The sequence below is a fragment of the Eutrema salsugineum genome, unplaced genomic scaffold, assembly GCF_000478725.1.
Source record: "Eutrema salsugineum unplaced genomic scaffold, Eutsalg1_0 scaffold_4, whole genome shotgun sequence".
NCBI lineage: Eukaryota > Viridiplantae > Streptophyta > Magnoliopsida > Brassicales > Brassicaceae > Eutrema > Eutrema salsugineum.
The window spans coordinates 4,516,445-4,587,594 of NW_006256686.1; the positions used below are offsets into that span (position 1 = coordinate 4,516,445).

At 37.6% G+C, this 71,150-nt stretch overlaps 6 protein-coding genes and 4 pseudogenes across 7 annotated transcripts in view; 6 read left to right on the forward strand and 4 right to left on the reverse strand.

The window, feature by feature from the left end:
- Window positions 1-8,989: 8,989 nt before the first annotated feature.
- Window positions 8,990-15,657, forward strand: LOC18014169 (annotated as a pseudogene).
- A 3,320-nt stretch (window positions 15,658-18,977) lies between these two features.
- On the reverse strand, window positions 18,978-20,379 carry LOC18014173. The gene has a single exon (XM_006418540.2). The coding sequence runs from the start codon at window positions 20,060-20,062 to the stop codon at window positions 19,151-19,153; it is 912 nt and encodes a 303-aa protein (XP_006418603.1). The 5' UTR covers window positions 20,063-20,379; the 3' UTR covers window positions 18,978-19,150.
- An 8,287-nt stretch (window positions 20,380-28,666) lies between these two features.
- On the forward strand, window positions 28,667-34,685 carry LOC18014174 (subtilisin-like protease SBT5.3). The gene is made up of 10 exons (XM_006418541.2): window positions 28,667-28,793; window positions 28,884-28,999; window positions 29,130-29,227; window positions 29,391-29,555; window positions 30,686-30,794; window positions 32,287-32,821; window positions 32,942-33,039; window positions 33,125-33,370; window positions 33,451-33,779; window positions 33,984-34,685. The coding sequence occupies exons 1-10, from the start codon at window positions 28,707-28,709 to the stop codon at window positions 34,520-34,522; spliced, it is 2,322 nt and encodes a 773-aa protein (XP_006418604.1). The 5' UTR covers window positions 28,667-28,706; the 3' UTR covers window positions 34,523-34,685.
- A 431-nt stretch (window positions 34,686-35,116) lies between these two features.
- On the reverse strand, window positions 35,117-36,146 carry LOC112084586 (annotated as a pseudogene).
- Window positions 36,017-38,711, reverse strand: LOC18014181 (probable disease resistance RPP8-like protein 2). Of its 2 annotated transcripts, none has more exons than XM_024153769.1 (4): window positions 38,584-38,711; window positions 37,326-38,244; window positions 37,073-37,219; window positions 36,017-36,900 (listed from the first exon to the last, which is right to left on the reverse strand). In XM_024153769.1, exons 2-4 carry the CDS (start codon window positions 38,194-38,196, stop codon window positions 36,059-36,061), a joined length of 1,860 nt encoding a protein of 619 aa, XP_024009537.1. In that variant the 5' UTR covers window positions 38,197-38,244; window positions 38,584-38,711; the 3' UTR covers window positions 36,017-36,058. The 2 variants fall into 2 exon arrangements, with proteins under 2 accessions (XP_024009537.1, XP_006418605.1); XM_006418542.2 differs by having other exon boundaries at window positions 37,326-38,210; window positions 38,584-38,614.
- A 479-nt stretch (window positions 38,712-39,190) lies between these two features.
- Window positions 39,191-41,662, forward strand: LOC18014182 (glucose-1-phosphate adenylyltransferase small subunit, chloroplastic). Its single transcript, XM_024153942.1, is given in 11 exon segments — window positions 39,191-39,291; window positions 39,293-39,482; window positions 39,563-39,790; window positions 39,792-39,866; window positions 39,948-40,221; window positions 40,293-40,471; window positions 40,563-40,666; window positions 40,753-40,862; window positions 40,942-41,042; window positions 41,126-41,245; window positions 41,342-41,662. Coding segments are annotated over 11 exon segments (1,572 nt in total). The 5' UTR covers window positions 39,191-39,217; the 3' UTR covers window positions 41,459-41,662.
- A 10,412-nt stretch (window positions 41,663-52,074) lies between these two features.
- LOC112084391 lies at window positions 52,075-53,134 on the forward strand (annotated as a pseudogene).
- A 179-nt stretch (window positions 53,135-53,313) lies between these two features.
- On the reverse strand, window positions 53,314-55,709 carry LOC112084392. The gene is made up of 5 exons (XM_024153516.1): window positions 55,308-55,709; window positions 53,958-55,011; window positions 53,668-53,872; window positions 53,439-53,581; window positions 53,314-53,333 (listed from the first exon to the last, which is right to left on the reverse strand). Exons 1-5 carry the CDS (start codon window positions 55,707-55,709, stop codon window positions 53,314-53,316), a joined length of 1,824 nt encoding a protein of 607 aa, XP_024009284.1.
- Window positions 55,710-62,866: 7,157 nt separating this feature from the next.
- On the forward strand, window positions 62,867-64,388 carry LOC112084393 (annotated as a pseudogene).
- A 3,663-nt stretch (window positions 64,389-68,051) lies between these two features.
- LOC18014183 overlaps window positions 68,052-71,150 on the forward strand; it is a 3,741-nt gene continuing 642 nt past the window's right edge. The window contains exons 1-6 of the mRNA XM_024153517.1: window positions 68,052-68,463; window positions 69,751-69,827; window positions 69,905-69,959; window positions 70,428-70,497; window positions 70,612-70,690; window positions 70,781-71,150. The exon at window positions 70,781-71,150 is cut by the window's right edge and continues 224 nt beyond it. Coding sequence (XP_024009285.1) covers window positions 68,094-68,463; window positions 69,751-69,827; window positions 69,905-69,959; window positions 70,428-70,497; window positions 70,612-70,690; window positions 70,781-71,150 — 1,021 coding nt within the window. The 5' untranslated portion in view covers window positions 68,052-68,093. The remainder of the gene's footprint in view (window positions 68,464-69,750; window positions 69,828-69,904; window positions 69,960-70,427; window positions 70,498-70,611; window positions 70,691-70,780) is intronic.

Below are 71,150 nucleotides of genomic sequence, written 5' to 3' on the forward strand. Positions count from 1 at the left end.
AGTATGATGTGAAGTTGAGTAAGTGGAATGTGCAAAGGTATGCAGCCATTTGCACACATAAGAAATGCAAATGGAGGATCTACTGTTCGGTGGAGAAGCCAATATGGAAGTGGATGGTTAAAGTGTATGAAGACAAACACTGTCATTTGCCAACGGGAAGAGCTAGGATGCTGAAGCAAGGTACAATTGCAAGGCTTTTCAAAGAGGAAGCAAGGCGCCGACCAGACATAAGGAGCTCTGACATTAAGGATGAGTTAATGCACAGGTACAAGATCTCGGTTTCAATCTTCAAGTGCCGAAAAGCCAGGAGAATTGCATTGGATATGGTTTTGGAGACTCAGAAAGAACAGTTTGCTAAATTGTGGGACTATGAAGCTGAGTTGATCAGGTCTAATGAGGGAGTTACGACCGAGATTGTAACCGTTCCCAAAGATGGAAAGCAGGTGTTCGAGAGCTTCTATGTCTGTTTCGAACCACTACGGAGAAGCTGGAAGAAATATTGCAGACCTTTAATAGGGCTTGATGGTGCTTTCTTAAAGTGGTAGTTGAAGGGAGAGATACTAGCTGCCGTTGGTAGGGATACAGAAAATAGGATATATCCTATAGCTTGGGCAGTGGTAAGAGGGGAGAACAAGGATTCCTGGGAATGGTTCATCAATAAGTTGACGGCCGATTTAGATTTGGGTGTAGGAGATGGAGTTACATTCATATCTGACAGGCAAAAGGTATTATTCATCAATGCTGATGATTATCTTAGCTGCTTACATTATTTTTTTTTCTAATACTAAGCATGTTTACATCATATGCAGGGTTTAAAAGTAGCTCTTGCTACTGTTCTTCCTAATGCAGAGCATAGGAATTGTGCAAAGCATGTCTACGGGAACTGGAAAAAGAAGTATGGCGATGTTGATTACAAGCCATTTTTCTGGAATGTGGCGTATAGCAAATCTGTGGGAGAGTACCAGCTACATATGGATGAGCTCAGAGCATTCGATGCAGAGGCACACGATGCATTGTTAGCTGCGGAGCCCAAGACGTGGTGCCTTGCTTTTTTCACTGGAAATGCAAAGTCTGCTAATGTATGCAACAGTTTGTCGGAGAGCTTTAACAGGACGATTAAAGGAGCTAGAGAACTGCCCTTGATAAACATGTTAGAGGCAATAAGGAGGCAGGCGATGACACGTATAGCACGCAGACTGAAGAGAGCTAAGGCGTGTATAATGGCTTTCCCAAACAAGGTCGGGGACATTTTAGAAGAAAATCGAGAGGAGAGCAAGGACTGTTCTGTGCTTACAAGCTCAGACAATTTATTTGAGGTTTTACTCTACGGATGCAGCTACGAGGTATCCCTTCGCCTGCGTCATTGTGTTTGTAGAGACTGGGACCTGACCGGTATTCCTTGTTCACATGCCATTCGGGTGATCAACGAGAACCATCAACAACCAGAGAAGTAAGTTTTTTTTTTTTGAAGTATAAGTTTTTAATGTAGCGACCAGGTTTTAATGTGTCCAAACCTTTTGTTTCAGCCATGTCGATATCTGCTATAGAACTGAAACCTGGATAGAAACATACCGAGACAACATCATGCCAATTAATGGGGAGATATATTGGGAGAAGACTAATAAGGAGCCAATTGGGGTTCCAGGATTCAGAAAGATGCCAGGGAGACCCAAGAAAAAGAGGATCAAGGCTGCGCATGAGTGTCCTTCTAAGCCTAAACGAGTTACCAAACATGGCAGAACAATGACATGTGGAAATTGCAAGCAGACAGGACACAACAAACAAGGTTGCAAGAATCCTGCTTTTGTGGTCGAAGGTCCACCTCGCAAACGTGGAAGACCTCGTAAAAATCCAATTGTAAGAGCCTCTTTCTCTCTAACTTTTATTTGTTCATCTGAACTACTTGAGTAATGCTAGTTGGTATTTATGATGTTGTGGGAACACAGGATGTTGAAGCTAATCCACGGCCTAAAAAGAAGCGCAACACTACTCAATCACAGCCTCAGTCAGAGCCTCAGTCACAACCTCAGTCTCAGTCGCAATCACAGGCGTCTACCGTGGCTCCAACTACTGCACCTCAACCATCCACTGCGGCATCATGTTCTAATACTGCACCGGCTGGTACTGGACGTCGTCGTGGTCGTCCTCCAGGAAGAGGAACAGCACGTAGGAAAGTGACTGTTCCAAGAGGTCATGGAGTCTACATGTGCCCATATACCAATCGAGTCTTCGAGTGCTTTGGTCAAAGTTCAAGAGAGGTTCCTGAAAGCTCTTCACGCGGACAAAACTCACGGGAGTAGATGGCTTCTACTGATTTGGTCACCTCTTGATTATCTGCTTTTGCTGTTTGCTTTGTTGTCTATGGTGTCTGTGTCTAAACTCTGTTCAGTTGTTTACTTTGGTGTCAAACTCTAGTCATTTCGTTGTTTTGGTGTGTAAACTCTCATCTTATTTTGTAAACTGATCCCATTATGTTTCTACTCATATTTGGTACTTTGTTTACATGTTTTGATAAAATGAGAATAACACAACATCATAGCTAAACATTAGAAACCAAATCCAAATAGAACATTACAAGCATTACCAAAGTAGCAAAATGTCATAAGCATTACAAACCGATAACCCAACATCTCACTTCCTAAACCCCAATCTTCATCCCCAATCTTCAAACCATTACATCTCACTTCCCTATACTGACAATTACTGCAGTAACACACACAAATCCTACCCACGAAATGACCACAAATTGTCGACACAGCTTCTCTTTCTCAAGGCTTGAAGCAAGTTTTTCCTTCAGTTTATTGTTCTCAGTAGTCAATTGCAGCAACGTGTCTGTATTCTGGGTGCTTGTCTCGCTTTTCTCTCCAACATAAGCCATTTCCTTACCTTCTTCTCCGACGATTGCTCGCAGCTTTTTCAACTCGTCTCCTTGCTCCCGAATCAAATCGCGAGCTTCCAACAAAGCGTTTTTCTGCCACCCTTGAGGCTTTTCAGCATTGAACCATCTGAAGAAGTTGCAAGACTTCTAATTTGCAGCTCCACATCCATAGAATCTTCTCCCCGGATTATCATCCGTCCATGCCTTTCTCACCACAGACACCTTCCCACAGTGACACTTCACAAAACCCTTGAATCCATGAGAAGCGTTTGATTCTGTTCTAGAGCTTTGACTCTGATTCGACATGTTTGTCTTATTTGAGAGAGAAGAATTGAGAGAGAATGCAAAAAGGGAATTAGGGTTCGAACATTTGGGAATTCTCCTTTTTAAAACGGCTCTAAACTCATCGACTTAACCATGATTAGATAGAGTTAACTGACTAAACGATAAACTTAACATCATCGTTAGTGTCGTCAACCTCTGTTAACGAGTCATTTTAAAATAATCAGACGGTAAACATTTGAGTATTTAAAATGGGCAACAAAATAACTTAAGGTTTTTTACTGGGCACACTAAAACTTGAGGATTTAAAAAGCTTATCAAAATTAACTTGAGGATTTAATATGGAATTTTCCCAATCATGTTTGAATATTAGGGAGGCTTTCCTGAATTGAAATTTCAGACCTGGATTTCAAGTTTTTGACAATCTGTAGTTTGGTAATGATTCAAACATGATTTAAGATGCAAGAAAAACATATTTTCACCGAAAACCTATAACTTAGCATGAAAGATTTCAAAACTCCCATATTTTTATATTTTGATTTAGGTTTTTAGAGATTTGTTTGAAGTAAACAAAGAGGGGTAACACATTACCTCGATTTCCAAAGTGAAGATTTGCTAACTCCGATGATGATTCTGTTAAACCCCAGACAAAATTTCAGCGATGACGGCGATCGATGAAGGTTTTTCTGAGGTTTGTGATTTTCTCAGAGGTTTGTGAGGAAGAAAGAGAAGTAGGACTTTAATTGTATTTGAGTTTAATAAATGTTGTATTTGTAAATATAGAAGTTCTTTTTGAGAAGATTTAGTTTTTGAGAGTTATTTTTGAAAATTGCTTTAGTAAAAATTATTTGTTATTATGTATTTAGAAAAATAAACTAATTATAATATCTTGGTTAGTTGAGCAGGCTGTACGTTTTTAATAGGTTGGATCAAAAAACCTACACATTTTATTTGGTTTGAATCAATAGATCCGTGTGTTTAACTTTTTTTAATAAAATTAATTTAACAATCTTTGTAATTTTGCTATTTCATTGAAAAAATTAAATCAAAATTGTTTTGCAAAATATTTTGACTTCAGCATTCATCCAATAAAATTAAAACAAATTAGCAGATTTTATAAAACTATATTTTATTTAATACTATTTTTTAAATATTCGTATATATGGGAATTTGTAATTTATTATAAACCGTAGAAAAAAAAGTAAAAAGAAAAAACAAAATTAGAAGCTTTAGAATATCTCTAAACTCAGAAAGCAAACTCTATTTGTAAAGCCAACTATGACTGTTGTTGCTCTGTTTTTCTCGGGTTTTGGTTTCAGACTTTTTGTATCTTTCAATTTCAAAATCATAATGCAATTTCTGACAGCAGAAATAAATATTTTAATTAATTTAACAAATTGGAAAAAAGTAGTATACACGATATTAGCTTCCGGAGAATAAGAGAAAGAAGACAAAGTTTGTTATGAGAAAATGTATTTTTTTATTATGAAAAAGGAAAGTATCATGTACATGGTATTATATACAAGTAATCTATCTACTCAATCTTCGGTACAAAACTGGTTTAACTTAACCAGAATAATTACACATTAAACCAACCTATATTCATTAATAGTCCCCCTCAAGATGAGCTTTCAAAGATGTTAAGAAGGCTCATCTTGGACTTAAGATGTTCAAACTGAGAAGGGAACAAAGGTTTAGTGAATATATCCGCCACCTGGTCTTCGATATTGACATGAAGAGTTTTGAGTAGACCTCTGTCCAGTCTTTCACGCACTGAATGACAATCATTTTCTATGTGTTTGGTGTGCTCGTGGAAGACAGGATTTGTGGCAATACTAACAGCTGCAGTGCTATCTAAATAAAGAATGGGTACGGGCACATCAATATGAAGATCAACCATCAACTTCTTCAACCAAGTTATTTCCCGAGATGCAAGAGATAATGCCCGATATTCTGCTTCAGCTGTAGAATGAGAAACAATATCCTGTTTCTTAGATTTCCATGAGATCATGGAGGAACCAAGAAACATACACATTCCAGTAGAAGACCTTCGACTATCTGGACAAGCCTCCCAATCAGAATCTGCAAACCCCTTAATTGTTAGATCCGAATCTGCAGAGTAAAACAGGCCTTGACCAACCGTTCCTTTGAGATATTGTAAAACTCTGTAAACAGCTTTGAGATGTGATGAGCGTGGAGCAGATGAGTACTGACACAATTTGTTCACAGCAAATGTGATATCTGATCTGGTAATGGTCAAGTACATCAATTTTCCCATCAAGCTTTGATACATCTCTCTATCTGAAAGAAGTTCTCGATCTTCTTTAGACAGTTTGAGATTAGGAATCATTGGAGTAGAAACCGGCTTACAGCCTAACATTCCAGCAGATGTAAGCACTTCTAAAGCATATTTCCTTTGGCATATAGAGATACCCGCTGAATTCCGAGCCACCTCCAAGCCTAAGAAATACTTCAAAGCACCAAGATCTCGGAGTTTAAAACACTTCTTCAAGGAATTAGTCAAATGAGAAGCAGCATCATCACTGGTACTTGCAATAACTATGTCATCGACATAAACGAGTACAGCAATGAAGTTCCCATCATCACAACTTCGAACAAACAGAGTATGATCACCTCCACCTTTAAGACCATATATAGACTTCTTGTACCATTGACGTGAGGCCTGTTTAAGACCATATATAGACTTCTTAAGTCTCAACTGCATTTCGTGGTAAAGAGTCCCCCTGTCTCTCAGCATAACCATCAGGTAACTTCATGAAGACTTCTTCTTCTAAGTCTCCATTAAGAAACGCATTTGAAACATCTAGTTGCGTGAGAGACCATTTCTGAGAAGCAGAGACTTTCATCAAAAGCTTAACCGTAGTTAATTTGGCAACATGTGAAAATGTTTCAGTATAATCCAAGCCTTCCTTCTGTGTGAATCCCTTGGCTACCAATCGAGCCTTATAACGTTACAGACTTCCATCAGCATTGAACTTAACAGTGAATACCCATTTACAGCCCACCGGTTTCTTTCCCGGAGGTAAAGATGTCACTTCCCATGTATGAGTAGATTCCATCGCACCAAACTCTTTGTCAACAGCTTCACACCACTCTTTTGAATTCTTTGCCTCAGAATAAGTATGAGGTATTGGAATTTTGGTAATGTTGTTGATATAAGAAAGGTGATTAGGGAGAATCTTCTCATATGATAAATAAGAAGATATGGGATATTCTACATTTGAGTGAAGGGAATAACAAAGGTAGTCTTGTAAATGGGCAGGGAGTTTTCTAGTTCGAGTGTTTAAAAAGGAGTTTGGTAATATTGGGGAAGGAATTTGTGATGGTTCAGGTGAAAGGGATATATCCGAAGGCAAAGAATCATGTGGTGTAAAGAAATCCAATGAATCATCTGAAGTTACCTTCTTGAACAGAGGAAAAATATCTTCATGAAATACCACATTTCAAGATATGAAAATCTGGTTGCTCTCCAAATCCATCAGTTTATATCCCTTGTAACCTGCTGGATATTCCAAAAAGACACACGCACGAGCCCGAGGTTGGAACTTGTGACGCTGTTTAGGTGAAGTAGAACCATAACACAAACATCCAAATGTCCTGAGTCGATCATAAACAGGAGCTTTACCAGTTAATATTTCCAAAGGAGTCTTGTTCATAAGAAACTGAGAAGGAGTTCGGTTTATCAGGAATACAGCCGTGAGTATACAGTCTCCCCACAGAGATAATGGAACCCCAGACTGAAACATGAGAGCTCTTGCAACATTCAGAATGTGTTGGTGTTTCCTTTCCACCACAGAGTTTTGTTCTGGTGTCTCAGGGCAGGAGTGATAGGAGATAATCCCTTTTTGTTGAAATAGTTTGGTGAATTTCAATTCAGGTGCATTGTCTGATCTCACAGCCTTAACCCTTTTACCGTATTGATTCTCAACTTGTGTGATGAAGTCTGGGAAAACTTGTAACACTTCAGATTTAGTACGGAGTAGATAAACCCATGTAGTTCGAGAATGGTCATCTACTATCGTTAAAAAAATATTGATATCCATCAATAGTTTCAACAGAGAAAGGCCCCCAAATGTAGATGTGTAATAACTCAAAAGTTGAATTACAAAATTATTAGGAGAGGGGAAAGATAATTTCTTCTGTTTTGCTAGATGACAGATATGACAATATGCTGTTCCCTTGTTCTTGTGACGAGTTGTCCCCAAAACATCAGAAATGGCATCTAATCTTGCAAAAGAAGGATGACCGAACCTCTTGTGCCACACTCCAATGTCCACAACAGCATTAACCAACATCGGTGAAGCCTGAGTGTCCAACACATAGAGGTTACCAAGTCTTCTACCCTGTCCAATCATCACCTCCCTGGTATGATCCTGGATTTCACAAGAAGTCGGATCAAAGATGACACGGGAAGCAACGTCAGTAGTCAGGCAACTGATACTTAGCAGATTCAAACAAAATTCAGGGATAAACAAGACATTTTTGAGAGTAATGTACTTGTTTATCATCACTGATCCTACTCCACTGATTTTAACCGAAGATCCTGTTGGCAGATTCACTGAGTTTACAATATATTTATCTATTGAAACAAACAGTTTTCTGTCATGGCAAACATGGTTTGTGGCTCCAGAATCAATCACCCATGTGTTGTTTCATAAGGTGTGATTTGAGATAGTCAAAATGCCAACAAAATAAAATGTGGAGTTAGAAAATAGAATACCAGTGTTATCTGTTGCAGAGTGGGATGAACTTGCATCGTTTGCTTTTCCAGGAGATTGTGGTTGAAGATGGGAGCTGAAGAGAGCAATGAGATTCTGTATCTGATCCTTCGTCATGTTTCCAACCAAACCTTCCATGGCATTGGATTAAATCTCCGGCTAAGTAGACACATAGACTTGAGCAGCTACAGGTTGAGATTTCTGAGACTTGTCAAGATTCTTGCCTTTAGGAGTATAGCCTGGAGGGAATCCATTTTTCTTGTAGCACCTTTCAGCAGTGTGACCCACTTTGTTGCAGTAAGAACATATCGGACGCCCTTTGTTTGGTCCAGACTGTACATAGCAACTGATTTCTTGTTGCACAGCAGGTGAAACATTCTCGGATACTTGAAAAGCTGCAGAGGGAATCACAGTGGAAAATCCTTTATGACTATCATCTTGATCCAAGATATTGTAAACCTCAGCCAAACTAGGGAGAACCTTCTTCATAATGATCTGTCTCCTGATGATTGCATAAGATTCATTCAAACCAGCTAGAAACTTTACAATCTTAGCTCTCTCTGCCTTCTGTTGCAGACGAATAGCTTTTCCACAGACACATGGATCATCGGGTTCTTCAGTACTCTCCAGATTACTCCATAACGTTTTCAGAGTCGTGTAGTAATCGGAAAGTGACATGAAACCCTGACGAAGATCCTGGATCTCTTGTGTCAGATTGAATGTTCTTGGTAGGTTAGTCATATGGAATCGACTATGTAAATCGAGCCAAATATCAGTAGCATCATTCATTCTCAGGATGCTACGATAGATCTGAGGCGATACAGAGTTAAGTAACCATGACTTAACCATACTATTGCATCTAGACCATTAGCGAAAGTTAGGATCTAATTTAGATGGACGAGGTAATGATCCATTCACAAATCCTATATTGTTTTTAGCATCTAGAGCAATACACATCGCAGCTTTCCAGTCATCATAGTTCGAACCTTCAAGTCGAAGAGAAATGAGCTGCAAACCTGGATGATCAGCATTGTGCATAAAAACGGCGAATGAACTGAATCCATGGAGTCCGGAGGAATTGCAACTCTCGATGCTTGAGAAACGGGATCAGATGTCACCGGAGGAGCAATCGGAGCTTGAGTTGTCGAAACGGATCAGGATCAGGTCAAACGACGCGGAATATTCTTCACAGACACCATCGGAGCTTCAGATCAAGCCAGAAATGAATAAAATGAAGCTCGAAATGACGAAAACAAAGAGGAAATTAGAACCGGGATGGCTATGATACCATATTAGCTTCCAGAGAATGAGAGGAAGAAGACAAAGTTTGTTATGAGAAAATGTATTTTCTTATTATGAAAAAAGGAAAGTATCCTGTACATGGTATTATATACAAGTAATCTATCTACTCAATCTTCGGTACAAAACTGGTTTAACTTAACCAGAATAATTACACATTAAACCAACCTATATTCACTAATACACGATTAAGTTAAAACTGTAAAAGAAAAAAAACAGTCAAAAGGCAAAACCATTCCATGACTAATATATAAGATAGATTGGTTCAGAGGCAAACTTCAAAAAGAAAAAACAAAAAAAAAAACTCAAAACTCTAATATCAACTTAGAGAAATCCATCTAGTCGTTTTTTCTTCTTTGGGAGATCAGATCACAAGTAGAGAGAAATAATGAAGATGCGGATCTTCCATCTGAATTAGTAGAGGAAATACTCTCATGGGTTCCGGCCACATCTCCGAAACGGTGACGTTTTGTTTGCAAACAATGGAACACTTTATTCAAAGAGCCAAGATTCTCCAAGAAGCACTTTCGTACAGCTCCAAAGCAGTCTCTTGTTGTCATGTTGAAGGAATATAAGATTTTTTCAGTGAAAGTCGATCTTAACGTTGTTTCTCTGACTGTAGGGTTTAATGTTGGAGTAAGCTTGAAGAAAGCTTAAGAAACAAGTTTCCTAAATAGATTAGGAATAAGTATATTTAGAAGTTATTTAATATACTTAGGAGTTATCTAAGAAAAAAGAAAAGTGTGTTTCCAATGGAATTAGGATTTATGAAATATTTCTCTATATATGTGAAGGTGTCAAAGTGTGGCATTCTCATGATAGTATAGAGATTGAGAAAGCTTTAGTTTTGAGTGATTTTTTTAAAGCAATAAAGTGAGTTTGTATTCTTAATCTTGAGTCTCTAATTGTATATTTTGTATCAGAGCATTAAGGTTAAAACAAGAGATCAAAAAACAAAGATTATACGTTCTATAGCGAGAAGGGTGACATAGTTGCAACAGATTCGATCAAGCCGAAGGAGAGTATTTCATCGGCTGTTCAATGTCCCATGCTAAACACCACTAATTACACCGTATGGTCTATGAGGATGAAAGTGGCACTCAAGGTTCATAAAGTCTGGGAAGCTACCAATCCTGGACAAGAAGATTGAGATAAGAACGATCTAGCAAAAGCCCTTTTATTCCAATCCATACCCAAAGCCCTAGTTCTACAAGTTGGAAACCTAGAAACAACAAAAGAAGTCTGGAACTCTATCAAAACCAGGAACATGGGAGCTGAGAGAGTCAGAGAAGCGAGGCTCCAGACCTTAATGTCGGAATTTGATAGGATGAAGATGAAGGAAACGGACAAAATCGACGACTTCGTAGGAAAACTTTCGGAGTTATCCACTCAGTCAGGAGCTCTAGGAGAGATAATTGAGGAATCAAAGCTCGTTAAAAAATTTCTTAAAAGTCTCCCACGAGGAAGATACATACATATTATCGCTGCCTTGGAACAAGTTCTTGATCTCAACACAACAAGCTTTGAGGATATCGTTGGAAGGTTGAAGGCCTATGAAGAGATAATAAACGATGAAGAAGGAGATCAAGCAGAAGACCAAGGCAAACTTATGTATTCTAATACAGAGTCACAAGAAATCTATGGTTCTGGAAGTGGCCGAGGTCGTGGTGGCCGATTCTACGGACGAGGAAGAGGTCGTGGCCGCTCTGGCTATCAACAAAACGGCGGATATAGACAAGAAACTGACAAGTCTAAGATAGTTTGCTACAGATGTGATAAGACAGGGCATTATGCGCTAACTGCCCGGACAGATTACTTAAGCTTCAAGAAGCTCAAGAAGACGAAGATAAAGACACGCAAGAGGCGGAAAAACTGATGATGCATGAGGTGGTGTATCTCAATGAAAGAAACATTAAGCCGAACGATTTCAAAACAAGCTCAGACAGTCACAATGTCTGGTACTTAGACATTGGAGCTAGCAATCATATGACAGGGGATGGAGCCTACTTTTCTAAACTTGATGAATCTATCACGGGAAAGGTTAAATTTGGAGATGATTCCCGTGTAGATATAAAGGGGAAAGGTTCGATCCTTTTTATCACCAAGAATGACGAGAAAAGAATTCTATCAGATGTTTATATATACCAGACCTAAGGAGCAATATTATTAGTCTTGGGCAGGCGACAGAGTCAGGATGCGATGTTCGAATGAGGGAAGACTATCTAACTTTGCACGACAAGGACGACAAGTTATTGGTAAAGGCGTACCGATCGAGGAATCGGCTATATAAAGTGCTGATGGAAGTAGAAAGTACTAAATATCTGCAACTCATGGACCTGAGTGATTCAGCACGATGGCACGCTAGACTCGGACACATGGGCACAGAAAACATGAGAACTATGGTGAAAAAAGAGCTAGAAGCAGGAATACCGAGTATTTCGATTGAAAGAGGAGCTTGTGCATCTTTTTTACTTGGTAAAACAAGCAAGACATGCGTTTCCTAAGGCAACAACATATCGTGCACAAAACATCCTCGAGCTTGTACATGGGGATCTCTGCGGACCCATCACACCTCCTACAGCTGCTCGGAACAGATATATATTTGTCCTCATTGACGATCACTCACGGTACATGTGGTCAGTGAAGGAGAAGAACGAGGCGTTTGACAAGTTCAAAAGATTCAAAGCACTAATCGAGCATGAAACAGAGGATTCTATCAAGACTTTTTGAATGGATAGAGGTGGAGAGTTTGTGTCCCAAGATTTCCAAAACTTCTCCGTCAAGACAGGTATTAAATGACATCTAACCGCGCCTTACTCCCCACAACTGAATGGCGTAGTGGAGCGACGAAACATAACTCTATTAGGGATGACAAGGAGTATTATGAAACATATGAATGTACCGAATTACCTGTAAAGAGAGGCGGTGAGGCATGCTACTTACCTTATCAATCGGGTCGCAACAAGAAATTTAGTGGCACAAACACCTTACAAAGCTTTCAAAAATAGGAAACCTAATGTCGAGCATCTACGCATGTTTGGATGTATTGCCTTTGCAAAAACAGAGTCACAACACCTGAAGAAGTTGGATGACAGGTCGAGAGTATTGGTGCATTTAGGCACAGAGCCTGGATCGAAGGCATATCGTCTGCTCGATCCTAGAATTTGGAAGATAGTGGTCAGTAGAGACATGATTTGTGATGAGAATAGAAGCTGGAAGTGGAACAACCAAGAGAAGGAAATCAGTGAGAGTTCGGGGATGTTCACACTCAGCTTCGGGGAATTTGGAAACAAAGGTATTTTAGAAGATAACAAAGACAATGAAGTTGAACGAGGAGAAGAAAGCTTTGATGAGGAGCAAATCCGAGAAGAAGATGCTGATGCTGGTCCTAAAAGTGACACAGAGCTCGAGCAGCAGCAAGATGTTGTAGAAACAGAGGAAACATAGTCGACCCAACCGATGTTAAGAAGATCATCGAGACAAACTAAGAAACCGGGTCACTTAACAGATTTTGTGATGTTGGCCAAGCTCGAAGGAGAACGTCTGCTGTTAGGAATCAACGATGAACCTTGGGATTTCAATGAAGCAAAAGAGTTACAAGTATGGAGAGAAACATGCGAAGCCGAGATTTTGTCTATAACAAAGAACAAAACATGGAATCTCGTCGATCTTCTCCAAGGAGTTAAACCAATTGGGTTAAAGTGGGTCTTCAAAATAAAGCGCAATTCAGATGGCAGCATAAACAAGTATAAAGCAAGGCTTGTGGCTAAAGGTTATGAGCAGAAACATGGAGTAGATTTTGAAGAGGTGTTTGTTCCGGTCGCCAGAATTGAAACAGTTCGGTTTCTCATCACATTAGCTGTATCAAACGGTTGGGAAATACATAATCTTGATGTAAAAACTGCCTTTCTTCATGGTGAATTAAAGGAAGTTGTTCATGTTACTCAGCCTGAAGGATTTGTGGTCAAGGGGAGTGAGAATAAAGTGTACAACTTGAATAAAACTCTATATGGATTAAGGCAAGCGCCCAGAGCTTGGAACAACAAGCTGAATAAGATTCTTAAAGAGCTAAGGTTTGATAAATGTTGTATCAAAAGAGGGAGAGAGGAATGCTTCTTCTTATGGCTGTTTATGTGGATGACTTGCTTATTACAGGATCAAGCTTAAATCTAATTTTTGAGTTCAAGAAAGAGATGTCGACTAAATTCAAAATGAGTGATCTTGGGAGATTAACTTACTACTTAGGCATCGAAGTAGATCAGCATGAAGGAGGCATTACATTGAGACAAGAAAGATATGCAACAAAAATCTTGGAAGAAGCAGGAATGCAAGGGTGCATTGCTGTTCATATACCCATGGACTCAGGCTTAAAATTATCCAAAGCACATGAAGAAAAGGGCATCAATGAGACAGAGTATAGGAGGAATATCGGGTGTCTTCGATATTTGCTTCATACACGTCTAGACCTTTCCTTTTGTGTTGGTGTCTTAAGCAGATATATGCAGGAACCTAAGGAATCTCATGGTGCAGCGTTGAAGCAGGTCCTAAGGTATCTAAGAGGAACGTTGTCTCTCGGACTTGTATTTGAACGAGCAGAACAAACAGAGTTGGTGGGGTATAGTGACAGCAGTCACAATGTTGATGTGGATGATGGTAAAAGTACAACAGGACACATCTTTTATCTTAATAGTTGTTCAATTACCTGGTGTTCGCAGAAGCAAGAGACAGTGGCATTGTCTTCTTGTGAGGCTGAATTTCTGGCAGCCACTGAAGCTGCAAAACAAGCTATATGGCTTCAAGAACTTCTTAGTGAGATTACTGAAGCAAGCAGTGAGAAGGTGGTCATCCGAATAGACAACAAGTCGGCAATAGAATTAACCAAAAATCCGGTTTTTCATGGCCTCATCAAACACATTCACAGGAGATACCACTTTATACGAGAGTGCATAGGAAATGAACAAGTAATAGTCTGTTAGAATGTGTTCCACATCGATAAAATAGAAGATTGTGGACAATATATAAGTGTGTGGCAATCCTCCACTCATGAGCTAGCTTTTGGGTGTGAGTTAGGCCCATTACTAATAGAGTCGAACATGTTCCTGGAGTTGAGCAAAAGGCAGATATCTTAACAAAGGCACTTGGGAGAATCAAGTTTAAAGAGATGGGGGAACTTATTGGTGTCAATGATGTATCAAAAGAAGACTTCAAACTTAAAGGGGAGAATGTTGGAGTAAGCTTGAAGAAAGCTTAAGAAACAAGTTTCCTAAATAGATTAGGAATAATTATATTTAGGAGTTATCTAATATACTTAGGAGTTATCTAAGAAAAAGGAAAAGTGTGTTTTCAATGGAATTAGGATTTAGGAAATATTTCTCGATATATGAAGTTGTAGCATTCTCATGAGATTATAGAGATTGAGAAAGCTTTAGTTTTGAGTGATTTTTCTAAAGCAATAAAGTGAGTTTGTGTTCTTAATCTTGAGTCTCTAATTCTATATAAAGATGCACTTAGCCTAAAGGGTTCCCATTCTAATTCAAAACAAGTGGATATAGCTAAAATTTTTCACTGCAATGGTTTGTTGTTATGCATCACCGATGATAATAGACTTGTGGTTTGGAATCCATGTTTAGGGGAAATCAGGTGCATCCAACACAAAAACAGTTACGATAGAGACTGTAGCTTTGCTCTAGGGTACGAAAATAACCAATATTGCCGCAGCTACAAAACCTTGATGTTTTGGAGAGCTTACCAAAATACAAACAAACCAGTTCGTGGGTTTAAAATCTATGAGTTTAGCTCTGATTCATGGAGAGTTGTTAATGTTCCCAGATGCATCGGATTCAGATATAGCAATGTGACTTTGAAGGGAAATACTTATTGGATTTCTTATGATGAAATAGACAAAGACGACGAATACTTACTCAGCTTTGATTTTACACAAGAGAGAGATTTAGACATTTTTGTCTTCCCCCATCTCCGAATCGTGTAAATTATATGGCTCTATCAGTTTTTAGAGAAGAACAACTCTCAGTGTTAATTCAGAAGTTTGATACATCTGTGGTGGAGATGTGGGTGACCAAGAAATTGGATAGCGAAGCAGAGTTGCCATGGAGCAAATCCTTCACAGTGGACTTAGGCAGTACTCACAGTGATCGTGTTCATCCTTTCACGAGTCTTTTAATCGAGGGGGAGAAGAAAGTGGCCTTGTGTTGTGATTCAATATTATATAGGAACTACGGGGACGTGGTATACACTATTGGAGAGGACGATGACTATTACACAGAAACCCCTTATATAAAAGAACCATGGTTTTGTTCAAGATCGTGGTGGCCATTTATTTTCAGTTATGTTCCAAGTTTGGTTCAAATCCAACCAAGAGTAGTTGTACCCTCATCACAGGCTGTTCCAATAGTTTCAAAAACTGCCACACAAAATAAGAAAGATACTATATATGTATGAGTGAGGAAAATGATAAAGATTGTGTGGGAGCAAAGGGAAACCAATTTGCTCTTTCGGATCAAAGTGAGTTGTTTGAAGATTCATTTAGAATACAGCTGGAGGACGAGGGAATCGTGGTCGACAAGGCCAAGGTGGTCGTGGCCAAATCAATTTGTAAGTTTTAATTAGTTAGTTCTTACCTCACTCTTCCCTCACTCTTATAAATTGTTTCTTAAAGTTAGCTAAAGCCCTCTATCTCTCATACTCTACCAAATGGGATGACTTGGAAAATTTATATTGTTTCTTAATTTTACTCTTTTGCATTAATATAAATACTTGCAATGCTTTTTCTAGTTTCCCATTGTTACACAATCCATCCAACAATATAAATTAGGTCATGATAATGTGGAGAGAGTTATGAGATTCGGACTATGCTTCATTTCTACCATTCGATCAACTAGCGCCACAGCTTCGGAAACTCTACCTTCGAGGCAGAACCCAAAAGATATGATTTTCTTAGTCAATCAAACTGCCCTAGAAAACTTCACTGTCAAGTGACATTTGTCTAGTCAGATATTATGTAAATGCACAATCTAGTGACGACTCTGAATGCCCCCATGTGAACAAAGATAAGATAATCCATAGAGGATTACCAGTTGATTTCTGTATCCATTCATTGCCATCATTATCGTATCATAATCCAGAAAAAATACATATAAGAATATATACAACCTGTGGAGTTATGGCCGTGATGAACAAGTCACTTATTGGTTTGGTAAAACTCAAGTCGTGAAAATTTTAAAACTGAAGTTACCATAAGGTGAAACTGAGGTTTGGTAAACTTTTGGGGACCACTTGTGTTGGGAAGAGACGATGGCCTAAAATGTCAAAGCATCGTTATCTTTCGGCTATCAAAGACGCATAAGTGTTTGTTCATGAAAGAGGAAACTCATGTTTTGTCTGCAACAAAGAAAAATCAAGAAGATATCTTGGCGTTTGGTTTTGATCATTTGATTCTTGCGGTTGTGTTACATTGGAAGCCCTAGTGTGTGATCACTATAAAAGGAGCTTCCAGAAGAGAGAAAGAGAAGTGTGTGAATAACTTGGGCAAGGTTAGAGAGACAAAACAGCTAAAGAAAACTTGTATAAGCATAAGCTTTGTGTTCAGTTTTCTCATTACAAGATAGATAGGGAGAGTGTCTAAGTGCGAGTTCAAAGAGCATTAGGCGAATCTCTTGTATCTACTTGTTGTAAAGCTACTCTCTATCTAGTGGATTCCGAGGTGAGTCTCAGCGAGATGTAGCGAATAGCGACCTTTAATGGTGTGAACTCGTTAAACTTTCATGTGTCTTGTTCTTTACTTTCTTCTTCATATCATTTTCTTCTTCGAAAAGTCCTCTGTTTTCAAACTCTGTTTTGAGCTCCTCTGTTATGTCTCTTCAAATACATCTCAGGTCTTGGTATGTGAGGACATAAACCGGAGAAAGTCGATGTATTTCGGTATTTCGGTTGCTGAGACTTAACAGAGTGGTATCAAAGCCAAGTTTCGGTACTTGTGGTTCTAGAGATTGAATCTCAAGCCGGGAACCATGTCATCGACAAGAGTAGAGGTGGAAAAGTTTGATGGACGAAGAGACTACATATGTGGAAAGAGAAGCTCGAAGCTCTTCTAGATATTCTGAGAGAGAGAGAGAGAATGAAGATGTCGGATCTGCCGTCGGATTTGGCTCTAGGGTTCCGGCGGCCACATCTCTGAAACTACTACGATCTGTTTGCAAACGATAGAACGCTTTATTCAAAGACCCAAAGTAGTCTCATGTTCTCATGTTGAAGTATTATAGGATTCTCTCAGAAGCACTTTTCTAAAGCTCCAAAGCAGTCTCATGTTCTCATGTGACGTATTATAAGATTTTCCCAATGAGGTCGATCTCAACGTTGTTCCTCGCTTTATAGAGTTTAAACATAAACTTAGCCTAATGTATTGTTCCCATTGTTGTTCACAAGTAAATATAGCTGAAGTATTTCACTACGACGGTTTGTTGTTATGCATCACCAAGGATAATAGACCCCTTGTTTGGAATCCATATTTAGGGGAAGCCAGGTGGATCCAACACGAAAAATGGTTACAATAGAGAGTGTAGTTTTGCTCTAGGATACGAAAACAACCAGTCTTGCCGCAGCTACAACATCTTGATGTTTTGGAAAAGTTACAACAAAGAAAATAAGCCAGTTGGTGGATTTGAAATCTATGAGTTAGCTCTGATTCATGGAGATTTGTAAATGTTCCCACATGCGTCAGTTTCAGATTTCGTGGCTTCACTTTGAAGGGAAATACTTACTGGACTTCGTACTATAGTTTACTCAGTTTTCATTTTGCAAGAGAGAGATTTGAACGTTTTTGCCTTCCCCAATCTCCTAATAGTGGTCACTCGATGGCTCTATCAGTTGTTAGAGAAGAAGAACTCTCAGTCTTGATTTATAATATGGTACATCAGAGATATAGATGTGGGTGGCCAATTAAATTGATATTAAAGCAGAGTTATCATGGAGCAAATTCTTTGCATACTCACGCAGTAGTCGCCGTAATGGTGTTCCTGTTTTCACAAGTCTTTTAATCGATGAGGAGAAGAAAGTGGCTTTGTGGTGTAATACAACTGATGAGAACAGTAGCACCGTGGTATACACTAATGGAGAGGACGCTGAATATTTCACGGAAACCCTTTTAGGAAAGGACCACGGTTGTGTTCAAGATCGTGGTGGCCATTTATTATCAGTTATGTTACAAGTTTAATTTGGCCAAATCCAATCAAAATGAGTAAGTGGTTTGTTGCAGCTATTCTTGATTTTGTTTTCTTGTTTTTGAATAATTTAATGAATATTTGTTTTAGTACATCAGTTACCTCTTACTTTATGAATTCTTTCTTATTTATGTTGTTTAGTTTTGGTTTTAGCTCATTTATTTATAAAAGTGCCAAACTTTTTATTTGACGCTACAAGTCAGTAAGCAGCGAAGTTGTATCCCAACAATGGCGATGTTTCTTGTGTTTCTTCACATTCATATCAAGATTTGTTATCATCTTATTAGCGCAACAGGTTAACTGGACTATATGTTTCTAAATAGTCAAATTCTTGGTCTATGATGGATGAAAGCTTTTTGCCATCAATATGTTTGGTTTTGAGTTAGATACGTATCAATCAAAAGTTCATAGCCCCGTGATAATAGAAAAAAAAAAGACGAAGAAACAAAAAGAAAAAGCTGTTTGGTAGAATAGATTTGTCATAAGGGTACAATTGAAGTATACAAGTATTTCTACGGCATAACATTTTTGTTTGAAGTCATGACGGTGATGTTGTCTTTGTCAATAAATGATGAAGAGGAAGAATGATTTACAGCCACAAGAAACAACAATAAGAGAATAGACAAAAGCACCACGATAATGTTATCGTTATGTCATGTTGCATGTTGCTGACAAAAAAATATAACAGACAAAAGCTTCTCTTTTTTGAAAAACTACTATTCAAGTTTCCAAGCATAAAGAAAGAGGCAAAACTCGGGCGGCCAAGAGCTACTCTTGGTCGAATAATACCTGCTCCCTATGCTTGTATCGCTCTCTCCACCACCGTGACCACTTCCTTCCATGTCGCTGTCTTCGTTGGTCCCTGGTTTGAATATGAACAAACCATGACCTGTCCCTGGCGAGCTGAATAACCAATCATACACATCCCAAAACACTTGAACCGGTTGTTTATCTACCAGCACGGTCTGATTCCCTCTGAATTTCCATTGCAGATTCTTGACCTGTACCAACACAATCCCATCTATACTTATCCACATCTCTGGCTCTTTAGGCCCCGAGATCGAGCTCTCCACGATGATCTCGTGCTCTTTTTTCCTGTCGTAAAATCTAGCCCTCGTCGAAAAACACTTCTTACCAAACACATTCTCTTTCTTGTAAAACAAGGCAGCCTCGACCAAAGCGGGCCTCGACTTTGTTCTCTTGAAAGCTTTCTTCTTGTAATCACCCACCAACAAAACCACCTCTTCCTCGGAGACTAGAGCCACGTAGAAGTCCGAGCTTGGCTCGGGGCTACTCGTGAATTTCGCTGACCTGAAATCCCAATACACCTCCACAGGGTTACCTTCCACCTCGAACGACTTGTAGCCTTTCTTGTTCCAGAAATGCCATGGCTTTAGATCAACCTTGCAGCAATAATTCATATCGCCTTCCACGCTTGTAACCATGACCGTAAGCGAATGGTTCATGAGATTCTTGGACCATAGAACCGTAACATTCCTCCAGAATCCGGATATATGCGTTTGGTACATGCATGTCACGGTGCTTTGTGCCGTCTTATACGTTACAGGATCCTCTGTTATCTTCTCCGCGAATTGACTGCTTCCTGTCGATTGTGATCTAAAGGACATGATCGCTTCTTATCTTCCCCTAATTCAACTTTTACACACACAAACAAATAACAAATTCTATGATATAAAGGTTTCACATATCAGCCAGATGGTATTGGAGATCTCTCAGAGGCTCGTGAATGAAGCCCCTTGTGGCTTTTGGATCCAAGAATGGTGGAAAGGAAACGAATGAACAATAGATATCAAATTGAAAAGATAGGTTTTGGGAGATTTGGATAGAGATGATAGAGAGGAAAAAAAAAAGATTAAGGAATAATGATTGGGAGAAGAAGAGAAACCTCCATGTAAGGATGATGATGACGCGTAAGGAGGTTGAAGGTTGCCTCATCTTATTAAACAGAATTTGTATTTGTTTTGTCATATCCAGTTGTTATTGTTTTGTTTTCTTTATCTTTTTTTGGGAAGAACACTTATAATAACAAATTAAATTGTGTTTTTTTTTAATGCCAGTTGTTTTACTTTTTATTTACTGCTTAAAATACAACTCAATATTTGACTCTCTCTCTCTCTGTCTCTCTCTCTCTCTTTTTGTTTTGTTTTTTGGGTGATGGTTTGTTAGTGAATTAGTTGGTTGATATTCTAAAGAACTTATAAGAGTTATTAATTATTTAATACAAGAGCTTCTTTATAATACTAGATTTTGCGTCCACGCGTGGGTATTTTATTAGTAAAAATTATATGCAATTAATTATATTTATTAAAATATCAATTGTATATATTAATGTTTTAATCATATATTAAAATATTATAGTGTTGATTTAATAATTTTTATGTAAATTATGATGTTTTAACGGTTTTGTTTTGGTCAAACACTTATAAATTAATATATCAAAACCAACTAAATTTTTTACAAATTAATCAAATGTTACTTTTTACACATAGTATTAACATGATAATAAAATATTATACATTCACTTCTTTAAATCAAGAAGATTTTTTTTTTCTATCATTTTCACTTTTATTTTAATTATATATATGTTCTTTAAAAATAAATTTAAAATTTAATCTTTTTTCTTCTCTTGTTTAACAAATAATTTTTTTTTTATTTTGATATATTAACTTAAAAAATAAACTAATAAATAAAATATTTGCTTTGAGATTAATAACAACTTTAAATTTGATACCAAAACAATAGTTGAATATGAAATGAATAAAATCACACAAAATTTATGAATAAATATATTTTTGTCAATTGGTAGTGTAAACTTTTAAATAAATTTTCAATGATTATATGTCGTCTCTTCTAATAAGAATGAAATTGTTTTTCATCTTCTTCATTTTTATTTTTGTTATATCTGTTTTTTCAATGAATCTATCATATTTATTTATTTTAATAATTTTTGTATGATTATATTTACATTCATCATATTCATTCTCACTTCTAATTGTAATTAAGTAGACAAAACCAGTACAATTTATTACATACGAATTTATAAAAATAAAACAAATCAAACAACTCAAAACTAAGAACTCATACATTAATATATTGAATTCCAAATTGAATATATAAAATGTAAATTTTTTATCATTTTTGCATAATATATTACATGAGAAAAAAAATATTACATATTTTCGCATAATATATTACATATTTCGATAATATGTTTTGCATATGTGAAAAAATTAGATGAATATAAATCATAAATTTTAGTTATTTAAAATTCTACATGAAAAACTTTAAAATCAAATGACTTAAACTTGTATAAGTAGCATATCTTTTTTTATAGATAATAAATTAAATTTGTGATTTAAACAATGGTAATGGAGATTTTAATATCATGTTGGTTTTTTTTTGTTAATAGAGATTTCTTTATTTTTCATATATTTTTTAATCATAATAATAGAATTATAAACTTTTTTAATTTATTATTTTAATATATACGAATAAAAATGATTTTTTAAATGCTGATGTGGATGGTTTGAAAATATTATAGCTTTAGCTATCATTAATAATAGAATAATTTTAATTAACAATATTTCCTATATTATTTTGTAATAATAATGTAATTTTGTAATTTAAAAAAAAAATTAATTTTAATTATTGATGTGGAACAATAAATTTGACTTTTTAAATCTTATGTGGATGTCTTTAGAAGTATATAGCTTCAACTTTTATTTTTTTTTAAATATATTTGTTTGTTAACAGTATAATTTAAATTTTTTTAAAATTTTAAATATTGATGTGGACCAATAGAATTAAACTTTTAAATCATATATGGACATTCTTAGAGACATATAGTTTTAACTTTTATTAGTAATATATTTAGAAATCAAAACTGGAAAATCTCACATGAGGCCCGTTACGGCAAGTGATTTTAGCCTCTCCTCTTTGTTTTGAGGCTTACCGAATGTATTGGGATGCTGCTTGGTCAGCTAATTGTTACTTTTGTGGTTCATGTTGGGTTGTTAAAACCCATTCAGATGTTATGTTATTTCAAAAAATTTCCTCAGATACCTCAGTCTCCTCCGCTATGTTCTTTTTTCTATTTTCAGTGCTTGGTTTTTCAAAAGTGTCGAATATCAATCACTTGACATGTTTCTTGAATTGCTTGAAATTTATTATTCTTCTCAAATTTGGTGGCCAAGCTTTGGAGATTTTACGATATCTTTTTCAATATTAAAGCGGCTTGTAGTGCCTTTGTTTATATCTCATTTCATATTTTTTATAATTTAGCTAATAATTAAACATATAGTTATTCAATTTTGTTCTTGTAGTGGCTTTATTTATATCGTTTTTCATTATATTCTTTGTAATTTAGCTAATAGTTAAACATATAGTTTAGTCAAGTTAATTCTTTTACGTTGTATTGACTTATTTTTTTAGTGAAACCTTACTCTATCTTTTGTTTTTGTTTATTTTACATAGTTGCACACATAGGAAAAAAAACTTAAAAATTATTATAATTATGTGACAAAAAAATTGGATGCTAATGTAAGAGTCTCTAAATATGTGTGTAGATATCTAATTTAAATTAAAAATTTCCTATTTTAATATTATTTATTTTAGTTTTTTATTATTAAGAAGAGCCTTTTTCCCCAATTAAATCTTTTTGGTTTCTGTAATTAATAACTTGAGGAATTTCATCACGTTAGTTTTCGTATTTGATTTCATATAAACCTAAGTTTGGATATCAATTATGTTTACTTTTTTTGGGTCAAATTAATTTTTCAATTTTTCAATTTTCAATGTTGAGGTGGACCAATAAAAAAAAATTATTGGACCAATAAACTTTCTTAATTTCTTTTTTTCAGCAATAATATTATAATTTGTAAATTTTCCTTAATTTTGAATGTTGATGTGGACCAATAAAATTGATTTTTCAAATCTTATGTGGACACTTTCTTAATTTTCTTTTTTCAGTAATAATATTATAATATGTAAATGTTCCTTATTTTTGAATGTTGATGTGGTCATGTGTTGAGGATGTCAAGTTTTACCCTAAATGAAATCAGTAGCCGCAAGTGCACATCTGATCGATTGTAGTACTTAGGGATCAAATCCACAGGGAAGGAGGATCTTTCCTGCAAAAGCCTTCGAAAAAAATATGAAGTAATGAAGTTTAGAACCAGGCGAGTTTTGTGAGGGTTTTGGTGGTGTGTTTAAAACGTAAAAACAAATTTTAAAGAGAAACTACGGGAATTAAAATGACCTAATAACTAAACTTAACGAAAACGGGTGAAAATGGGAAAAACGGCTAACCTAATTGCTTGAATGAAAATCGATTGAAAGAGTAAATAAACTAGACTAAAGCTTGAATGAAAATCGGTGTAAATCTATAAGAAAAGAGGCGTTGGGGTTCAGGGAAGTTTTCTCAGGGGTATGAACGATTCAAAACATTGCTAGAGAGTAAATTTGATAAGATCTTAGCTTAAACTTTTCAAACTGGAGTCACGGACGTATGAATACGCCACTGTCGTGATCATAGACAACTTTCTCTCTCAATCCTGACCAGTAGGTTTCCACTCTGGCCCTGGAAAAGAAGAGATGTATTATGTTTAAGACTCGTCAGCATTCACAAATCGCCCATAGGTAGGTTTCCACTCCTATGTTTGTTTTGCTCTCCCAAAATAGATCTGAAACTGGATGAACACTTTCATGTCACCAAGCATCTGGATCAGATTGTAGTTCATGACGCTACTCTCATGCAGTAAAAACGAATTCAGAAGAAAAAGTTATAAGATTCGGCTCAAAAGCTCATGGAATCCTCACCAAACATATAAATCCCCATCGAAAATCCCTTAGACCCAACAATAAAACTACTCAGACATAATAAACGAAATAAAAAACATAGTATTAAAAAGTAGAATAGAAACCGAAATTGAAAAAGAAATAACAGGGTTCAAGAGACAGATCTCTCTCTCCCTAAAACCTAAAAACAAAGCTTAAAGTAAAATTTCTGTAAAGTATTTCGTCTCTCCTCTTCTCTCTTAAAAAACGACCTAAATGACATGTATTTATAGTCTCCAATACTCTCTGGTGTCTAGGATTCCGGAATTGAGGCTGGGAAAATGATACGGGTTTCAGAAATGGGCCTTCAAAGTCAGAGTTAGCTGGCCGCGGTCGGGATGTGCGTGACCGCGGGGAATGGGTGGCTGGCCGCGGTCGCGGTGGTTGTGACCGCGGGGAATGGTCTGTTGGCCGCGGGTGGAAACGCTTGCCGGCTGGTTTACGGGACATCTTGCTCTTCGCGCATCTTTTGATTGAACCGTTGGATTGCCAAGCTGTAAAGTGTGCTGGAAAGCTGATACTTCCATCTTTAAGATCTCCAAATTTGAGCTAGATCAGACGGTGAGAAGGCCTTCAATCGGGGGTTAACTTCTGACGGTTTGACTCTGAGCTGAAATCTGGTTTTCTATCCATTTTGTTAAGTTTTTCCCTAAGTTACCTGAAAAGAGTCTTGGAACTACAAATACTAGAAAAACGTAATAAAAATACTTAAAAGCAAATAAAAACATAAAAAAAGTATTTCAAAACGATCCATAAAAGTGGTCAAAATACGGTGTTATCAATCAATTAAATTGATTTCTTAAATCCTATGTGGAGACCCTTAGAAGTTTATAGCTTCAATTTTTATTAGTATAAGATTTTTTTGACGTATATATGATACACTTTTGTTATTTTACCATTTTCTGTTAAATAATAATATATATTCTTGAGAAACTCTTTTGAGGTTCTCAAAGGATCTTAGCCCAAAAAACTATACTACAATATAGTTTCGACTAAACTATAAGCCGAATAAAGATATCGGATGACTCCTTTTGGCAACAATCGTTCGTGCATCGTCCTAGCTTAATTTAGTAGATCCCAGAGTCCACTCAACACACAAATTAGGATGGTACTTTACTCACTAATTAGCATATGAATACATTGCCGTAAAAAAAAAAAAAAGTATATGAATACATTGAGTAGTGCATGTAGATCAAATGCATAACGTGGTTTAGGTGAATTAGAGACATACATGATTCATGAAGCATCTTTAAGAGTGAAGAAGGTACACACAGTATATTGAATCAGGAGGCATGCCTCTTTAAGCAAATTCATACAAATTTTTTTTGATATAAAGCAAATCCACTCGTGAATAGCTACTTACAAGTTGTATGATCTGTTTCGTGTTTTTCGTACATGTCTCTAATCTTGATTAAGTAACAGAACCGCTTGTGTAGGCTACGTCCTAACTCTACGTAAGAGTCCTTAATCAATTTGTATATCTAATATTGGTTTTGTGTACTTTAGTTAGGCTTGATAATATTATTGTATTTATGTGGCACGACTACTCTCCTCAAACATTTTATTTTGTATTGCAATGTACTTACTTGTATTTCCATGTAAAAACTCAAGAACAAGGAATGTTAGTTTGGATTAGCTTTCAGCTATATATGTTTTCCTTGCTTCTCTCTCTTCTCTGGTAAAAAGAATGAATGTTATACGTCTAATTAGTGAAAACCTGTAATTTCATTTGAATTTAAACAATTATGGTTGTTTTTAAGTGACAAAAATCTGATTCCTAATCTCGATTAGTAAATGAAACTTTCCATAATCCCAATAAGAAACCGTACAAATTCCTCATGCGCATATATATATGCCATGTAAAGGGTGTTTGCAATTATTCATTCACACAATAATAAAAGAAATCCTAAAAGTGAGTATAATTTGCCTCAATACTTTTTATCTTTGAAGTTTATGGTTTTTAGTTGGATTTGACATAATTCTCAACAAATATATTGCTTCAATGCTTCTAACTTGAAGTGTAAATGCCAGTCAAAGTAAATCTCTATAGTCTATACACCCACAACGTGTAGGTAAGGTTGTGAGGATTTCGAGTCGATTTGGCCTAACGATCAATCCAGTGTTGCTTGATCTAATCCGTATTTCTCGACTATATTTGTATGATGGATATGTATGGTATCTCCGTACTCCAAAATAGTTATTCTATATTAATGAATATATATCTGTATGATAAATTTGAGCATCATATGGAAAAAGATGTGGTGCCACGTTAAAACGTTCATTTTAAAGGTAATTAACTTTACTAGTTAGCATCCAAAACAAGTAAAGTAGTTCCACGCACGCACGCGTATGTAAATATATGGTAGCAGTCACTAGCAAAGATGCATTCTCAAACATGGAGAAAAGTAGGGAATGGGTCCATTTGGGAATCATATAAAATCAAGGTTGTAGTCTAATTTGTCATTGTTTCATTGGTCCATTACGTTATCTTCATGTTCGCGTGTGCAATGCGTCCTTACCGGATCACAGAATCTTCTCCTTCTTTTTTCTCGAGTATATGACTTTTTTTTTCGCAGACATGCTTATAATAAACTTAACTTGCGATAAGAAAAACCGGAATTAATGTTTTTTTGCCAAAGAGTCCACTTCTCGAATCTTTGTACTTGATACATATTTGAATTACAAAACAAAATAAAGGTAATATAAAAAGGTTTATATCGTCAATAATCACCGGAAACTCTTTCGGAAAGGCTTCAGAATTGATTGACTTGAGAATATATATGACTTGAATATAGTTTTTTTTTTCTCATTCAAAACATGATCTCACCATGATATTGTGAAATTAGGATAGTTTCTTTGATGAAAAGAAATATATGATATGCGTGATAACTACTACTTTTTTATTGCATAAATTTTATATGATACATCTATTCATACATTTAAAAATACTATTTTCAATTTTAGAAACAATTCAGTAGAAATCTTTTAAGTTGTTATTACACACACTTCATTGGATGTATTACATACATCTAAGATAACTCCTTAACCTGTCATCAACCAATTTCTAGTCTTACACAAAGACTTTAAATTATCTTACCAAAACAAAAAAAAAACTTTAAATTATCACTAATGTACATTGAACTAGTTTCATCTTAGAACAGAGAAAACTTATATTTTTATTTATTTGTATTTGGCGTAGATTTAGCAGCATTATTGAATCTTATGTATATAACTAGGTGAAGATATGTCACTCTAGAATTGTCTTAATATGGATACCTTTAAATCCATTGGATGTTCCAGGAGCTCAACTCTTATTCCAGCAGATCTTCTTGTTCCAACAGCCCGTTAACTGTTTTGTCAGCTCTGAAGGATTCTACATGCTTTTACACTTTTTTCGAAGAGTTATTTCAAGTTGAATTTAAAGTTTTAAAATGTAAATTGGCATAGAACTTTAGGAGAATAAATAGATTGATTAAAACAATTAATATAAAATATTTATACATTATTTAGTATCAAATTTTAGCATGCTTTTTTTGGTTTTTTTAAAGATAATTCCGTTATAATAATGCATGCTTAAGAAGTATTATTTGTCACAATATTATTTGAGTCACTTGATAAAAACTTTAATTTTATCATGATTATCCTGCAAAAACACCATTTACAGTTTGTAATGTTTTTACCATTTTGCTATCTCACTATCTTTTATGCTATGTCAACCCAATACAATTTTGTTTTCTTTTTCAACACCTAGTAATAGCTAAAATGGTTCAGAAGTTCAATAATGATGATCAAATGGTCAATCTAAATACGACTTTCGTTATAAAAAGAGCTATTCATAATAGAAATGTTTTTCTTCCTTCTTCTAAAAATAGAGGAAACAATGATTAGATTAGGACCAACCAACCGGTAAGAAAAAAAATATAATATAAATTTTTGTTGCGGAATATAGCATCAATGGAGACTCCATTATTGTGACGCAATGTGACCACTTGAGCATCTTATCATTTTTACTCCAGAACCACCTTATTTCCCTAAGCTTTCCCTTTTTCAGCAAGAAATTCATGTAGAAATTAATACCTAAAAGAAAATGGGGAATGTGTTAAATTAACTGCGGAAAAATTAACAAGAATATATTAGCCACTACTCACCAGTGTACATAAAAAGCCATATTTTAGTATTTCATCGAAAATGATTTCCTAATATCACTTGATTCAAGATTATTTATAGGCTTTTGGAAGTGTAAAAACATATTGTTCGTATCAAAATCTAAATTTCTAAAAAGGGTTTATTATATTATTACTTTTCTTATAAATTTGATAATGCTCTGTCTTGTAAGGTAATTGCACTTCATTATATAAAGAAGCAACTCACACGGCAACACCAAAACAGAAAGTCCAACAATATAGAAGAAGAAGAATGAAGCTTACAAGTCCTTTATCGTTTCTTCCCTCTTTAATTCTTCTTGTCTACTTGGCTTCGGAAGCCATCCTTGCTTCTAAAGATGTACATTCATTATCCTTTTATCCTACAACAAATATTTCATTTAGCATTAAAAACTTCTCATTTAATCATATTGTTTGTGTGTAATTTCAGTCGTCTTCATATGTGGTGTACTTTGGAGGTCACTCCCATGTCGGGGAGATAACAGAAGATGCAATGGATCGAGTCAGAGAGACCCATTACGAATTTCTTGGTTCCTTCATTGGAAGGTCTCTGTAACACACTCACTAAAACATACCTTTTCTCCTTCTGTTACAAACATATTATTTTAATGTTTTAATTTTGGTTCACAAAAAAATGTCATATAATTGACATTATTCTTGATTTTTGTGGAAACAGCCACGAGATAGCCGCAAACGCCATTTTCTACTCATACACAAAGCACATCAACGGCTTTGCTGCTCATCTCGACCACGACCTCGCATCTGCAATCTCCAGTAAGTATACACAGGGCCTTGTCTCGGAACAAAATTTAAAATATGTGCATCTCATCGTCTATTGCTTATGCTTTGGACGAGACCTAGATACATTACATGTTATATGTTTTCTCTTTGTTAATGATTGAGGAGTGACTCTATTTCTTTTTCTTTATCCTTCAAGAACACCCTGAAGTTGTGTCTGTATTTCCAAACAAGGCCTTGAAGCTTCACACAACTCGATCATGGGACTTCTTGGGATTAGAACACAACTCTTTCGTTCCTTCCTCTTCCATTTGGAGGAAGGCAAGATTCGGAGAAGATTCCATTATTGCAAATCTCGATACGGGTTTCTCTCCTCTTTACCCTTTTTTACCTTCTTTTTAAAACATTTTTAATTCGTCTTAAATCTAATATTGGTCAACCTTTACAAATTCGGGAGCCTTGAGATCGGCTGGGAAAGATACGTATATATTTTCGAAATGGATTTGACTTCCATTACAAGAATTATATATTTACCATTAGCTAGCGGTTGAGATCTCTAGATGTCAGCAAGAATCAATCGGCTATATTATATATGCATGCATGTGCATGTGCGCATATGCATATTCTCTTCTCTCAACAAAAATCAAGCATGTCTTATTTTTAATATCCTGTATGACTGTATCATATAGTTTGAGTTGAATCATACACAATAAAGTTAATTAACCTTATGATTATCTACCAAACTCTGTAATTAGTAGTTGTTCCATTAATAATCAGAGATTTCTTTTGTTTTGTTTTTGGAAATAGAAAAGTCGGTGAATAATTCCTCGTACAATAAAACCAAACAAAATTCCTCGTATAAGTAACGTGTTATGGCACTATGCAATTGGCTTTTAACAGAAAGTTAATGTATTTACTGCAGGTCACTTCATAGTAGTGAATAGTGTTCATAATTCAATAGTGTATTCTAAATATAGTACTTATTTTTCTTGTAGATGATGAAACAACCTTTTTAAACGTGGTAATCTAATTAGAGATTTTGCAAAAAAAATTCGTCATAATTCAGTTTATGCTAAATGGTGTTAAATGTTTAGTTAAAAAAGACGTATGGTTGGAGTTCTTGATCGGAAAATATATTTTTCCCTATAATCTGAACTAGATAAAAGAAAGAATATAAATGCTTGAGATTTAGGAGAAAAGGAGGTGAATAAAGTAAGGATATGCATGAGAACTAGAACCTTTTATAGATATCTTTCTTTGATATTATATTGTTGATTCAGAAAAGTAATAAAAGTTACCACAACCAAGAATGATTGGTTGTGTGATTATTAGACACCACAAGGCAATTTTTTATTTTTATATGTAAATCCTACTTATAATCTCTATATAAATAACAAAGGGATCTAAAACAAAAACAAAAAATACTAAACAAGTTGTTGTTGAATAAATTTCATAGACTAATGTTTTTGAATATGATTGTGTGTGGAAAAAAAGGTGTGTGGCCAGAATCAAAGAGCTTTAGGGATGAAGGATTGGGACCAATTCCTTCAAGATGGAAGGGAATATGTCAAAACCAGAAAGATGCCACTTTTCATTGCAACAGGTTCCTCTCTCTCTCTTGCATGTTTATTTTTCCAAAATGGTGTCTAATCATTTTCACGTTCATTAAGTAATTAATTATCATAAGATACGGCACACAAAAAAAATACAAAGAAAATCGGATTATCTGTTCTCACTTTTAGCAGTAAACACACGCGCGTAGTACGGTAGTAGTTATGTTTTTTTTTTTTTTTTTTTGGACATCCGGTAGTAGTTATGTTTATGTTCGAATTTGTAAGTTTGTTTTTTTGTTAAAGGGCCTAAGTTTGTTTGTTTCGGGTTTAATAAAATTCACAATTTGTATTAACAAATAGGAGACACGTGAACTAATCTTTGTAACAAGTCAAATTTGGGATACCCTATTTAGAACATCAATGGGTTTGATCATCGTATAAAAATTCACTTTCTTGGAACTTTTTATCTGGTTTATTTTGGCGAAGATAGATATAGAATCTGAAAAAGAAACAAAAAGATATTCATCGTATATTCTAGCTAGACTTTATAGTGGTACATACAAGATGTTTCAATCTAAATTTTGCTAAGTCCAATCCTTAATATTTTTTGTATAAAAAGAATTAAATCCACACTAATATTGTACTATATTATTTCATCAATACTGTATGTGTTTATAGTAGGGACGTTGTTTAACAAAAGAAAATGTTTAATTTGGGGAAAAAATTAAATTGACACCATGTAAAATACATTCAAATTATCAGTTAGTGTGGTGTAGTTGTTGCTAGGGGTGGGTAATAAAACATAATAATTAAAAAAACAAACCTGAAGAACTATAAAATTTGTTTGGTTAACATTTTATGAATTTTTTTTTTGATTTGGTTCGTTTTGAAGAAATCTTAAAACTGAATGTTTTTTTTTTTGGTTGTAAATTAGGATTCAATATCTACTTTTGTTTATATTTAACATGATTGTTTATATTTTATTTGAGTTAAGTTTCAATCATGTCTCTTTGTGAAATCGTCTTTTACATAGAAACTACCTATTCTAAATTTTTTTAATATATAGAATCTCAAATTTTTCTGTTCATAAATTATTCAAATTGTATTTTTCTTATTCTAGCTGAACAAATTTTTTTGTTGTTTTTATGCAGTAAAATTCGTATGAATGTTTTTGAAAAATCACAAAAGAAAAAGAATCCAACTAAAATCGAACTACATATGGTTAACCAAGTTGAATACATATTTTATACTCCGGGAACCAAAAATTGTATTACGTTTCAAAAACCGATAAACAGAAAAAAAAAAAAAAAAACAAAAACGTAAACCGGAATGTTTACATACGTTTTTTGAAAATAGTGAAAACTGAAAACATGTAAAATGTTCTAAACCGGAGCGGCTGAAAAAGAGAGTAAACCGTACTTTTTTAAAAAAATAGTGAAAAACTGAAAACTTGTAAAATCTTTACTAAAAGTAAACCGGAATGGTTGACAAAAAAAAAAGCATAAACCGGAATGTTCACAAAGAAGATATTGTGAAATGAAGGAAGCTGATCGGAGCAAGGTACTTCCACAAGGGCTACGCAGCCGCCGTGGGACCACTCAACTCTTCCTTCGACTCTCCACGTGATCTCGACGGCCATGGCTCCCACACTCTCTCCACCGCCGCCGGATCTTTCGTCCCCGGCGCCAGCGTCTTCGGCCAAGGCAACGGCACAGCCAAAGGCGGCTCCCCACGCGCCAGAGTCGCCGCCTACAAAGTCTGTTGGCCGCCGGTCAAAGGCAACGAGTGCTACGACGCCGACGTTCTCGCCGCTTTCGACGCCGCCATCCACGACGGTGCTGACGTCATCTCCGTCTCGCTTGGCGGCGAGCCTACCTCGTTTTTAAACGACAGCGTCGCAATCGGGTCGTTCCACGCCGTGAAGAAGCGGATCGTAGTAGTCTGCTCTGCCGGAAACTCTGGACCGGGAGATGGTACGGTGGCGAACGTCGCGCCGTGGCAGATCACCGTCGGAGCTAGCACCATGGATCGCGAGTTTGCTAGTAATCTCATCCTCGGTAACGGAAAGCATTACAAGGTTAGATTTAAGCTCCCAGAATTGGATTTAGGATTTAGTTAGTTAAAATCGAATGTTTGAATTAATTTCTTTGAATCGAGCTTGAATCGTCGACATTCATATCGTTCTTGATTGATTTAGGGACAAAGCTTGTCATCAACATCTTTGCCACATGCTAAGTTCTACACAGTAATGGCAGCTTCGAAAGCAAAAGCTAAGAACGTTACTGCTTCTGATGCGTAAGTTTTGTTTCAGAGAAACTACTTATCTACAAATGGTTTATGTATTTTGATCATTGTTAACTTTGTACGTCTCTTTCTGCAGACAATTATGCAAACTTGGATCGCTTGACCCCAAAAAGGCAAAAGGGAAGATATTAGTTTGTCTTAGAGGACAGAACGGGAGGGTGGAGAAGGGACGTGCCGTGGCTTTAGCTGGAGGCGTAGGGATGGTTCTTGAGAACACTAATGTCACTGGGAATGATCTAACCGCTGATCCGCATGTCCTCCCTGCCACACAGCTCAGTTTCAAGGACAGTCTTGCCCTGTCAAGATATATCAGTCAAACCAAGTAAGAGGATTCTTCAGCCCCACTTTTACTAAACTCGTCTTGTTTCGAGCTCTAAAAGAAGCTTTTATTTATGGATGAAGTAAGCCGATTGCGCATATTACTCCTTCGAGGACAGTTTTGGGAACAAAACCTGCGCCTGTAATGGCTGCTTTCTCGTCCAAGGGTCCGAGCTCGGTGGCTCCTGAGATTCTGAAGCCGGACATAACTGCGCCTGGTGTGAGTGTGATCGCTGCCTACACTGGAGCAGTATCTCCAACAAACGAACAGTTTGATGCTCGTCGTCTTCTGTTCAATGCTGTTTCAGGGACTTCCATGTCTTGTCCTCATATCTCTGGCATTGCGGGTCTTCTTAAAACCCGTTATCCTTCTTGGAGTCCTGCAGCTATCCGCTCTGCCATCATGACTACCGGTGAGAATGCGTTTTAAAGTCTCTTACTTTATCACATTTAACCAAGTCTTGTTTCTTCCATGACCATGTTTAGTGTTCTTTGTTCTTGAATTGGAAATAGATTTTGTTTTTTTTTTTGATCTTTTAGTTTATCTGCATATTGTGAAGTTTTTCTTGTTGAAGTTTTTCTTTCTCAGTGTTTTGCTTTGTACTTCTCTGTTTCAGCAACAACAATGGATGATATTCCCGGACCCATCCAAAACTCAACCAATATGAAGGCAACACCTTTCAGTTTCGGGGCAGGACATGTCCGACCAAATCTAGCTGTGAATCCCGGTTTAGTATACGATTCAGGCATCAAGGACTACCTCAACTTCTTATGCTCCCTTGGATACAATGCATCACAAATCTCTGTCTTCTCGGGCAAAAACTTTGCATGTAAAAGCCGTAAAACCAGTCTGTACAACCTTAACTATCCTTCCATCACAGTTCCGAACCTGTCATCGCGCAAAGTCACCGTCTCAAGGACCGTTAAAAATGTTGGACGACCTTCAACCTATACAGTTCAGGCGAATAACCCACATGGTGTTTATGTCGCAGTTAAGCCAACAAGCTTAAATTTCACCAAAGTTGGAGAACAAAAGACGTTTAAGGTGACCCTTGTGAAGCGTAAGGGGAAAGTGGCAAAGGGATATGTGTTTGGAGAATTGGTTTGGTCAGACAAGAAGCATCGTGTGAGGAGTCCCATTGTGGTGAAGCTCTGACTCTGATTTTTAGTTCCAACGATGATATTTGTATCTGTTTGAATTTTAAGGTTTAAAAGAAAGGCGTAGTTGTGATTTATATTTGAGAGGAATCATCATCATTCTTCAGCAGTGTAATGTTTTGCTGATCATCATCATAATAATGGCACATAAACCATTCTTGTCACTCATTTAAAGAAGATCATCAAAAATTCTAAGCGAAGTTATGAATATATCCTATATTTATAGCAGAAGTAGACTTATGACCAAGCTGACTCCTAAATTTCTTCACCATCATAAAAGCTAGCTTAGGATCATCTTTAGAGTTTAGAATGTTGAACGGAATCAGAAAAATTTGGTTTGCTGGAAAACTTATTAGAATGGGTTTGATTTGCTAGCAAGAATCAATGGAAGTTGATAAATGGTAGTTTAGGAGCTCTGTTGACAATAACTTTCAGTGAGGCTGGGAGCTCTTTGCAAAGACAAAAACCTTTCAGATAACGAAAGTGAGCAAAGCTCACCATTCAAAGGCTCGGATCACCATTACACTGTATACAAATTGACTAAGAATCCACATCATTTACGCTTTTGCTAGTAATGAAATCAATCAAAGTCATAAAAATGGTTCCATATACAAAATATATTTCAAACTTAGCGTCAGAGAGAAAGAGGGAGAGAGGGAGAGAGAAAATCATGCAACAGATATCTTATGTTTCGTAGATAAAGACACAAAAATTATACATCTACACAATATGAAAAGATTTATCACATCACACACAATCGATACCAGGTAATGATTCTGAACAGTTTCACCTGAAAACCCAAAACAAAAAGGGTTAGATCAACATACAATGTAATTCAAGACCGTCAATGTGACTTTCACGCAAATGCAGAACTGACAAATGAACAAAGTGGATATAATTCCTACTTTCCTTATTCGTCGTCGTCGATAAATTGAACACTAGGAATGTGTTGGACTTTGTAGTAATCTTCCCCATTTGGTACCAGTTTCTTCGTCCACTCCCTATTCATCTCTTCAATTTTCAATTCCTTTAAGGAGGTTATATACTTCAGCCCCTCTGGTATCTCCTTCAGCTTTTCGCATTTATCTATAGTCAAAGTATGAAGACAAGGCATCGACCCTTCTTCTACGATCCACTCTTCCAACTCTTCCAGCTCAGATATTTCTAGATTACATAATTGAGGGAATCCACCTTTTGAGCACACCATTCTCTTTCCAAAAAAAAGCACTAAATGATAATATAACCGAGTTCAAATGAAGCAACTTTTCCAGAATCGGCATTGGATCCTCCTCCATCCCGCAAAAGTATAGACATATGTGTGCAAGGTTGGGAGGGAACTGATATTGATCAGGAAACCTTGGCATCTGTATGCCCAAAATTAATTGCTTTAGATCAATGAAATCCAAAGCGAAATCTTCCCCATGATGAGCCCCTTGAGATTCTTCCATATAATTAACTAAAGCAAAATTCTCTAGGTTTTTTAATTCACGGAGAGATGACGAGAGAATTTCATAAGTAGTCTCGCCAGTGAATTTCATAACTTCCATTTTTTATTCCATTTTGGAGTGAGATTTGAAGTAGGGTTGGAGATAATCTTGCTCCAAACTCTATTTTGCAGTGAAATTTGCACTAGGGTTAGAGATGGTAGTAATGGTAAACTTTGGAAACATTTAGCTGACTGCTTCCACAAGTATCCCTCGGCTCCAAAACACAAAACAGATCTGACTTTTTTGTTGCTTTTATGTCCCAGCATATGAAGTGCATTCCCATTATACATAACGAGTCTGCGAGATCTACTAGGAGTGTGAGCGTTGATAGTAGAGGTGGAAGTAGGGACTTTGATGACTTGAAGAAAGTTCTCTTCTTTCGCTTTAGATAAACATACTTCTCTCATAATGTCATGCATTTGACAGTAATCCATTCTTGAAGCTGGATTGCCATAACTTCTTTCGACAATAACCAAATTTCTCCTTACTAGCTCTCCTAGGAAGTCTTCTCCACTTTCTCGAATGGTTGCTCCATTGCAAAATGACGTTATTATTCCTTCTGAAGCCCAGTAGTGAAACAATCTCTCCACCACTATCTTGTAATCTTCAGGAAAATGGGCCAGGTAAAGGAAGCAATGCTTTAACTCCATTGGCAAATCTTCATAACTCAGAGACAATACTCGGTAAACCACCGAATTGAGACTGTTCTCATCTAAACAAGATTTTCCTATGATCTGAGTTCTAATATTCTCATATACTCTTTTCCACTCGGAAACTGAATATTTCTTAGCTAACAAGCCTCCCAGCACTTTGACGGCTAATGGTAGACCTCCACAATGTGTGAGCATTTTTTTACCAATGACTTCTAATTCTTCATTAACCCTTAATTCTGCAAACAAACATCAAGTAATACATTTTAAAATTTGAGCGTTGAAAAAAAATAATTATATGAGGATTGGATGTATCAGAGATTAATTTGTAAAGATCCTTTTATATAAACGTCTAAACTCTGTAAAAAGAAATAATGCTTAATGGCCTTAATTTTATATCTGAAAGTGTACCAGTTTCGTCTTTCTTTGGGAATACTATGCTCTCACATAGCTTCCAACTTTCTTCGGGAGTAAGAATTCTTGATCTAAAGGCAAAACATGTTGGATCTGCATGTAAACCAACACCTTCATTGCGAGAAGTAAGTATCATCTTCCAACCTGCAAATCACATTTCACGTTAGGGTAACAAACGCAATTATTTATGCCCAATGTGTAATGTCTTGGTACTTTCTCTCTAAATTTAATGTATGAAATTAGAGCTCACCTCTTTTTTGGGGAAACACAGCTTCTATTCTGTCCCAATCTTCGTTTTTCCATATATCATCGAGGACAATCAAATATCTAGACGTTTCCAACAATTGAAAGAGCTTCCTCTGGAGTGTATGATCATCCATCTGTTTAATGTCTCCATCATGTGGCCTAAGATCTTGCAAGATCCTTTGCCAAACATCACTTCGCGTGAACTCTTGCGAGACACATACCCATGCGAATCCATCAAAATGACGACGGACAATGTCATGATGAAAAACTTGTCTAGCTAGCGTGGTTTTTCCAATACCACCCATCCCGGATATGGAAACCATTTGGATGTTATCATTCTCCACCAAATGACCAACCAATTCTTCAACACTCTGTTCCACGCCCACAAGATTCTTTTCCGAACTGTTAGGAAATGTTTCTCGACTTTCCCTTTGCAGCCTTTGTCTCTCTTGCAACGACAACGAACGACCACCATCAATAATCTGTTGTATACCAAAACTCTGCATTTGCTTAATCACCTCAGAGATCCTCCTAGTTATGCCTTCGATATCTGTAGCAAATTTCCAGCGATACACTAAGAAGCAAGAAAGTCTTTTCACTCGCTTCTTGATCCCTTTTTCTTTTACTTCTTTCAGAAGAAATGATTCGATTATATCATCAGCATCATCAACAATGTCTTGGACATCTTCCAAGAAGTTTCTCACTCTTTCACTCTCAAATTTCTTGGCATATGCATCTTTCATCAATGATTGTAACATTCTTATTTGACCTTTTAGTTCAGATACTTGCTCGTTTACTCCCAGTAAACGCTCAGATTCTCGACCCAGGAGCTCCCAAAGTTTTTGCAATCCAAAGGACACAACTCCCTCAGCCATAACTATTATCCTCTCTTTGCACAAAAAAAAAACTATTATCCTCTTCTACTGTTAAGACATAAAGCCAACAAAACATCAATGCCAAAAATATTACTAACTTGTAATAATCTCTAAAAGAAAATTCTTTTAAGAGAAAAATGATTGGTCGATCTAGTGAGACATAGTACCACACCCAACATTTTTTTTTACTTGTAATATTTTTATTCAAACAAACTTGTAATAAAGTTTATGCGAGTAACATGGGTGGTTACAAGAACGAAGGTTTGTACTAAGCTAATGGTTTTTATTATTTTCCAAAAACAGATCCGACCACAACAGAGTATAAAAGACAGATCGAAACAAGTGAAGCAGAAAAAATCATATATATAAAAAGAAAACATCATTTACCTTTGCTGAATGAATCAGCTTTGAAACTCACTTGTTCGTTGAAAGAAGAAAAATGAGTTTTTAATAGTATTTAGTTAAACATAAAACGAAAAGTGGCAGTGAAAGAGTTGACTCCAAGTCAATCTTATCAACAACCAATTGGCTCAAGAGTCACCACACGATATCTTGCGAGTCTATGACCAATGATAAATACATTTTGTTCGACTTTTGAATATGAAGAAATTTTGGATCTATGAAACAGCATAGAAATTAAGGGATTAAAATCGCAATTTTCAAAATGTTGAGACTTTAGTTTGCAATATTATAAAATAAAAATATAAAGGAAAACAGCATATGGTCCATAATCCTCGTGCGTGATATTTACATCCAATCACCAAAATTTCTCTCGTCTAAAGATATTTTCAGTTTTTTCACCGCCAAAAAACATATGAACACTCTTTGACGAATAAAACCTTTTTCTCCCGTTAAATTTACGGCCATACCATTTGATTCTCCTCCGTAAAGACCACCATTATTAAGGAATAAAAAGGTAAATTCAGTAACAATAAAGATTTATACCCAAAATAAAAAAGATCTCCTCCTCCTCAATTATAGTGACAGAACAAGAGTCAAGAAGCTCCTCCTCTTGACAACAATGGTGACAATGGCAGCAATTGGATCACTAAAAGTACCTTCATCTTCTTCGTCTTCGTCCTCCTATTCCTCGAATGTCAACCGTAGAGCATCGTCTCTCGTTCTCTTCTTCATCTCTTGCAGGCGACAGAGTTAGTTTCACCTCCAATGTCCGTCGCAACACTGAAAATATTTCAAATAAGAGAAGAACACCATCAATTGTTTCCCCAAAAGCAGTTTCAGATTCACAAAACTCACAAACTTGTCTTGATCCTGACGCTAGCAGGGTAAGTGTGTCTTTTGTTTTTTCATAAGATTTCGATTTTCATGGAAGATCTTGATTTAGGGTTTTTTGTGCTAATGGCAGAGTGTGTTGGGGATAATTCTTGGAGGAGGTGCTGGAACAAGATTATACCCTTTAACGAAGAAGAGAGCTAAACCAGCTGTTCCTCTCGGCGCAAACTATCGTCTGATTGATATTCCAGTGAGCAATTGCTTGAACAGTAACATCTCTAAGATCTATGTTCTTACTCAATTCAATTCAGCTTCTCTTAATCGACATCTCTCGAGAGCTTATGCGAGCAACATGGGTGGTTACAACTTACAAGAACGAAGGTTTCGGTGAGGTTCTTGCTGCTCAACAAAGCCCAGAGAATCCAAATTGGTTTCAGGTCTAAAGACTGTACATGGCTTTGATTGATTGAGTTTGAGAGATGGTTTTGAGTTTGAGTTTTGAGTTTTTGTTTGGACAGGGAACTGCTGATGCAGTGAGGCAGTACTTGTGGTTGTTTGAAGAGCACAATGTGTTGGAGTTTCTGGTTCTTGTAGGTGATCATTTGTACCGTATGGATTACGAGAAATTCATACAAGCACATCGTGAAACCGACGCTGATATCACTGTCGCTGCTCTTCCTATGGATGAGAAACGAGCCACAGCTTTCGGGCTGATGAAGATCGATGATGAAGGACAGATCATCAAGTTTGCTGAGAAGCCTAAAGGGGAGCAACTCAAGACTATGAAAGTGAGTTCCTTTCGTTTTTTGGTTGCTTATTACGAGTTCTTGACATTGAGTCTTGTTTGTTATTTTGGTAATTAGGTTGTACAACAATCTTAGGCCTTGATGATGAAAGAGCTAAAGAAATGCCTTTTATTGCTAGTATGGGAATATATGTTGTGAGCAAGAATGTGATGTTAGACTTGCTCCGGGAACAGTTTCCCGGAGCTAATGACTTCGGTAGTGAAGTTATTCCCGGAGCTACCGCTCTTGGACTGAGAGTAAGTGATCACTATCTTAATTTAACAATGGCTTGTGTTCTTGGTTGAATGGTTTAGTGCTTCAAGATTTAACTTCGTAACTCATTTTCAGGTGCAAGCTTATCTTTACGATGGGTATTGGGAAGATATTGGTACCATTGAGGCGTTTTACAACGCGAATCTTGGAATCACCAAGAAACCAGTACCGGATTTCGGGTACACAAATTGATCGTTTTGGTTATCTAAACTGTAGTTTCGAGAGGTAAGTAACATGACCAAGCTATTTCATCATCTTCCCGCAGTTTCTATGACCGTTCAGCACCAATCTACACACAGCCTCGTTACTTACCTCCATCTAAGATGCTTGATGCTGATGTTACTGATAGTGTAATCGGTGAAGGTTGTGTTATCAAGGTAAAAACAACTCTCAAATTTAGCCTACACTTTCAGGTTTGGAAAATAGAAACTTAGACTTAACTGATCTTTACTTCAAAACTGCAAAATCCATCATTCTGTGATTGGTCTCCGGTCGTGCATATCGGAAGGTGCGATCATAGAAGACACCTTGTTGATGGGTGCAGACTACTACGAGGTACATTACAGTTTCAGATCAGTTCACTTCATTTCATTGAATCAGGGCACTTTTCTGTATAATTTTATCATTATGTGTTTCAGACTGATGCTGATAGGACACTCTTGGCTGCAAAAGGCAGCATCCCGATTGGCATTGGCCGAGACTCTCACATCAAAAGAGCTATCACTGACAAGAATGCTCGTATTGGGGACAATGTCAAGGTAATTTTCGTAAATCTTATTCCTCTGTTTCCTCTTGGTTCTAAGTGTTTAGAAGACTGAAACTTTTAACCTCCTCTACTCTATGTGTTTATTCAGATTATCAACACAGACAACGTGCAAGAAGCTGCGAGGGAGACGGATGGATACTTTATCAAGAGCGGCATTGTTACAGTGATCAAGGATGCTTTGATTCCTAGTGGAACCATTATCTAAGAGACCTTTTTTTTACTATCTTATAACTTCATTGTTTTGACCTTTTGTTGCTTCAAGTGAATGTATCCAGAGGTCAGGGCCAATGTCATTTTAATGCTTCTCCTTTAATAAAAATCTCTACTTTATATTCTGGAGTTCATTCTAGAGTTCCAAGCTTATTAATGACTGGCGATGTATGAATATCAATAAACAGCCCAAGACGATCATATTGATATACAATTTAACTGCTATCGTCACTACTTAAAGAACATTATTTTATCGATAGTCGCTATTGCCAGCGATTGCAAAAGGAAGTGGACCATAGTAGTAAGCTTACAATGTTGTTTTACAACTGCCTTAAAATTTTGTAGTTTGCATTAGAGTTAAATTTTTGCTGGTAAGAAACTCCTGTAAATTGAGGAAAGATTTATGGAATTTAGATTCAATCACATTGATTGCTTGATAGATGATACATTTTGTTCTGATTTATTTAGAGTTCCAAAGGAGGATTTTTCGACGAAATAGAACGACATCAATGATGTGCTTGATTGGTTTAATTTCACCTGAACATCAGACTTGTGAATGATGAAAGCAAACTTATGAGAAGGTATATATATCAAATATTTGTAGACCGTATGATCTGTACGTTCTTGTCCACTGTTAAGCGTTTAATCTACTTGGTCCGTTCTACTCTGTACAGTGCTACCATCTCCAACGCCGGATGACAAAGATATCATAAATGGGTCCGCGTTTTTTTTTTAATTTAAAAATTAAAAATAAAGCCTAATTTCAGTCATACGATATCAGTAGAGTGAGCCTTATTGGGGTCGGTTTCCACCCTAACTGAATTAACCGTTTTGAAATGACTAAGTGTTAAAAGATGTCGACGAACCCAAGCTCTGTGAAGAAGCAAGCCGAGCCCATCCATAAAGCAGGATGGGTCGAGCCCTACAATAACTGTGGGCTGAGCCCTTGAAGCAGCATAGATCGAGCCGCGAGGTGATACAGACCGAGCTGTGTGAAAAGGAGAATGGGCCGAGCTGCGTAAGAAGTAGAATGGGCCGAGTCACTTCCTTCCACAATTGGGCTGAACCGAAGTCTTGAAGGACGAAAGTCTATAAAAACCCTAGGCGAAGTATCGTGACGGTGGCCGCACGAAGCGATAAGGAAATATTCCAAAAATCTCTCCCGAGATTCTCGGCTATGCGGTTTAGAGAATCAGTATAAATAGCCGATGTATTACTTTGGGAATCCTAAGCAATAAGACTAAACACTTTTCAGAGCAATAAAAACTTTCTTTCGATTTTACTGTTCTTGCGATAAACTCTAGAGATTTTGGATCTCTTAAGTTTTTCCTTAACAAATTCTTGGTTGTGCGAGTTTTGGCTCACACAATTTGGCGCCGACTGTGGGAGATCGAAATTTTCTTACTCTAAAATCGACAAGACTTTAAGATCTGAAGAACATGGCGAGCAACACTCCCGACGATGAGAACAACAACAACGACAACGGCGCGGAGAAGATCGCTCCGCCCTCGGGCACAACAACGACGACAACTGAAGCCCAAGAGGAGATGTGAAACATGATGGCTACATTGATGAAGAAGATCGATGAGCAGAACAAGAGGAACGAGGCAATTACGGAAAGACTACACGCAATGACGGCTGAGAGACGACACCCAACTTGGAGAGCTAGAATCTCCGATCTGACGGATGGAGCCCGGAGACGCTTCGATTTCTCAACACCTACAGAAGCCTCGGGTAGCGGCACAAGAAATCCCATGGCTCCGCCAATGTTTTTTCCCCTCGGCGAACAGACTCCTGCAGCAACCCGAATCAACATGACTGAGCCGCCTCCACTTTGTCGGAATTTTAGGTGACGAGCTGACGAATAGGAGAACGACGTGATCGACGTGGATGCCTAACAAAACGATGGAACCAGGAATTTGCAACAAAACGGCTTGGCTCGGTGAATAAGCCAAGAAGAGCTCGCCTCGGCACTAAATGGCATTCAGGCTGATGAAGTCACCGACCCGGTTCGCGACAACAACCCAACCCAATTCAGGCAGAGAACGAAGACGAGCCGTGGAGAGAAGATCAGGAGCGACTTCGCCAATATAAGAGAATGACCGAGCACAAACCCTCAAAATCGAAGAGCTGCAAGCCTCAATGGCTCGAACAGTGGCCGAGATACGCGCCATGAAATCTCAAGTGCACAACGCGACAAGCACCGCGCCAGAGATCGATCGAATGCTCGAAGAGACCTAGAGAACACCGTCCACAGCAAGAATCACGGAGGCTAGGATTTCTGAGCCCATGAAAGTGAGAATCCCATTCTACGAAGGCACAACCGACCCGAAGGCGCACATCACAGCGTTTCGGATAGCAATGGGACGAGCCTTCACAAGGAATGCTGCCAATCTGACCAAACGGGAGGTGGACGCCGGATATTTCCTGCTCTTCGTAGAGCATCTCAAGGGAGCCGTGCTGGAATGGTTTTCGAGACAGAAGCGTAATTCAATCGGCAGTTTCCAAAAGCTCTCCACTTTGTTCCTCAAGCAGTATTCGATGTTCATGGATCGAGTACTCTCTGACGCCGACCTATGGACACTATCCCAAGGACGAAACAAACCGCTTCGGGACTACATGGCAAGATTCAAGGCTGCACTCAAGGCTCTGAAGCGATATTTGTGGTACAAATCCAAATTTTGATGGGAGATGGCCCTCAACACGCCGCAAACGATTCAAGACGCTTACATCGGTCAGAATACTTTGTCGTAAACGTGGAAGAGATGAAAAATCTGGATGAGCAGTACGAAGCGACGAAAGCAGCGATCCAGAGCATAGTCCTGACGCGCCCCTCGAAGAAAAGTAACCCATCAAACAACGCAACAACACAAAGCTCGGAGGAACCAAGAAGCGGAGGCGCCCACAACTACCAAGTAGGCGCTGGACGCGGAAGGGGAGAGCCGCGCAGCAACACTTGGGTAAGGAGACCCACTAACTACGACAAAAAGGCATTCTTCGAGTACCATCAAACTTACGGGCATTCAACGGCGCAATGTCGAACCCTAGGAGCAAAACTCGCAGCAAAAATGGCAGCGGGGAGCTCCAGAACGCGGTGAATCTTAAAGATCTTGCCCCTACCGAGCCAAAAGAGGGAACCGAGCCGAGCGGTGCGGCAGAACCCACAAATCTGCCTCGACGAAGCGATAATATCAAGCGCGACAGGAGAGGTGAACCTGAAGAACGACCCGAGCCGAGACAAAGGATCAACATGATCATGGGTGGATCCCAATATTACCAAGACACGGTATCTTCCATCAAAGCCTATCAGCGCCGAGCCGAAGGAAATAAGAATTGGACCAAGCCAACCGATATCTCGAACACGGTAATCTCTTTTACTGAGGAAGAAACGGCAGGGATAGACAGAGCACACACCGATCCTCTGGTTATCGAAATGACGATCAGAGACCACGACGTAGCAAGAGTACTCATCGATACCGGGAGCTCGGTAGACGTTATCTTCAGGGAGACACTCAGAAGGATGGGAATAGACCTCTCCAAGGTGACGGCAGTCCCTATACCTCTAACCGGGTTTTCAGGCGAAACAACAATGACCATGGGCACAATTAGACTCCCCGTGGTGGCCGGTGGAGTCACTAAGATCATCGAATTCTCCGTCACCGATCACCCAACAATCTACAACGTGATCATGGGGACTCCATGGATAAATGCAATGAGGCCGATCCCTTCCACCTATCAATTCTGCCCCAAATTTCCGACTCCAGCAGGCATCAAAACGATTTGGGGAAATCAGAAGGAGTCGCGAATGTGTTTCCTGACGGAGCACAAGTTGAGGAACTCTGTTACCGACGCATGAGCAGATGTAGATCGCAAGAAGGTGAAGACGGATCGAGAGCCCGTGAACGAGCTCTCAAAACTCTTATAGCAATTACAGATTGTGGAGAGCCGCGAACGCACCAAGCCGGAATGTGATGCGGTGGACTCGGTGTGTATAGACGAAGCACATTCAGAGAAGCGAACTCCTTTCCTTCCTCAAGGAGAATATCAACACTTTTGCCTGGACAGTGGAGGATATGCCGGGCATAGGAATCGACGTGACCTGTCACGAACTGAATGTAGACCCAACCTTCAAACCAATCAAGCAAAAAAGGAGGAAGCTCGGTCCTGAACGAGCTAAAACTGTCAACGATGAAGTAGAAAGTTTGCTCAAAGTAGGATCAATCACTGAGGCAAAGTACCCGGACTGGCTCGCAAACCCAGTGGTCGTGAAGAAGAAGAATGGCAAGGGGCGAGTCTGTGTAGATTTCACAGATCTCAACAAGACAGTTTCCCTCTACCGCACATCGACCGGCTCGTCGAAGCCACTGCGGGAAACAGGTTGTTGACGTTCATGAACGCGTTTTCAGTTTACAACCAAATCCTGATGCATCCCGACGACAGAGAAAAATGCGTTCATAACCGATCGCGGGATTTATTGCTACAAAGTCATGCCGTTCAGACTCAAAAACGCGGGGGCAACATATCAACAGCTCGTCAATAAGATGTTCGCAGATCAGCTCGGAAAACCATGGTGGTATACATCGACGATATTCTCGTGCACTTACGAGAATGCTTCGAGCAATTGAAGAAGCACAACATGAAACTAAACCCGGCGAAGTGCAGATTCGCGGTCACCTTTGGAGAGTTCCTCGGCTATTTGGTGAAGCAAATCCCAAGCAGATCAAGGCATTAATCGAGATGCCCTCTCCAAGAACGAAACGAGAAGTTCAAAGGCTCACAGGAAGAGTCGCCACGCTAAACCGATTCATCTCCCGATCCACCGACAAGTGTCTACCTTTCTACGACATCCTCAGAGGAAATAAGAAATTCGAGTGGGACGAGCGATGTGAAGCAGCTTTCTAGGAGTTGAAAACTATCTAGCAAGTCCGCCTGTCTTGGCGAAACCAGTAGAAGGGGAGCCCCTCTTCCTTTACATCGATGTATCCGCTACGGCCGTAAGCGGGGTACTGATAAGAGAGGAGCGATCCAAACAAAAACCCATCTTTTACGTCAGTCAGACACTAACCGATGCCGAGACCCATTATCCACAGATCGAGAAAGTCGCCTTAGCCGTCGTAGTATCGGCTCGCAAATTGCGTCCATACTTCTAGTCGGATTCGATTATTGTGCTCGCGACCCTTCCACTGCGCTCGATCCTGCACAGCCCGAGTCAATCCGGGCGGCTCGCCAAATAGGCCATAGAGTTGAGCGAATATGATATCGAGTATCGGAATAGGTCGTCTGCAAAATCTCAGGTGCTCACAGACTTTCTCGTCGAACTTCCGACCGAGGTGACAACCGAGCCAACCCTAGACGAAGTTTGGACGCTGCACGTCGACGGCTTGTCATCTAAACACGGCTTGGGAATAGGAATTCGCCTTACTTCTCCCACCGGAGAGATCTTGGAGCAGTCTTTCCGCCTAAATATTCATGCCTCAAACAACGAAGCAAAGTACGAAGCACTGATCGCTGGCCTACGATTAGCGCAGGGAATCAAAGTTCAGAAAATAAGAGCCTTTGCGACTCTCAGCTCATAGCAAATCAATTTAACGGAGAGTATGAGGCGAAGGATTGAAGAATGGGAGCTTAACTCAGAGTAGTCCAAGACTTGGTACGAAAGTTTGACGAGTTCGAGCTCACACGAATACCCCAAGGTAAAACACCTCGGCGGACGATTTAGCAGCACTTGTCTCGACCTCAGACCCGGATCTCTGGCAAACAATTCCAGTCGAATTCATTGAACGTCCAAGCATAGAGGAAGTGGAAGGAGTTTGGCTGATCAATCCTTCCGAGGAAGAACCAGAGAACGGCAAATCAATCGCTATGGAAGAAGACGCCTAGTCAGCCGAGCTGGAGTATGCCTGCGACAAGGAATGGCTCGGAGCTATCCGAGTCTACATCGTCGATGGAGAAGTATCATCTAACAAGTGGGAGGCCCGCAAGTTAAAGACTCAAACAAGTGGCGAAGTGTTCAAATGGAGATTTTCAGGACCGTTAATGGCGTGTGTCGAAGGACCTGAAGCAAGAAAGATAATGCACGAGATGCATAGTGGTGCGTGTGGAAATCACTCTAGTGGAAGATCACTAGCGATCAACATAAAACAGCACGGTTACTTCTGGCCTACGATGGTCAAGGACTGCAAGAAATTTACGGCAAAGTGCGAGAAGTGTCAACGGCACGCGCCTACAATCCATCAACCTACCGAGCTGCTGTCATCAATTTTGTCACCTTATCCTTTCATGAGATGATCGATGGATATAGTCGGGCCTTTACATCGATCAAAGCAGAAGCATTTTCTGCTCGTTCTTACAGATTATTTTTCTAAATGGGTCGATGCCGATTCCTACGCAAGCATAAAAGACGCTCAAGTCGAACACTTCGTCTGGAAAAAATCATCTGCCGGCATGGAGTCCCCTACGAAATTGTCACCGACAACGGATCCCAGTTCATCTTAACTCGCTTCGAAGTTTTCTGCGAGAAATGGAAAATCCGTCTGAGCAAATCCATGCCAAGATATCCCCAAGGGAATGGACAAGCCGAAGCAGCTAACAAGACAATCCTAGACGGCTTGAAAAAGAGGCTCGACGCAAAGAAGGGACGATGGACAGACGAACTCGAAGAGTCATTTGGTCGCATCGGACGACCCCGCGCCGAGCCAGTAGAGAAACTCCATTCGCTCTCGTCTATGGAACATAGTGCGTCATTCCCCCCGATGTGGATTTCTCCGGAATTCGAAGAAGACTTCTGCCAGGACAGGAAGGTTTGAATCACTTAATGATGCTAGATGAGCTCGACTTGATCAACGAAAGGCGCGACCAGGGTCTAATCCGAATCCAGAACTGCCAACAAGCAACAGCAAGATACTACAACAAAAATGTCTGAAGCCGAAGATTTAAAGAAGGAGAGCTCGTCCTTCGAAAAGTCTTTCAAAACACTACAGAGAGGAATGCAGGAAAGCTCGGAGCAAATTGGGAAGGCCCCTACAAAATTACAAAAGTAGTTCGCCCAAGAGTTTACGAATTTGTGACGGTAGCTGACAAACAATTCCCAGATCGTGGAACGCAATGCACCTAAAGAAGTATTATCACTAAGACTACAACATGATCAACATATACTACGGGACGGCTTGATCCCTGCAAAGGGTACGTAGGCAGCCCGTCCTCGGACGGGTTCAGCTGTCGCCCCTCCTAAAAAAGGGGGGTGGAGTGGGTACGTATACACTTATACTTACATCATTTTTAAGATTTTTAGCTCGGCAAGTCTTCTGTTTCTAAGATTATCTTCACTTCAGCTAGTTTTTTTCATTCACTTGTTCTAGTTTTACTTTCACTAATTTTCTCTTCGGCAAGATTTTTCATTGGCTTACTGTCACTTTGGAATTTTTGAGAAACTCATTTTCATTCACTTAACCATTCGTTTTCACTTCGCCTAGACTTTTACATGTCTTTGCATTTTGCTTCGGCAAAACGTTTCATGCTTCGAACACCTCGTCTCGTTGCTGGCCACAACGAGACAACAATCACAAAGTTCTCTAAATGGAATTTTTACCACCTTTCCTTGGACGAGGGTGCAAGTCACATCCTCTATGGATTAAAATCAAGCGCGCTATACAAATTTCAGACCAAAAACTTATCGGTCGCCACGGTTCGCCATCGCACACAAGATTATAAGTCGAGACTACATCGCTTTCTCTAAAATCAAAGCGAACTCTTAAACCCGGCAAACGCATTCACCCTCTCGGGAAAGCCGGTCTATAGAACTCTGATACCGTCTACTCGGACGTGAACCTCGGCAACGAGAAATCCAAATTTAGCGTCTCAGGAAGCCAAAACTAAACCCGAGTTAAAATGCCTCGTTACACACTTTCTCCTTTCTAACGCAACGCCTTGGCACTAACAGTCAAAGGCATAGAAGGACGTCAATTCGCTTTGCAAAAATTGTCTAAACAAAGACATACCTCCCAACTCGGGATCTTTTAACTTAAACGGGGTTTATTATATACCCAGAAAACCAAAATAGTCTATCATTTATTCCGGCAATCTATCAATCTTTCTTAACAGCTCGGCCAGGAAAGAAAACAAAAGCACCCTTGACTTGGCTCGACAAACCATTTAGGAACAGCTCGATCCAACAAGAGTTTTCCTCGAAAAGTTGAGAATGAATAAAACCAGGCAAAACCAACGTTTCTAAAAAGAGATAGATATAATTACTACCAAATAAATCTACCAGTAAGATCAACAGTCAAGTGGATAAAGCCATCCAGACATCAATCACAAAAAATACATAAGAGTTCGAAAAGTGGATAAAGCCATCCAAGCACTTAGTACAAGAAGGATAATGTAAAAGACAAGGGAGAGAGGGGAAGAGTCAAGCTGCAGACTGTGTGTCTTGCTTGGCAAGGAGGTTCAAAAGAGCCGGCGTACCCGCGTTCGATCCGGTCGTATCTCCGACACCCAGATAAGCCGCTGTCTCCTCGATCGGCTCGTTGCCCAAGCAGGTATCCACGGAGTCTTGCGACACAGGCGAAAAGACTAGCCCACCTCGGATCTCGGATGCGCTCATACGCCTCATCATCGACGTATTCGCTCTTCCAACTCTTTAACTTTGCCTCTTCGGCAACTAGAGTCGTGCCGTCCGGCTTCCGCAGCTCGTCGATCATAGCAAGGTTGTCCTTGAGCTGCCCTAGCTCATTCTCGTCGCTCTTGGCTTTCTCAAGCTTGGCAAGACCTTCCTCCACCTTGGCAAGGCGTTCCTGAAATTTGGCTGTCAATTCACGCCCCGCCTCTTTCTTCGCACTCTTGACCTTGGCATCGAATAAGGCATCCTTGGTCTCGATACGCCACCTTGCCGCTTTTTGCTCTCCTGGCCTCCTTGAGGCGAGTGACTGTGGAGGACACCTTGTCGACATCAGCACGAAGAGCTATCTTTTCCTCTTCTAGCCTCTTCACCCTGACCATCGCCTCGTCCAGCTTTCCCTTCGCTGTCGCAGTCCTGTGTTTAAAATAGCGCGCTTTTCTGTGCGCCATGGCTCATATGGCGCAAGGCGAAGAGAGTCTCACCTCAAAAGAAAAAAGCGTTGCAGAATTATTAGGCGAGCGCTATTTGGGCTTTTTATCTCCAAGGCCAAAGCGCTAAAAGCCCATGGCGATTGAAAACAAGATTTTCTGTAATTAGTGTTTTTTTAGTAACCATTAGTGTTTTTTTCAGTAACCATTAGTGTTTTTTTTAGCGGTTACTGATTAATTCTAAGTGTATCCATGATATGCAAAGATCACGGAATCATCTCTGAAATAAAAACTTACGATGACTTCTCCTCCCAGTGTCGCCAACTTGCTGAGAAGAGGTATGTTTCATTCATCTCTTATTCTCTTCATATAACTCTGATCTCTAGTACACATGCTTGTTTAACGTTTTTGGTTTTATATATTCTGATGAATACAAATTTTTTCTTAACACAATCCATGTCTGCTGGCTATTTGTTGTAGTTTCATAATGGCTGATGATGAAGAGAACAAAAACACGTCTGGTCGAAGGTTGGATCCAGGGAGAAAGTATGGAACATGTTCTGGAAAAACAGCAACGTTTGGAAATGTATTTTTTGTCTCACTGTTACTAACGTAGGTATTTCTCGGCTGAAGCAGCATTTAGTTGGAGGCTTTAGGAATGCAAAAAAGTGTATGATGGTTCCAGATTATGTTGTGAAAGAATTGCAGCTATACATGATCAAAAAGGCTGAGGAAAAGGTAGCAAGTAGTCTTGCTTATCAAGCTGAGGTTGGTGATGAGTTTGATGAAGAAGATGCAGAGTATCCATCAGTCAGAGCAGTCCAACATAAAAAACGGAAGGTCAGAGGACCATTGGACAAGTATGTGACAGTTCCTCCACCAGATATTCTGCAAGCTCGCAAGGACAGAAAAGGAATATTTGGAGCTTGTGATAAAGAGCAAAGGTTGAAAGTCTGTCTTGGTATAGCTCGATGGTTCTATGATGCAGGTATTCCTTTCAATGCTGTTACTTACCAAAGCTTCAAGGAGGCAGTAGAATTGATTGGTCTATATGGAGCTGGTTTGAAACCTCCAACCATGTGGGAGCTGCGAGAACCTCTGCTGAAAAAAGAGATGGAAAACGTGGGAGCTAAGATTGAAGAGAACAAAAAAGAGTGGTCAGAAAAGGGTTGTTCATTGATGTCAGATGGGTGGCGTGATCCTGTTTCTAAGAAAGACATTGTCAACTTCTTAGTTAACTCGCCAAAGGGATCTGTTTTTCTCAAGTCTGTCGATGTTTCTGAGGTTTTGAAGGATTCTACATTGCTGTTTCAGATGCTTGATAATATGGTGGAGCAGATAGGAGAGCAGAACGTGGTGCAGGTGGTAGCCGATAATGCATCAAACTACGTAAAGGCTGGAAAACTTCTTATGGCGGAGAGAAATCATCTGTACTGGACTACATGCGCTGCTCACTGCATTGATCTTATGCTTGAAGACATTGGATCAATCCCTTCAGTGAAAACAGCAATGAAAAAATGTATCTTCATGAACAGTTATATCTACGGCTGTGTTCCTCTCGTGAACATGATGAGAAGATACACTGGTAATAGGAATCTGCACAGACCTGCCATTACAAGATTTGCGACGTCTTTCATAACCATGTCTCAATTTCACAAGCAGAAAAAAAAACCTGAGGGAGCTGATTACATCAAGCGAATTTGATGAGTCTAAGTGGCCCAAAGAATGTGGAGCAAGGAAAGTGAAGCAGTATTTGCTTCAAGAAAGTTTTTGGGAAAACGTTTTGAAAGCTTTGAAGTTGGCGAGTCCACTAGTTAAAGTACTACGAATGGTCGATGGTGAAAAAAAACCTGCGATGGGTTACATTTATGCAGCAATGGATCGGGCTAAGGAAGCAATTTCTCAGAGTTTTAACTACAAAGAAGAGAAATATAAGGCAGCATTTGAGATCATTGACAATAGATGGGAATGTCAGCTTCACCATCCTTTACATGCTGCTGGTTACTTTTTAAATCCGGCAATTCACTACAAATATCCGGAAGATGTTCGTTGTGAAGAAATTGAGAAAGGTTTGTTAGATTGCATTGAGAGACTGGTTCCTGAAGCTAATATTCAGAGCTTGATAATGAATGAGTTAGATCTTTTCAAAAATGCATCAGGGGTCTTTGGTCATAACTTGGCCGTAAGACAAAGAGAGGAGAAGGCACCAGCTGAATGGTGGTCTTGTTACGGCTCATCTGCTCCAAATCTCAGAGATTTTGCTGTCAAAATTCTGAGTCTCACTTGTAGTGCAGCAGGTTGCGAGAGAAATTGTAGTGTTTTCCAGCAGCTTCACACAAAGAGAAGAAACCGTTTAACTCAAAATCAGTTGAATGACATGGTTTATGTGAAGTACAATCGTGCACTGCAACGTCGTGCTCAGAAACGTGATTCCTTTGATCCCATTTTGTTGAAAGACATCGATGAGAGCAATGAATGGCTAACTGGAATTATGGATGGGGAATCATCTCCTGAAGATAATGATTTTTTATTCTCTGATGATGACTTGCAGTGGAAGGAGTGGAAAATTTTTGGGTCATGGGTTAATAAGGTTCTATTGGGTTCAAGTGGGTTCAACCGGGTTTGATAATATTTTACAAACTTAATCAAAATAAAATTCGTCAATTAATTATATTGTTTGGAACAAAATTCATAATTTAAATCCAAATTAACACTAAAATAAAATAAAGTAGCATTAGCAACAAATTAAAAAAACTTGAATAGTCTAAATAAAAAACAACACTAAAATAAAATAGTTTAGTACGGTCAATCTTCCTTTTCCAAATCTTGAGTACTTTGAACAAACATAAAAACAAAATACATATTACTGAAATGTTTTAAAATTTAAATTATAGAATGAAAAAATAATAATTAAAAAATAAAATTTTCACCATCTTTAGGATATTCTTCAAGTAGTTTATCTTGTAGCTCAGAAAAATCAAGCTCCCCTTCTTCTTCTTCTTCCACAATCCAAAACTCAGTTTTATCGATGGACTCGTAATCAACTGGATCATATGATCTACTTCTCTTTGATCTACACATAAAAACAACAAACTAGGAATTAATAAATATGCAGGTTAATAACAAAAAGAAATCTATCACACTCTACATATAACGAACCTGTTTTGTAGACGTAAATTATAATGAACATAGACAAGATCATTGAGCCTTTGATGCTCCGGTCTATTTCTCTTTTTGGTGTGAATGCGTTCAAACACACTCCAATTCCTCTCACATCCAGATGAAGTAGCTGTTTGACTAAGAATTCGGATTGCAAGCTTTTGCAAATCAGGAATATCACAACCAAATAATTTCCACCATTCATCTACAAATACAACAAGAAAAAATATTCCATATAATTTAATATCGTAAAAGAAAAAAATATATGAACATACCATAAGATCACTAACCTGGTCGAGTAGTTTTTCTACAATTAAGTGCCATCTCCCGAGAAAAACTTCCTTCTCGATCTCTGTAGCGGCCAACAGTGGAAACTAGTTTTGTTTCACTTAAACCACCATTCTGCTTTTCAATCAAATTTAGCATTCCCCTTGTAATCTCAGGCTTGTCAGAAAAATTCTTTTTATCGTATAAGAAAGCTGGATTCAGAAAATAAGCTGCAGCATAAATATCACGACGCAACATCTTATCCCACCGATTGTCAATGATCTTCGTATAAAGCCTGTAAAGATCTTTATCTTTATCGAATATCTTCTTGATACCTAACCGTGCCCTATACATCCCTTCATATACATAAGGCAAAGATGGTTTCTCATCAGCATCACAAATACGCAGCAAACGGATCAAAGGAGTCATAATCTGCACAATCATAAAACACCCATTCCAAAATTCTTCATCAAAAATAAGTTGTTTCACAAGCTTTGTTTTCTCTGATCTCGATATCTTTCTGAACTCCTCATCAACCACCATACTTTGCAAATAATCCTTATGACTAAGCAAACTCTGCAAAGCTATAAAATTTGTAGCAAAACGAGTCTCTGCCGGACGAATTATCTCTTTCCACCCTGGTCTGTTTCTTAACCAATTCAAGATATGCTTATGGTTATACTTATACTTAAACACAGTTATCTTTGATGCATAACTGGTTAGCTTCTCCACGTGAGGTAGTTGTCCCACATCTTGAAATTTCAAAATAATACAGTGGGATGCACAAGGGGACCAATATATAGCAGGATATCTTTCTACAAGCTTAGCACCAGCAGCTTTGTAGTTAGGGGCATTATCTGTCACCATATGGACCACGTTTTGGGGGCCAATCATCTCCACAATCTCAGCAAATAGATTACACAAATTCTCTGCATTTGTATATATTCCAGAAGCATCAACTGATTTGATGAAAATTATCCCTTTAGGACAGTAAACCAGAAAATTGATTAATGGTCTTTGCCTTGTATCTTTCCATCCATCAGCCATCAAAGTACAACCAGTATCAGCCCATGTACTCTTAAAAGAGTTAATAATTAAAGAAACTTGGAGTTTAGATCACGTAATAAACCAACACGTAAAGCATGATATGAAGGTCCAATGTAACCATGACCCATGCTTGCAATTTTGCTAATCATAGGTTGATAAAACCTAGAATTCACTGCATTCAGGGGCATACACACGTCATAGAAAAACAAAGCAACTGCCATATCAGCATCATGAATTTTTTCCTTGCTTTGTAGACATGATTTTATGGTAGGTTGCACCTGATCTTCTAAACCCCTTTTAAAGTATGAGTTTATATCGATACTAACCTTTCTTTTCTGACTCGGCACACAACCTTGATGAGAGCCTTGACCATCATCTACATCATGAAATTGTCTCCTAATATTAATCCCACTTTTCTCTTTCGCTTTATCCTCGTTTTCTTTCAGTGATTTTCTCATGGCGTATTGAATTTCTGGAGGAACTTTTTTGCATCCATTGGTATTTCCTTTCTGTCCAGCTAAATGTTGTTTCATTCTGTTTATTCCAACTCCCTTGTTTTTCTGACCACAAAAATCACAAGTAAGAATACTTTTTCCTTCTGAATCTAAAGTTTGAGTGACATGTGCCCAAGCCAAATCGTGTTTCTGACGAACAGAACGTTGTGAAGGTAATTGAGATTTTGTGTATGTATCTGATGGAAGTGTCGCATCTGAATCATTCTCTTCCATTACACTACAAACAAAATAAAAACCAAACAAAAACAAAGCAGTTAAAAAATTGATCACGTCAAGTGTTAGTCTATACTTTATATAATAGATACAGAAATTCTAAAACCAACTAAACTCAACAACAAATTTTAATCGAAAGTTGGACACACCTAACTTTGACTTTGAATTGATGTAAGGTGGTGGTGAGTTGCAGAGAGATTTAGAAACGAAAAAAACAAAAGAAGCACGATACAACTGTGAAAGAGTTAGGGTTTTATTAAACAAGTACAAGTCTAAACGATATAAACACTAAAAAAAGAGAAAAAAATAACAATTTAATTAAGCTTTTTCTGTTTTTCAATTCAACCCGGTTTGATATGGTTTAACGGTTTGGCCGGTTTCCGGTTTTTTGGCGGTTCAATCCGGTTTTTTAGCCGGTTTAATCTTCTGTGGATTTTGATACTCACCCAACCCGGTTATGCATCCGGTTCACGGTTTAATCTGGTCGAACCGCCGGTCCAGTCCGGTTTTAAAAACATTGGGAAGGACGTTAGCCTGGGTGTGGAAGAACCAAGCTATGTCACTAGAAAAGCAACAAGTTCGATTCTTAATCCTATTTGTGTTGATTTCATTTCATTTGCCACTCTGTATTTACGTTTTCGTTCATGTTTAGCAGATTCAGCAGACAAAGGAAAAGGAATTGCTGGATCAGTTCGTGTCAACAGAATCGCACCTCGTCGTAGAGTTAGAGCATCGAGCTGTTGGACCTTGGTGGATGAAGATGATTTTGAAGGTGAAGAAAATGTTGAAGAGGTTGTTGAGCTTGATGAGGTGGAAGAAGAGGCAGAAGAAGATGATGATGCTCTTGGTTATGAGTCAAATGAGAACTTGATTGGAACTGAAGAGGATCATGGCTCTGATGCCTCTTACTAGTTGCTTCGATTTCATTTTCGTGCTTTCTATTACTGTTTTTTGAAGAATTGCATTGCTTTGTGGTTTTTTTATTCATGTTTTGTTTCATGGATTCTGTTCTAGTGTTTCATGGATTCTGTTGTTGTGGTTTTTTATTCACGTTTTGTGGTTTTGTTTCATGGATTCACGTTTTAATTAAAACTTTGTTATCTTCTCAGATGGGTAAATAAGTCATTTAATTTAACTTTTAATGAAGTAGTTAAACCTAGTTTACTCATTCAGCCACATTAAACCTCTGCCGTAATCTACTCTCTGCGTCTTTATTGTTTAGTCTCTCACTCCAGGTCTGTTTTCTTTCATCTCTGTTTTATTTCTGTAATCTCTCTTCTATTCACTTAATTCTGTTCTAATAATGATCAAGGTATTATGACTGATACTAAAGATGATCCAGTCATTAAGTATGGGACTCTTGCTGAGAAGAAAAACAAAGCTTGGAAGTGTAGTTTCTGCTCCAAGGTCACTTATGGAGGACTTACTCCTTTGAAGCAGCACTTGATTGGGGGTTTTAGGAATACTACAACATGTCTAGATGCTCCAGATTATGTTATAACAGAATTGATGTTGTTCATGAACAAAAAGAAAGACAACCAATAACAAGCGGCTTGCCATTGGCTGATGAAGATGATGATTACTAAAAACCAGAAGAACAATGATTTCATTTCATTTTATTGTTTTGAATTTATGTTTTATGAAGACTGGATTTGTTCTTTTCTTGTTTTGGAAATTCTGGAGTGATTTGGTTGTGTTTTAGTGATCTGGTTTTAATCAGTTGTTAACTTGTTACTCAGAATTCAGGGATTTGATTGTGTTTAAGTTGTAGTATACACGGGTTACTAAATTTTCAGGGATTAAACAAGCTGCACACAAAGGCGCGCGCCATAGACCGGAATGGCACAAGGCGCATGGCTCAAGGTTCGTCGCCATGGTGCGCCATGAGCTATTTTAAACACAGTCGCAGTCTCACTCCGGGCCTCTTCCAGATGACGTTCGACCTTAGACAAATCCGACTCGTACTCAGCCATTAGCTCGTTGATAGCCGCTACAAACTGCAAAGGAAAATATGTGTTAAACACTTGGTGCCACAATGTGCCATCGCGCCGTAGGATCTCGGTCTCCTCAGCTGCTCGGGAGGAGGAAGACGCGTGTTGGCGTTATTAACACGCAAAAACATCACCGCCAAGGCATCCGGGTCGTCAACGACCAGCTTGTGCGATGCGGGATCACTGGACGCCGGCTTGCATTTCTTCTTGGGCGGCTCGTCTTTCTGAACGACCACCCCTTTCCCTTTCTCAGTAGCTGATCATTTTTTACCAGCGTCATGCTTCTGTAGATGCGAAGCCGGGGGCCTTGACGACTTCGGGAGGGCCAAAATAGCCGAGTTGGACGGCGTCTTGCTCTGAGCCGCAAAATCCTCTCTGGGCGCCTCGGGGATGATCTCACCCGGTCCCACCTCGGGCGCCGCCTCCTTCTCAATCGCCTCGGTGACATTTTCCTCCGCAGCTCGGATCGCGCCTTCCCCTTCATGGATCGTCTCGAGAAACAGCCTCGGCCTCGGTTTGAGTCGCCTAGGCGGCTTGTTTGGCAGCCTCTTTGGCTTCACGCCTCTTTCTGTCTCTAAGAGTGATGATCACCATCTTTTCTCTTGTATCCTTTGAAGAATTCGAAGAAGAAGAGCTAACAGATACTCCGGCGAAAATGGCTCGCGCTCTTTCCACTCTCTCAAACGTGAAGTGCTTCCTCCAATTGAATCTCCGAGCCGCAAGGGTATATCGAACAATGAAGAGGTCGACAACGAACGGAAGGAAGAATGCTTCGAACTGCAAAACCAACACAAAAACAACCAGGTTAGTAAGAGAAAATCGCACCATAACAGCTCTGAGCCGAGGCAAAGCTTCGGATCGGCTACCAAGTGGTCTTCAAGTGGTCTTGGTTTTTCGGGCGAAGTCCTCGCCCACCGAAGCCTCGTTCACCAAGACATAGAAGAAGCGCTCGGTCCAAAACTGATCTTTGCTTGGGAAACCGCTTATAATCCGGCGATTGGACTTGTTGGAGATATAAAATATACCTTCTTTTGGAGCCCTTCTGATCTCCAACAAGTTGAGCAGATGACCCAGTTCAATGTCGAGTCCGCACTCAAAGCCCCGAACTAGGATGCCAATCATATGCCGCAAGCCTCTCGGTAAGATCTGCCCAATTGAGATCTCGTGCTTCCACAGGTACTCGAGGATAACTCCAGGGATCGGGAACCAAAGAAAACAGAGCTCGAAAAATGCCTTGTACTGGGTAAAGTGATTCTCACGACGCTTGTCAGCTCAGTCACTCTTCTCCGGAATGACGAATTCTACCGCCTCGGATATTCCAAAGCGGTGTCGCAACACCTCCGGTCTGGCCTTTGTCTTTTCCCTCGCTTGTGATTCCTTTTCCCAGAAAAAGAAACACCTCGGGATGCCATGAGACGTTCTAATTCAAGTCTCGCCTCGACCGGATCAAAAGGAAACGCTTCTTCCTCGGCTTTTACCGCGGCGTAATCAACGTCTTCATTACAGGCAGTACCTAGAGCAGCTTGTTGAAACCGACGGCTCGTTATTTGGAGAACGAGCACCCGAGGGATTCGAGTGATTCGACGCCTCGTCGCTTTCAGATGAGTGATTGGAAGGGCTCGGTGAGACAGACGCCTCAGAGGATCCTGTCACGCCTCTCATCTCAGCATCTACACAGCTCGGCTCGTAGTGGAAAAGGGGGTCTAGCGAATCGTCGGAGCGGTTCGACATGATTTACAGCTCGTACAGAAATTAAAATACTACGCGGCGAATTTTCGTCGGAAAAAGATCTGAAACGGCGGAGGCCTCGGAACCCTAGCCGGAAAATAAATAAACTAGAGAGAGAGAAAGAAGAGAGAAGGGAGAGCTACCTTTAGTGAAATCGAAGATCTGAAGTTATGAGGATAGGAGAAGGGGATTCATCCTCTTATAGAACAAGCCGAGGCGCTTGAGTTCCGCGTGAACCTCGGGAAGCCACCAAGATAACGGTGCGTGGAGTCCGCGGCATATGAAAAAACTCTGGACGTGTTTGTTGCACGCGCCAGTACCTGAGAATCTTCTTTCGGAAAACCAACGGTCGGTAAGTTTGAGTCTTTCGTTAATGCCGCGGCATAGCTTTCACAAAATGTCTCGTCGTTTATTCGGCTCAGCATAGTTTTCACAAAACGCCTCGTCGTTTATTCGGTTCGGCATAGTTTTCACAAAACGTCTCGTCATTTATTCGGCTCGGCATAGCTTTCACAAAACGCCTCGTCATTTATTCGGCTCGGCATAGTTTTCACAAAATATCTCGTCGTTTATTCGGCTCGGCATAGTTTTCACAAAACGCCTCGTCGTTTATTCGGCTCGGCATAGCTTTCACAAAACGCCTCGTCGTTTATTCGGCTCGGCATAGCTTTCACAAAATGCCTCGTCGTTTATTCGGATCGGCATAGTTTTCACAAAACGCCTCGTCCTTTATTCGGCTCGGCATAGTTTTCACAAAACGCCTTGTCGTTTATTCGGCTCGGCATAGCTTTCACAAAACGCCTCGTCGTTTATTTGGCTCGGCATAGCTTTCACAAAAAACGCCTCGTCATCTTAAAATATATTGGGAAAGTTCGTCTTTGTCCTTTATCAGAATCGCCTCACCTTCAACAAATTGGTCCGATACGATCATCTGTTTCGGAATATCTCATCAGGTAGTATGGACCGTGTCTCGCATCATTGCCTCGTCGTTACCTTAAAACACGTCTCGGCGTTATCGAGCATCATCGCCTCGTCGTTATCTTAAAACATGGCTCGGCGTTCTCGAGTAAAATCGTCTCGTTGTTGCGTCAAAACACGGCTCAGCGTTAATGATACAGCTCGACATCCTTTTTGAAAAGGCAACACCGATTTGGCATCCTCTGAGAGCACCTCGTCATTGTTACTCCATGACGGCTTGGCTTCTTAATTGCCTCGTCAGATAAATAGCTTGGCACCTCACCGAAATTACAGCACCAGCACGACGGCTCGGTATCATTTTGAAAATGCTCGACGAAACCGCACCATAGTGACTCAGTGAGTATGGTTAATCCTGCCTTCAAAGCTTCATGCTTGATCTTTATGGATTTTAATTTTGCTTCGGTTATAGTTTGGTTTAGCTACATGTTTAACTTGATATCGTTTGTTTCATCCGATGAGTCTAACTTGATATCCTTTGTTTTGTGCACAAGATGCCGATAAGCTGGAGCGAGCCCTCCTCTAATGATGAACCGGAGCAAGACTTGCGTTGGGCATACTTGGATGCCAACTATGGCATTCCCGAGAAATGCTTCTGTGGTAAAAGGATGAAGATTAAAGTATCCAGAGGTGGGACTCAGGGGACTCCTAGATGCAAATATTATATGTGTCCTGAGTATGTAAACGGGGTATGATGATCTTATCATCACTTTAATATCTTTATGCGTTTTTTTTTACATTGTTTGACCTTGAATCCAACTATGTGCAGGAGACTTATCAGCATATTTTTAAGTGGTGGGATGAGGCAGTGGAGGAGCAGATCTCCTGGTTGGAGATAAGGCTTCAAGACCAAAGGGAGACCATGCTAGACAGACTTCCTCAACCCACCATTGGAGTAGTGAGGGAGGAGCTAAGGGTCCTCGAAGGAGAAGTGAGGGAGGAGCTACGGGTGCTCGAAGGAGAAGTTGCTAATCTGAAGCAGCAAATAGCACATCAAGGTGAAAGCTACCTTATGCTTTGCTTTCTTTGTGTATTTGCTGCTCTGTCTTACATGTTTAAGTAGTGTATGATGACCTGCTACGTGTTTAAGCGGTTTTTCCTTTAGGGTTTAGTAATCTATTATTGTGTAAGCGGCTTTACCTTTTTGTTAAGACATCTATTATCTATGTTGAATGTTGTTCTGGGTTTAAGGAACACAAACATTGTTAAGACATCTGTTATCGTTAATGTATCGTCATGTTTGGTTATTGCCTTGGAGAATTTGGTTACTTCTTTTTTCTTCTCTGTTATTTGGTTGACAGATCGGCTGGAAGGGAGATATCAGGAAGGTAATTTTTCCTTATTCTTTATGTTTATTGCTTTACGGTTATATATTTTTTTCGACTATACTGTATTAACACTCTTTTTCTGACTTTGCGAGGTCATGTCACATAAAGCTACGGTTCTTGAAACCATAAATACGAAGCATAACCGAGGAATACTCCCCGTGTTGAAATAAGGTTAGTCACTCATCCAACTACTTTACGTGGTAGCATTTAAGACAGTTAGGTGTATACTTATGGTATTTCTTGTCAATGGTTGCTGTTTAGGTTAGGTTGAATAGGGCTTTAAACCCTTATAGGCCATCATGTCATCAGTCATTTCTTCTTCTTTGTAAACTTAATGACATTCATTCATTGCAAACTACTCTGTTAGATATTTAGAAAACGTAAAAGCTTTGTAAACTTTAGAAGCTTTAGAAAACTGTAAAAGGTTTAGAAAACTTTAAACTTTAAAAACTTTAAAATCTTTAAAAGTTTTGAAAACTTGAGAAAACTGTACTCAAAATAAAGAAAACTTTAAACCCTTCTTTATTTCACCATCAAACCCTAAACCCTTCTCTATTTAACCTTCGTAAATCCTTCTTTATTAAACCCTTCTTCATTTCACCCTTCACCCCACCTAAACCCAGCTATGTATTCACCGCAAAGCTTTCTTAACCTTTTAAACAGCCAAGAAGAGACCAGTTTCTCATTCTCACCTAGTGTAGACCTAGGATCCTCTCAACTTCCACGGTTTAGGTCCCAGTAACACGGAGGAGCCCACTCTACCTGCTGACTCAGAAACATCGAAGAGGAAATGGCATCCAACTGAAGACGTCGTGTTGATTCACATAACTGTATTGTCGTATATTTGTATCCACATAATTCGTTTCACATATATCTTTGATTTTTACTTGTATCCACATATTTCAATTCTCGTATCTTTGTATCCACATAAATATTCAGTTGTTGGTATCCACTCAAATCTCATCTTCCATTATTCCCCAGCTATATATAGCAACAAAGTACCCTCAAATACCATATCTCTCTCAAAGTCTTCTCATCTATTTTCTTAAACACTTAAACGGTCGCTACATTATCTTTCTCTTCTCTTCTAACACTTAAACACATTATCTTCTTTTTTTTTTTTCAAATCTCTCTTATGGCATCTTCTTTCCACAATCCTTTCAACAATGATTTTGATGAAAGTTTTGATGAAAATTTTGATGCAAGTTTTGATGAAAGGTTTGATGACCTTTTCGATCAGAAATTTGACAATGTTTTCAACAGTTTTCTTGAGCGTCAAACCGTTCCAAAACCAAAGAAGAAGAAAAGAGCATATATTGAAAGAAACCGCGAACAAGGTCATATCCGTTTATGGAATGACTATTTCAGCGAAGATGCTACATACCCTCCCAATTTATTCCGCCGCCGTTTTAGAATGAACTAGCCATTGTTCATGCGTATAGTGGAACGGCTATCCCAAGAAATGCTTTTTTTCCAACAAAGGAGAGATGCTATTGGAAGGCTTAGTCTGTCAGGATTACAAAAATGTACGGCAGCAATTCGTATGTTAGCATATGGTAGTGCGGCTGATGCAGTTGATGAATACCTCCGTCTCAGTGAAAGTAAGGCAATTTCATGCTTGGAACATTTCACGGAAGGAATAATATCTTCGTTCGGGGATGAATACCTAAGAAGACCCACACGAGAAGATCTTCAACGCCTACTTGATGTCAGAGAGATACGTGGATTTCTCGGGATGATTGGAAGCATCGATTATATGCATTGGGAGTGTAAAAATTGCCCAACAGCCTGGAAAGGACAATATACACGGGGTTCAGGAAAACCAACAATTGTCTTGGAGGCTGTAGCATCACACGATCTTTGGTTTTGGCATGTATTTTTTGGACCTCCAGGTACTTTAAACGATATCAATGTTCTTCATCGCTCACCTGTTTTTGATGACATATTACAAGGTCGAGCTCCAAAAATCAGGTTCTCTGTCAATGGAAATGAGTACTGTCTGGGATATTCCCTCACCGACGGTATTTATCCAAAATGGACAACTTTTATCCAATCTATACACCTTCCCCAAAGTGAGAAAGACAAGTTATTTGCTACACGCCAAGAATATGTACGAAAAGATGTTGAAAGAGCTTTTGGAGTCTTGCAAGCAAGATTTGCTATTATAAAAAATCATGCTCTTATTTTGGATAAGGAAAAAATAGGAAAGATTATGAGAATATGTATCATATTACACAACATGATAGTAGAAGACGAAAGAGCAGTCAACACTCAATATGATATATCAGAGTTTGAACAAGAAGAAGGAACCAGATCTTCACAAGTCGATATGATGTATTCGACAGATATGCCCACAAATATTGGCAATATGATCGGCATTCGAAATCAAGTTCGTGCTATGATATTGATCAATGTTTTAAGGATGATCTGGTTAAACATATATGACATAAATTTGGTTAAGTGCTTGATGTATTTATATTTTGTTATTTTTGAACCATAAAATTTTCATATTTTGTATTTTTATATAAAATGTGTTATTTGTATTTTAAATTTGAGAATATGTATTTTTTATGATTATTTCTGAAATAAATCGAATTTTTTAAAAAATAACTAAAATATTATTATTTTATTTTGGTGATACTGAAAAACAGGTTTAGGGTTGGAGCTTTTATTTTGGTTGGATATGACTACTGTTTAAAAAAAAAACAAATATAAAATTTCTATAAACCCCAACCATGAGTATCATGGTCCTTCGGTTTTTCGGGTATGAGCCTTCGGGTCCGCAATCAAGATGGGTCGGGTTTTTCGGGTTTAGGACCTAAATGATTCTTGGAAATTTTTTAGTTCGGGTCTTATTCGTTTGCGTCGGTTTTGGACTCTCAAATTAGAACCAAAATAGATCTAAAATTGGATTTAAATCGGAAAAAAACTGATTTAAACCCGAAAATTTGATTTAAATCCAAAAAAATCCAAAAGCTTATGAACTTTATGTTTATGTTTTTTCTCGGATTATTCGGATCTCCGAATGGATCTCGGGTCCAATCCGATCCGAACCAAAATCCAATTCAAATTAAAATAAAATCTATTCAGTTTGTTTCGAGAACCAAATCTGAACCGAACTATGTTTTCTGGGTGGACTTGGGTCATTTTGGATTGGATTTTAAGCCCAAGACTAATTTATACCCTAAACATGTGTCCAAAATAGCTTTTGGTTCCATTCATTGCATGAAATAGAAGATGCAAAGTTTGGCTCTAATTGATTGTGTTCACTTGAACTATTTTATTATCGTATTTTGATTTACTAGCCGACCATCGATCTGTCCATTGTTGTGTTGGTTTAATTATTTCTCAGTCATTCGTGACTATGATCCATTTTACCACAAAACGAAATGCTTCGTTGGTTATACAGCAAGATCCTATGGATATTATACCAAAATAATAAAAACCCAAATAATAATGTAGGTTTTTAATATTATATCAGAAGCTTATAACGCCGAATTAGAAATTCCGTCATTTAATTATTTTTTTATGTCCACAATCCACACAAAAGTATGTAATAAAAATAAATCATGCATGACACGGTATTTAAAGTGGTGTTTAAATCACATGAGTAAAAAAAAAAAAAAATTTATCTGTTATCAAAGAATACACGAGTGAAATTTGATTATTTGCCTTCATTTTGTTACTTTTATTTGATTTGTTTTTTGGATTTAAGCTATTTGTCTTTTTGTTTACCTTTAGTTTTCGAACTTAACCACGTGTTGTTTATCTCAAATAAACATTTGTCTACTTTGTGTAAGATCTTTTGTACAAAAAGAAGTTCGTAACTGTTGTTTCTTTTATTGAGTTATAATATAGTTTATTTCGATTTTCTATTATTTAAAAATGATTTTTGATCATAAGATAATTTGTACAAAAATCGTGTAAGAAAATAAGGAAGGATATTTTCTCGTTAGAGAATAAAAAATGGCATATCACTTTAACAGGATGTAATATAGCTGTGACTCAAATTACTTATTAAAGAAAAAACCTAAAAACATTTTCTGTTATACACAAAGATGCAATGTTCAAACGGAAAATGCCAAATTTTTAAAAATAATTCTTAAAATCTTAGAAAACTCAAAGTTGGATCACGTTTATTGTTTCTGTAAAAGACCGAAAGATTTAATTTATAAATGCAGAAAGCATAAATCTTAACGTCTAAAAGATATCTTTATTTTTGGTTATCTTTGGTCGGCTAGATGATAAACTAACGTCCAATGTTAAGGGCTTAAGGCACGTTGAATCGTCTCACTCACTTGCAAATCTAGAACAGTTTAGTTGACATGTACAATATGCCTTTTGTTGATTCATATTACTTTTGATGTCCAAATCTACAATATTAGGTTAAAATCTCGTTAACTGTTTATAAAGAAAATTATTTATTTTATTTTGAGGAATTCGTGCAAAAACCTAATTTCTATAATAATACATCCAAATTTATTTTAAAATTTTATAAATAATATTTTTGCTTTTTTTTTGGAAAACAAATTGCCATCATTTCTCGTAATCTAGCCTTCATATTTTCGTATACGTATGACTAAAGAAGAGATTGGGATGTAAATCTGCATTAGCGAGTCTTGATGAGACTTAACCAATATTCGATGTGAAGGTTAATTTTAATTTTTTAAGATTAGATGAAGTTTAAGATACTGGTTATGCAACGGTGTTTGTAATTAACATAAATTGAGACGATAATTATTCGATAATTATTCTTCTCTTTGTTAGTTTATCTAATTTTTACTATATATGTCGAAAATATTTTTAGTGTTTTAATAGATTTAAACTATAAAAATTATGCATATTCAATAAAATTATGTTTGGACACTTGGAGTAATCTAACAATTTACAATTTAGAAAAAGCTAGCGACAGTAGAAACAAACAAATTAAGGGAAAACCAATAATTAATGCTAATAATTTAAAAAAAAAAAAAAATTTAGGGAAACTATTTTTCTAAAGTGTTTTCTCTAACATGAATTTAGTAAAAAAAAAAAACAAGAAAAGTTGTTACAATTAAAGAGTGTAATTCAATCAGCAAATTTGTACTGTTCTTCTTTGTAGTCCTCATTAAATTTCGATTTTATGCATTGAAAGCGGTGAACAAAATACATCTATGTGTCAAAAGCAAATTATGGTTACACAAAAACATAGTAAATGGAAAGCAAAGATACAACATACATTGCATATATCTTAATTACAATATCCATAAGAGTTTAATTATTAATTTAATAATGTACATTAATACGGTCAATATAAGTGAATGTCTATAACCATCTTTTAACTTAAATCTCACTGTAATCAATAATACATAAAATTCTAGTAGCATTGCGAAAGTATTAGGGGGGTTTGAATGATTTTAAAAAGCTATATACAAATTTCATCCCAATTTCAAATCATCTAACAAGATAATATCGCAATTAGAATATACTTTTTTTTGGTAAAAGGTTTTCCACAATCAAGATATACCTTGTTTTGCATAATTCTTTATATCACATTAGATTATGGTCTAAAACGATTCCTTGTATTATTGGTTTTTTTGCTATAGTTTGAATTATATCTCAAATATTAACCTATAATTTCTACTTTTATCATTTTTTCTTATGTTTTTCTTATATATTTTGTATTCTTTTCAGAGTTTATACTTTTTTGCCAATTTTTTGTTCTATTTCAAATTTTACAATAGTTTTAACGTATTTAAATAAAGATGAATTATCATTGAACTTACTGTTGATTTTATATAATTACTGTATGTTTATATCCGATACAAATTTTATATACAAGTAAAAATTTTGATTTTACCATAATCGTATTTAGACAAGTTAAAAAAGTCTCCATAAATTGCCAATTTCAGTAATTCTCACACAAAAGTAAGTTCCAAACCAGCCGTTGCGAATATCTCTTGGCTTCTTCTAACTTTAATTTATAACATCTTTGTCATTCTCTGAAATGAGTCTGTAACCCCCCCATAAAAATGGTTGGTCTCAACTCTTTTGATCTTCTCGTAGGGTACAATTAGATAAATCTTTCGCAATTTTGAAAATAAAAAGCTAATCATCTTCTTAAAGGTCACTAATTTTTTTTGACAAAAAAAGGTCACTAAATTTTGTTACCTTATCCCGGAGTTACTGTTCATTGAACCTTTTTTTTTTTTGAAAAAAGTTGTTTAGTTTCTCTTTCTTTCTCTAATGCATGGTATAATCCATTTCTTTTCTTTTTCCCTATAATGCTTGCAAGTTGCAATCACTCCGACTTGAAAAACAAATCAAACCAAAAGATAGAAGTTCATAGAATTTTAGAATAGGTCATTGATAAAAAGCTTGAAATGAGCTCCCAAGAGTTGAAGAAGAAAGAAAAAGGAAAAGAAATTTTCACTCTCAAAGAAAATCCTAGCACTTCCTTTCATCGTGTTGATCACTTTGATCAGACGGAGGAAGTGTCCATGTATTTCACTGAGCAAGGAATAGCGGCTCTCCTAGAAGCTAATAAGGAGACACTTAGAGAAAACTTAGAACTAGAACAATCTAAGAAAGAGAATGGAGAGAAAGTTGAGGGTATTCAAGAAAAGAAGAGTTCATCTTCAAAGATCACGCCTTGCATTTTCTATACCTCAGATGACAAGGCGCGATTGCGGTGGTCAAGCGACCTACACGATTGCTTTGTCAATGCTGTTGCAAAACTCGGTGGACCTGACAGTTAGTAATTTAAAACTCTTGTTTCTTGAGTTCTTTGTTTCTTCACTTACATTTTCATTTTATCAGTCTACTTTAATTTTTGCTTGTTATATCCATCTTTAGTTTGTAATTTTTCCATTGCTTTAGGTTTTAAGATTTTGTATGGATACATGCATGAATGTAATCTAGGAGGAAATTGGTCAATACATGTTTGTGATCGGCATCTATCTATGAATTTACTTTTTCTGATCAGTTACTAGGATTCATAAACCTTAGGATATACTTTGATAGGAGGAAAAAAATGATTACAATTGTTTTTGTGGTTTCTAGATTCTTTTAGATAGAAAAAGTTTGCAAGAGTTTCAAGATACATATATGGTTTTATTCATTTACGGTTTGCATATCAATTGTAAATATATGATATTCATGTTTGATCTTGTTTTTCTTTAGTTTGTATTGCAGAAAAAATTAAGATATATGCATTATCTATATGAAGTACATATATGTGATTCAAAAAAGGATATATACATTACTTACCTTAATATTTCACAAATCAAACTATTTTTACAAGCATTCTGCTTCCTGTATTTCACTTCAATTCTTTTATTTTGTTGAAATTTTGGTTATTACCAGAGAGATTCGTTCTTAAGGCATGATCAAATAATTGTTTTTGTTTAAATATTTCGAATATCTTCGTCCATTTGTTTTTTTCAAAAATTGAACTTATCCAAGTCTATTTTTGTTGACATAAAGCTTTGAATTACTTTTGATAAAATTGTAAAAAATTTAGTCGTTAATCTTAATCTTATCACGTATGTCTTAGAAATAAACTCGGAATGTTTATGATTTGTCCGACATTTTTTTTGCGGCGAATAACTTTCGAATATATAATTGATGTTTTGTCGTTTTTTATTGATGTTAAAGTTAATGAAAATTATTTGTTAGTATTTTAGCACGCGTCATTGCATTTATATTTTATGAAAGATCTATTAAATACACAATACTGGTCAAAATCTAATTTTCGAATATATAAATAATATAAAAAATGTATCTCATCATTATTCATTGGATCTTACTTACAAGTTTATAAATGGTCAAACATGAATTATTCGATGTTTTAACCTCCAAAAGAGTTTTTAAAACACTCAAAAAGGCTAAAATATCTAAAAATAATTGCAGCATTGTTTCTTTTTTTGTAGCAAATGTTACAGTTGTAGATATTGTGGTATGATTAAGTTTATATATATATATGTTGGTAACATATAAAAGACCAAAAAGCTTATATCACAACTATTTCTGTTTCTACAGAGGCAACACCAAAAAGTGTCAGAGAGAAAATGGAAGTTGAAGGAATTGCACTTCACCATGTAAAGAGTCATCTTCAGGTCCATTATTTTCTTATATTCTTCATATGAATCAAAATTAACTTTAAGTTCATATAGTTTTTTTTTTATCTTTGCAGAAGTTTAGACTCGGAAAATGTAACATACGGGATGACTCAGATCCATATAATAAACGTATGTTCAGCTCTATTCCCTTAAACTTTCTCTTCTACGTCTTTGTTTTTGGTATCATTCTTCTTGAAAATTGACTTTAATTATTGTTTTATACAAAAAGTAAAAATATATATTTGAGAAACTAAATGTTAACAAATTCATATAATAAGATTTCTGAATTATCATATTAACAAAAATCTTGTTAAAATATATTAGAAATTTCACGAATATGAATATTTACAGATTAACAAAAAAAACAAAACAGATTATTTTATTAATATTAAACTTTAAAATATTAATTTTTAAAAATAATTAGTGATAAATATTAGGTATTTTTTCTTAATATCTTTTGTTTTTTTTACTATATCATTTATTTAATCACATAAACCTTGAAAATTGTTTATTTAAATATATAAATATATATATATATATTTTAAACAAATACACTAATACAAAATTATAAAGTCTTATATTATACCTTTTTTTAAGGTTTTAAAACTGCTCGACGCATTATCAAAAGATATGCTTCATCAAGTTCACCTCGCCCACAAGTAACCATGTAAGAAAAATACTTTTATCTCATAATATGAACACAAATTTATTCACTCCATAACAAATTAGTTATGGTCATAACTTACGAGATTACTGAACATGTTAATACAAAATTGAGTAGAAGACCTAAAGTTACTGGGGCTGCGAAGCCGCCAAAGAAGGCAAAAGAAGTTCAAGGATCACTTTACATGCTTATAGAGGTAAATTTATTAGAAATAAATGTTTTTCATCAAGTAACAAATATATATAACAACTTTTTCCATTCATTTTTTAAAAAAAATACCTTGTAGCAAGATTTACATCTACAAAGATGTCGGGAAGCAGAAAGAATGCAAATGGCTTTTGCAATAGAGAACAACCGTAAAATGTTTGAGGCACAATATCTAATAGCAAGTATGGCTCCATCTATACCCACTCAACACAGAGAAACTCCAATAACTCAACAGCCAGCTTCACAAATAGTAGATCACTGGTTAAAACCTTCGTCGCACCACTTTCCCAAAAGAGAGACAAATCCAAACGACCCCCAACAACCAACTACTATCATTCCACAAACTATCACTTCTGTCGAAGACTTTTGCAACGACAACATGGCTTGTCTATCTTTGCGTGATTTTTCTCAGGAGACAAGTAATACAAGTTCAATATACGAGCCACAAC

Excerpts from the sequence above, each read along its gene's own strand:
- LOC18014174 (XM_006418541.2), top strand. The coding sequence starts at position 28,707 with ATGAAGCTTACAAGTCCTTTATCGTTTCTTCCCTCTTTAATTCTTCTT. Across the intron at positions 29,000-29,129 it reads CTTGGTTCCTTCATTGGAAG|CCACGAGATAGCCGCAAACG; the intron begins GTCTCTGTAACA and ends TTGTGGAAACAG. Across the intron at positions 29,556-30,685 it reads TATTGCAAATCTCGATACGG|GTGTGTGGCCAGAATCAAAG; the intron begins GTTTCTCTCCTC and ends GTGGAAAAAAAG.
- LOC112084392 (XM_024153516.1), bottom strand. The coding sequence starts at position 55,709 with ATGGAAGAGAATGATTCAGATGCGACACTTCCATCAGATACATACACA. Across the intron at positions 55,012-55,307 it reads TGCCGAGTCAGAAAAGAAAG|AGTACATGGGCTGATACTGG; the intron begins GTTAGTATCGAT and ends AACTCTTTTAAG. Across the intron at positions 53,334-53,438 it reads TGAAGAATATCCTAAAGATG|ATTTGGAAAAGGAAGATTGA; the intron begins GTGAAAATTTTA and ends AAAGTACTCAAG.
- LOC18014173 (XM_006418540.2), bottom strand. The coding sequence starts at position 20,062 with ATGTCCTTTAGATCACAATCGACAGGAAGCAGTCAATTCGCGGAGAAG.
- LOC18014181 (XM_024153769.1), bottom strand. The coding sequence starts at position 38,196 with ATGGCTGAGGGAGTTGTGTCCTTTGGATTGCAAAAACTTTGGGAGCTC. Across the intron at positions 37,220-37,325 it reads TGTGTTTCCCCAAAAAAGAG|GTTGGAAGATGATACTTACT; the intron begins GTGAGCTCTAAT and ends TGTGATTTGCAG. Across the intron at positions 36,901-37,072 it reads CCCAAAGAAAGACGAAACTG|AATTAAGGGTTAATGAAGAA; the intron begins GTACACTTTCAG and ends GTTTGTTTGCAG.